Raw genomic sequence first — 68,641 nt, forward strand, 5'->3', positions numbered from 1 at the left:
ATCTTCGAACTTGACATGGATGTAAACAAAATATGAATCTTTCCAAAAATTCAGTGTTCTATCTGAATTTTGTGGATGCCAGAGTGGTTACCACAGACTGACGGACATCCATAGATCGACTAAGAATTTTACTCTTATCATGAATATATGTACACATATACTTTATAGGATCGCAAATGATTAATTCAATGCGCTACAAACGGCATACCTTCTTTACTGCGGTGGAGGGTATTTTTTATGATATATCTGCGCGACTCCTACTGATATTCCGAGATGTTTCAATTATCTGTCAATTTAAGCCCTTTCACGCGGTTATTTCGGTGTCCGCGGAATTATTTATAGAATTTCTTTGGTGAAAAATGATTAGAAAACATTGCTCGATCTACTGAAAGAAAATTCGGCGGTAATATCTCAACAATTCGCGAAAATAACATGGCTGTTCTATCCTGATGACCGAAAATAAATACGTATTTTTCATAGTACTATCGGAAAAATTAACCACTCAGCCATTTCATGCGATTTTTTATACCCTCCACCATATGGAGGGTAGAAATTAATTTGTAATTTCGGTTGTAACACATCGAAATATTGATCAACATAAAATGTCAAAAATTTAGTACAGAAGATTTTGTTACTTCCAGGATGGTTGGTATTGAAAATGGGATATATCGGTTCACGTGTTCACATAGCCCCTATAGAACGGTTCCTCCCGATTTTCGGTATTTTTAAGGTTTTAGCTTCATTATCCCACCAAAATGACTGAAATTTGGTATTTGGTCATCGTTGGGTGTATAAAACTTTCCACCTGAAATTTGTTGGTATATGGTCCAGATAGAACAGAATTTTGTCATAGTCTTATAAAAAAAATAAACAGTCTTCCAATTATTAATATTCATCTTTCTATAGTATTAAAATAAAATAACAATTATTTTCAAAAGTGCCCGGAGTCGAGCTTTTTTTCACTACTCCGACTCCGAACCTTGGTTGGAACAATAATGTTTATTTTTGTTCCCACAATTGATTTGTTTTGTTGAAGTATCGTAATTCAATTCAAAACAACTTGCGAAAGACCGCAATATTGTAAAAATTGCACCCTTTGCCTAGAAGCACCCTTTCTTTGAAAAAGGTTCTATAGAAGCACCCTTTCTTTGAAAGAGGGTCTATAGAAGCACCCTTTCTTTGAAAAAGGGTCTATAGAAGCACCCTTTCTTTGAAAAAGGTTCTATAGAAGCACCCTTTCTTTGAAAGAGGGTCTATAGAAGCACCCTTTCTTTGAAAAAGGGTCTATAGATGCACCCTTTCTTTGAGAAAGGGTCTATAGAAGCACCCTTTCTTTGAAAAAGGTTCTATAGAAGCACCCTTTCTTTGAGAAAGGGTCTATAGAAGCACCCTTTCTTTGAGAAAGGGTCTATAGAAGCACCCTTTCTTTTACAAAGGGTCTATAGAAGCACCGTTTCTTTGAGAAAGGGTCTATAGAAGCACCGTTTCTTTGAGAAAGGGTCTATAGAAGCACCGTTTCTTTGAGAAAGGGTCTATAGAAGCACCGTTTCTTTGAGAAAGGGTCTATAGAAGCACCGTTTCTTTGAGAAAGGCTCTATAGAAGTACCGTTTCTTTGAGAAAGGGTCTATAGAAGCACCCTTTCTTTGAGAAAGGGTCTATAGAAGCACCGTTTCTTTGAGAAAGGGTCTATAGAAGCACCGTTTCTTTGAGAAAGGGTCTATAGAAGCACCCTTTCTTTGAGAAAGGGTCTATAGAAGCACCGTTTCTTTGAGAAAGGGTCTATAGAAGCACCGTTTCTTTGAGAAAGGCTCTATAGAAGCACCGTTTCTTTGAGAAAGGCTCTATAGAAGCACCGTTTCTTTGAGAAAGGCTCTATAGAAGCACCGTTTCTTTGAGAAAGGCTCTATAGAAGCACCGTTTCTTTGAGAAAGGCTCTATAGAAGCACCGTTTCTTTGAGAAAGGCTCTATAGAAGTACCGTTTCTTTGAGAAAGGGTCTATAGAAGCACCCTTTCTTTGAGAAAGGGTCTATAGAAGCACCCTTTCTTTGAGAAAGGGTCTATAGAAGCACCCTTTCTTTGAGAAAGGGTCTATAGAAGCACCCTTTCTTTGAGAAAGGGTCTATAGAAGCACCCTTTCTTTGAGAAAGGGTCTATAGAAGCACCCTTTCTTTGAGAAAGGGTCTATAGAAGCACCCTTTCTTTGAGAAAGGGTCTATAGAAGCACCCTTTCTTTGAGAAAGGGTCTATAGAAGCACCCTTTCTTTGAAAAAGGGTCTATAGAAGCACCCTTTCTTTGAAAAAGGGTCTATAGAAGCACCCTTTCTTTGACAAAGGGTGTATAGAAGCACCCTTTCCTTGACAAAGGGTGTATAGAAGCACCCTTTCTTTGAAAAAGGGTCTATAGAAGCACCCTTTCTTTGAAAAAGGGTCTATAGAAGCACCCTTTCTTTGAAAAACGTTCTATAGAAGCACCTTTTCTTTGAGAGAGGGTCTATAGAAGCACCCTTTATTTGAAAAAGGGTCTATAGAAGCACCCTTTCTTTGTAAAAGGGTCTATAGTAGCACCCTTTCTTCTTTCCTTTCAGTGGTTTTCCGTTGCCTTCTGAAGGGTTTAAAGTTGTCCTTCTATATTATATTTGCAGCCGCCCAATGTGGGAAAAGACGCTGCTCAATGATTTGTTACGAAGTTTTCTCTCCGTGCTGTTTGGTCCGCGGGAGGTATTTGATTTCCCTCCTACCACCCATATGCGAGAAGTATTCGTAAATCCGCCACCACCCACATATGGGAAGCATTCGCCAACCGCCACCTGCGGCGCGCTCTCTAGGGGTTTCAGCCTCCCCCGAATTCAAATACGTTCGTATTAATACCAACCACATCGACAGTGACATTTATTCCAAATTTCATAATCCTAAATTTGCAAATTTATAGTACCTATTTCAAAATCAACCTCCTTATCTTAAACCTACGCACCAGCAGTGACCCTAATATCAGAATTCCAGATCTCTATGTACCAAATTTAGTACTATTTAGTACACATAAGTACAAATTTTCAACACTACCTCCATATCCCAATTCTAAACTCCAACAGTAATCTTAATTCCAAAGTTCAGGATTCCAGCTCTATCCGTTCTTCCAAATCCAAAATGGACCAAATTTAGTACTTTTCGTACTCATAAGTGGGAATTTTCAAAACTACTTCCATATCTTTATCGTACACTCCAACAGTAATCTTTATACCAAAATTCGGGATACCAGTTTAATCCTTTTACCCAATTCCAAATAGCACCAAATTTAGTACTTTTGGCACACATAAGCAGGAATTCCCAAAACTACCCAATTCCGTCACTCTAACAGCAATCTTTGTTCCAGGTTTAAGGAATTCAACTCTATCCGTTCACCCAAATCCATTTTTTACAAAATTTAGTACCATTTAGTACTTACCGTACACAAGAATTTCCGAAACAAACTCCATACATCTTTCCTACGCTCCAACATCAATCATAATTTCAAATTTCAGGGTTCCAGCCCAATTGTACCAAATTTAATACCATTTAGTACACATACACAGTCTTACATAAATATACGTACGCCGCATAAATCTCAGGTTTTAGAAAAGTAATGATATTTATGAAATTGCAAGTACACATGTTTATTTCGTCTCACTAATAAACAATATTTAATACAACAAAAGTATATTCCATAATATAAATAACGGTAAATTTTACAAAAACCAAAAAATGACACTTACAAAAGTATACACACGCCCCAAGGAAATATGAGTATTATCGTACAATTTATGGAATCAGCAGCAAAATTTATACATTTTATTGTTTTGGCGAATGTGTCTGGGTGTCCGAGATATATTTTACAGAAAAAAAAATAGTTTTTGGGTTTAAATGCCGTTATTTAATGCCAAACTTCTTGTATAGCTCGTTAAAGCGGACCCTTGCTGATTTCTTTCCGTTTTAGGTATTTGAGTATACAAAAGCCACAATATTAGTGTCAGATTATAGATTTTGATATCCTATGCACAAGGTCAACTAAAAAGCTTTCTAGGAATTTCCAAAACTATTCTACACTCCAACAGCAATCTTAATTCCAAATTTCTAGTTTCCAGCTCTATCCGTTCAACCAAACATAAGTAACTATTTCCCAAGCCATTTCCTAATATCAACGCTACTTCCCAATCTTTCAATCCTTTCTTTCAATCCAATCTTTCAATCCTTTCAATTTATACAACTGGTACTAAATTTTATAACTTTTAGTACTTTTCGTACACTTATGGGTCGAATTTCCCAAAATCCTTTGGTATATCTTTCTATCTCTCCATAAGTGACCCTCATTCCAAATTTCACAATTTTAGCTCTACCGGTTCGCCTAATACAAAGGGTACAATATTTAGTACCATTTAGTACTTTTCGCACCGTTCTAGTTCGAATTTAAAAAAACCCATCCTTATCTGACACCTTCGGACCAAGAGTAACACTCATCCAAAATTTCAAGTTTCTAGCTTCAGCCGTTCCGTATTGGCGTTGATGAATCAATCGGTCAGTCTGTGAGTCAATCACTTTATTAGTCTATGGATGAGCAGGAAATTACAATGCCACATTTACACGAATTTTCAAAATTGCACAAAGATGAAAAATGAAAAAGTCTCCAATTGATACAGAAATTGATACATATTATCGAGTGCCGTATCTAGCTAGACCAGCGTAGCCCAAGAGAATTCCATCAAACTAAAGTAAGGGTTTATGTATAGGTGAATAAACAACAACCAAATGATTTTTATAATACGATAACACGTACACTGTGAATGAGGGAGAATAGTAAATGCAAAACAACTCAGTGGGCGCCCTCAGTATAGAGATGGGCGACCTTGAGCTAGACTGATGTTTTAAACTTTTGGAAACAGTCTTATATAAAATATTTAAAACAATTAGTGAGGGAATTTTTGTCTATTTTTGCCGTCAGCTCAGCAACGAGCGAGAGATTTTCTTCCACGTCTGGAAATATTCTCAACGAAAGACGTCCTAGACTTTTGAGTTCTAACTTGGACAAAATAATGTTTTTAAATAAGAATAAAAATTAAATAAGAAAAGAAAAATTAGAAGTACATATGAATATTTTTTGAACAAATAAATGTACACCTATTTCTATTTTTTTGTAATTTGGTGCGTGAGTGTGCGTGTTCGTGCCTTCTAGAAAAACGCCGTGTTTGTGCGTGAATTTGCATAAAAATTTTGGTCCGTGTTCGTGCCTAATTTTTTAGGCACGCGCCTATCTCTAGTACTTACGTGACATTTATACCAAATTTAAGTGGAAAGTGTAGATGAAGTGGAAAGTGTAGATGAGAATTAGATATAATCAGATCAAAATTTCAGTGACAGGTTTTCTAGATTGATAGTGTTTGTAAAAATTCTACATTCCCACCATCGGTATTGTTAATGATTTTTACAATATTGCGGTCTTTCGCAAGTTGTTTTGAATTGAATTACGATACTTCAACAAAACAAATCAATTGTGGGAACAAAAATAAACATTATTGTTCCAACCAAGGTTCGGAGTCGGAGTAGTGAAAAAAAGCTCGACTCCGGGCACTTTTGAAAATAATTGTTATTTTATTTTAATACTATAGAAAGATGAATATTAATAATTGGAAGACTGTTTATTTTTTTTATAAGACTATGACAAAATTCTGTTCTATCTGGACCATATACCAACAAATTTCAGGTGGAAAGTTTTATACACCCAACGATGACCAAATACCAAATTTCAGTCATTTTGGTGGGATAATGAAGCTAAAACCTTAAAAATACCGAAAATCGGGAGGAACCGTTCTATAGGGGCTATGTGAACACGTGAACCGATATATCCCATTTTCAATACCAACCATCCTGGAAGTAACAAAATCTTCTGTACTAAATTTTTGACATTTTATGTTGATCAAGATTTCGATGTGTTACAACCGAAATTACAAATTAATTTCTACGCTCCATATGGTGGAGGGTATAAAAAATCGCATGAAATGGCTGAGTGGTTAATTTTTCCGATAGTACTATGAAAAATACGTATTTATTTTCGGTCATCAGGATAGAACAGCCATGTTATTTTCGCGAATTGTTGAGATATTACCGCCGAATTTTCTTTCAGTAGATCGAGCAATGTTTTCTAATCATTTTTCACCAAAGAAATTCTATAAATAATTCCGCGGACACCGAAATAACCGCGTGAAAGGGCTTAAATTGACAGATAATTGAAACATCTCGGAATATCAGTAGGAGTCGCGCAGATATATCATAAAAAATACCCTCCACCGCAGTAAAGAAGGTATGCCGTTTGTAGCGCATTGAATTAATCATTTGCGATCCTATAAAGTATATGTGTACATATATTCATGATAAGAGTAAAATTCTTAGTCGATCTATGGATGTCCGTCAGTCTGTGGTAACCACTCTGGCATCCACAAAATTCAGATAGAACACTGAATTTTTGGAAAGATTCATATTTTGTTTACATCCATGTCAAGTTCGAAGATGGACTTTATCGGGCCATGTTTTGACACAGCCCCTACAAGCGGTACAGGCCGATATCAGTTTTTTGCTGTTTTTGCCTACATTTTCAGGCTGAATTAGCTATGATTTGCTATTTAAGGTTCCAAACATCTTTTCCACTAACAGTTGTGGTCATAGGGTCCACTTTCTGGAATAGCCCCCATATAACGTTATTACCCGACTTGTGGTATTTTGACGTTTTAAGCTACATTTTAAGACCGAATTAGTTCCTTGTGGTAAAAAAATGTATCTACCAAAAATTGCGTACAAAGGTTCATGTTTTGGAATAGCCCCATATAACGGAACTAACCGATTTCGGGTATCTTTTATGATTTTAGCTATATTTTCAGACCGAATTAGCTGTACATAATTTAGAATTTAGGGTTGTCAACAAACGTCTCCATTAAAAATTGTGGACGTAGGTAGACGTTTTGTAATAGGTACAATAAAAAAATGTACCCGTTGATTTGATTTATTTTGGGTGCCATTTGGGTTCAAAGTGGTTAAACAACTTCTTCACCATAAATCACGGTAGATCGAGCAATGTTTTCTAATCATTTTTCACCAAAGAAATCCTATAAATAATTCCGCGGACACCGAAATAACCGCGTGAAAGGGCTTAAATTGACAGGTAATTGAAACTTCTCGGAATATCAGTAGGAGTCGCGTAGATATATCATAAAAAAATACCCTCCACCGCAGTATAGAAGGTATATTAAATTTGTTTTTCCGTTTGTAGCGCATTGAATTAATCATTTGCGATCCTATAAAGTATATGTATATTTTTGAATATTACCATATATATGTTCAAAAATCCGCCAATCAGTCTTTAACAATAAAGCCACAAATTGGTTAAAACCCAAACAAACCGTGTTTTCTCTCTCTCGGTCACTTTTATAAATTTCTGTGACAGACTCTGGCCCCCCGAGAGCTATCCCAGCGATTAGAGGGAACTTGTGTCGTTACAGTGTTTTTTTTTTTTTTTTTTTTTTCAGCTATGTTTAAATGTTTAACTCCTATTTTTGTGTAACCATCTTTGAAGATTTTTGCGTCTTTTCAGCAAAGAGAATGCTCTGCTAAACACATCCTTGTCTGTGACATCATTATTAAACTCAGCTGAACATATCTCCTTCATGGCATTTACGAAGTGCGGAAGTGTAAATATTGATATGCACTTCCGACCGGATGCATTAAAATTTGTTAACACAGAATAATCCACAACATTGTCCATAAAATTCAGCTTTTTGTTGGACATCAACATCTTCATGTGTTGAATCTTTCCTGCGGTAATGGGCGCACAACCGCGACAAACCTCGGGACCCGCGTCGTGTTTTCTCTTGAAGCAGTCCGCGTTGTGTTTTCTTTGAAGCAGTTCGAGATGCATTGGGGTTTCGTATTGCTGGGATTAGTCCCGTCCTCGATTGGCAATGACTCATTTTAAAAAAAATTGGAACTTCGGTGGATTTCGATTGGTGGTATAATGAAGCTAAAACCTTAAAAATACCGAAAATCGGGAGGAACCGTTCTATAGGGGCTATGTGAACACGTGAACCGATATATCCCATTTTCAATACCAACCATCCTGGAAGTAACAAAATCTTCTGTACTAAATTTTTGACATTTTATGTTGATCAATATTTCGATGTGTTACAACCGAAATTACAAATTAATTTCTACCCTCCATATAGTGGAGGGTATAAAAAATCGCATGAAATGGCTGAGTGGTTAATTTTTCCGATAGTACTATGAAAAATACGTATTTATTTTCGGTCATCAGGATAGAACAGCCATGTTATTTTCGCGAATTGTTGAGATATTACCGCCGAATTTTCTTTCAGTAGATCGAGCAATGTTTTCTAATCATTTTTCACCAAAGAAATTCTATAAATAATTCCGCGGACACCGAAATAACCGCGTGAAAGGGCTTAAATTGACAGATAATTGAAACATCTCGGAATATCAGTAGGAGTCGCGCAGATATATCATAAAAAATACCCTCCACCGCAGTAAAGAAGGTATGCCGTTTGTAGCGCATTGAATTAATCATTTGCGATCCTATAAAGTATATGTGTACATATATTCATGATAAGAGTAAAATTCTTAGTCGATCTATGGATGTCCGTCAGTCTGTGGTAACCACTCTGGCATCCACAAAATTCAGATAGAACACTGAATTTTTGGAAAGATTCATATTTTGTTTACATCCATGTCAAGTTCGAAGATGGACTTTATCGGGCCATGTTTTGACACAGCCCCTACAAGCGGTACAGGCCGATATCAGTTTTTTGCTGTTTTTGCCTACATTTTCAGGCTGAATTAGCTATGATTTGCTATTTAAGGTTCCAAACATCTTTTCCACTAACAGTTGTGGTCATAGGGTCCACTTTCTGGAATAGCCCCCATATAACGTTATTACCCGACTTCTGGTATTTTGACGTTTTTAGCTACATTTTAAGACCGAATTAGTTCCTTGTGGTAAAAAAATGTATCTACCAAAAATTGCGTACAAAGGTTCATGTTTTGGAATAGCCCCATATAACGGAACCAACCGATTTCGGGTATCTTTTATGATTTTAGCTATATTTTCAGACCGAATTAGCTGTACATAATTTAGAATTTAGGGTTGTCAACAAACGTCTCCATTAAAAATTGTGGACGTAGGTAGACGTTTTGTAATAGGTACAATAAAAAAATGTACCCGTTGATTTGATTTATTTTGGGTGCCATTTGGGTTCAAAGTGGTTAAACAACTTCTTCACCATAAATCACGGTAGATCGAGCAATGTTTTCTAATCATTTTTCACCAAAGAAATCCTATAAATAATTCCGCGGACACCGAAATAACCGCGTGAAAGGGCTTAAATTGACAGGTAATTGAAACTTCTCGGAATATCAGTAGGAGTCGCGTAGATATATCATAAAAAATACCCTCCACCGCAGTATAGAAGGTATATTAAATTTGTTTTTCCGTTTGTAGCGCATTGAATTAATCATTTGCGATCCTATAAAGTATATGTATATTTTTGAATATTACCATATATATGTTCAAAAATCCGCCAATCAGTCTTTAACAATAAAGCCACAAATTGGTTAAAACCCAAACAAACCGTGTTTTCTCTCTCTCGGTCACTTTTATAAATTTCTGTGACAGACTCTGGCCCCCCGAGAGCTATCCCAGCGATTAGAGGGAACTTGTGTCGTTACAGTGTTTTTTTTTTTTTTTTTCAGCTATGTTTAAATGTTTAACTCCTATTTTTGTGTAACCATCTTTGAAGATTTTTGCGTCTTTTCAGCAAAGAGAATGCTCTGCTAAACACATCCTTGTCTGTGACATCATTATTAAACTCAGCTGAACATATCTCCTTCATGGCATTTACGAAGTGCGGAAGTGTAAATATTGATATGCACTTCCGACCGGATGCATTAAAATTTGTTAACACAGAATAATCCACAACATTGTCCATAAAATTCAGCTTTTTGTTGGACATCAACATCTTCATGTGTTGAATCTTTCCTGCGGTAATGGGCGCACAACCGCGACAAACCTCGGGACCCGCGTCGTGTTTTCTCTTGAAGCAGTCCGCGTTGTGTTTTCTTTGAAGCAGTTCGAGATGCATTGGGGTTTCGTATTGCTGGGATTAGTCCCGTCCTCGATTGGCAATGACTCATTTTAAAAAAAATTGGAACTTCGGTGGATTTCGATTGGTGGGATAATGAAGCTAAAACCTTAAAAATACCGAAAATCGGGAGGAACCGTTCTATAGGGGCTATGTGAACACGTGAACCGATATATCCCATTTTCAATACCAACCATCCTGGAAGTAACAAAATCTTCTGTACTAAATTTTTGACATTTTATGTTGATCAATATTTCGATGTGTTACAACCGAAATTACAAATTAATTTCTACCCTCCATATGGTGGAGGGTATAAAAAATCGCATGAAATGGCTGAGTGGTTAATTTTTCCGATAGTACTATGAAAAATACGTATTTATTTTCGGTCATCAGGATAGAACAGCCATGTTATTTTCGCGAATTGTTGAGATATTACCGCCGAATTTTCTTTCAGTAGATCGAGCAATGTTTTCTAATCATTTTTCACCAAAGAAATTCTATAAATAATTCCGCGGACACCGAAATAACCGCGTGAAAGGCTTAAATTGACAGATAATTGAAACATCTCGGAATATCAGTAGGAGTCGCGCAGATATATCATAAAAAATACCCTCCACCGCAGTAAAGAAGGTATGCCGTTTGTAGCGCATTGAATTAATCATTTGCGATCCTATAAAGTATATGTGTACATATATTCATGATAAGAGTTAAATTCTTAGTCGATCTATGGATGTCCGTCAGTCTGTGGTAACCACTCTGGCATCCACAAAATTCAGATAGAACACTGAATTTTTGGAAAGATTCATATTTTGTTTACATCCATGTCAAGTTCGAAGATGGACTTTATCGGGCCATGTTTTGACACAGCCCCTACAAGCGGTACAGGCCGATATCAGTTTTTTGCTGTTTTTGCCTACATTTTCAGGCTGAATTAGCTATGATTTGCTATTTAAGGTTCCAAACATCTTTTCCACTAACAGTTGTGGTCATAGGGTCCACTTTCTGGAATAGCCCCCATATAACGTTATTACCCGACTTCTGGTATTTTGACGTTTTAAGCTACATTTTAAGACCGAATTAGTTCCTTGTGGTAAAAAAATGTATCTACCAAAAATTGCGTACAAAGGTTCATGTTTTGGAATAGCCCCATATAACAGAACCAACCGATTTCGGGTATCTTTTATGATTTTAGCTATATTTTCAGACCGAATTAGCTGTACATAATTTAGAATTTAGGGTTGTCAACAAACGTCTCCATTAAAAATTGTGGACGTAGGTAGACGTTTTGTAATAGGTACAATAAAAAAATGTACCCGTTGATTTGATTTATTTTGGGTGCCATTTGGGTTCAAAGTGGTTAAACAACTTCTTCACCATAAATCACGGTAGATCGAGCAATGTTTTCTAATCATTTTTCACCAAAGAAATCCTATAAATAATTCCGCGGACACCGAAATAACCGCGTGAAAGGGCTTAAATTGACAGGTAATTGAAACTTCTCGGAATATCAGTAGGAGTCGCGTAGATATATCATAAAAAAATACCCTCCACCGCAGTATAGAAGGTATATTAAATTTGTTTTTCCGTTTGTAGCGCATTGAATTAATCATTTGCGATCCTATAAAGTATATGTATATTTTTGAATATTACCATATATATGTTCAAAAATCCGCCAATCAGTCTTTAACAATAAAGCCACAAATTGGTTAAAACCCAAACAAACCGTGTTTTCTCTCTCTCGGTCTCTTTTATAAATTTCTGTGACAGACTCTGGCCCCCCGAGAGCTATCCCAGCGATTAGAGGGAACTTGTGTCGTTACAGTGTTTTTTTTTTCAGCTATGTTTAAATGTTTAACTCCTATTTTTGTGTAACCATCTTTGAAGATTTTTGCGTCTTTTCAGCAAAGAGAATGCTCTGCTAAACACATCCTTGTCTGTGACATCATTATTAAACTCTACTGAACATATCTCCTTCATGGCATTTACGAAGTGCGGAAGTGTAAATATTGATATGCACTTCCGACCGGATGCATTAAAATTTGTTAACACAGAATAATCCACAACATTGTCCATAAAATTCAGATTTTTGTTGGACATCAACATCTTCATGTGTTGAATCTTTCCTGCGGTAATGGGCGCACAACCGCGACAAACCTCGGGACCCGCGTCGTGTTTTCTCTTGAAGCAGTCCGCGTTGTGTTTTCTTTGAAGCAGTTCGAGATGCATTGGGGTTTCGTATTGCTGGGATTAGTCCCGTCCTCGATTGACAATGACTCATTTTAAAAAAAATTGTGTGGAACTTCGGTGGATTCCTAAAGAGAATTAATTCAAATATCGCCTTAATTAGACAAAACGAAAAAAGGAAAATTAAAAATGTTTAAACTCGACACAAATTTACACTTTAAGCGCACTTTAAGCCGAAGCCGATGTCTGACACTGTAACGACACAAGTTCCCTCTAATCGCTGGGATAGCTCTCGGGGGGCCAGAGTCTGTCACAGAAATTCTGAATTGAATTACGATACTTCAACAAAACAAATCAATTGTGGGAACAAAAATAAACATTATTGTTCCAACCAAGGTTCGGAGTCGGAGTAGTGAAAAAAAGCTCGACTCCGGGCACTTTTGAAAATAATTGTTATTTTATTTTAATACTATAGAAAGATGAATATTTATAATTGGAAGACTGTTTATTTTTTTATAAGACTATGACAAAATTCTGTTCTATCTGGACCATATACCAACAAATTTCAGGTGGAAAGTTTTATACACCCAACGATGACCAAATACCAAATTTCAGTCATTTTGGTGGGATAATGAAGCTAAAACCTTAAAAATACCGAAAATCGGGAGGAACCGTTCTATAGGGGCTATGTGAACACGTGAACCGATATATCCCATTTTCAATACCAACCATCCTGGAAGTAACAAAATCTTCTGTACTAAATTTTTGACATTTTATGTTGATCAATATTTCGATGTGTTACAACCGAAATTACAAATTAATTTCTACCCTCCATATGGTGGAGGGTATAAAAAATCGCATGAAATGGCTGAGTGGTTAATTTTTCCGATAGTACTATGAAAAATACGTATTTATTTTCGGTCATCAGGATAGAACAGCCATGTTATTTTCGCGAATTGTTGAGATATTACCGCCGAATTTTCTTTCAGTAGATCGAGCAATGTTTTCTAATCATTTTTCACCAAAGAAATTCTATAAATAATTCCGCGGACACCGAAATAACCGCGTGAAAGGGCTTAAATTGACAGATAATTGAAACATCTCGGAATATCAGTAGGAGTCGCGCAGATATATCATAAAAAATACCCTCCACCGCAGTAAAGAAGGTATGCCGTTTGTAGCGCATTGAATTAATCATTTGCGATCCTATAAAGTATATGTATATTTTTGAATATTACCATATATATGTTCAAAAATCCGCCAATCAGTCTTTAACAATAAAGCCACAAATTGGTTAAAACCCAAACAAACCGTGTTTTTTCTCTCTCGGTCACTTTTATAAATTTCTGTGACAGACTCTGGCCCCCCGAGAGCTATCCCAGCGATTAGAGGGAACTTGTGTCGTTACAGTGTTTTCTTTTTTTTTTTTTTTTTTTTTTGAGCTATTTTTAAATGTTTAACTCCTATTTTTGTGTAACCATCTTTGAAGATTTTTGCGTTTTTTCAGCAAAGAGAATGCTCTGCTAAACACATCCTTGTCTGTGACATCATTATTAAATTCAACTGAACATATCTCCTTCATGGCATTTACGAAGTGCGGAAGTGTAAATATTGATATGCACTTCCGACCGGATGCATTAAAATTTGTTAACACAGAATAATCCACAACATTGTCCATAAAATTCAGCTTTTTGTTGGACATCAACATCTTCATGTGTTGAATCTTTCCTGCGGTAATGGGCGCACAACCGCGACAAACCTCGGGACCCGCGTTGTGTTTTCTCTTGAAGCAGTCCGCGTTGTGTTTTCTCTTGAAGCAGTCCACGTTGTGTTTTCTCTTGAAGCAGTTCGAGATGCATTGGGGTTTCGTATTGCTGGGATTAGTCCCGTCCTCGATTGGCAATGACTCATTTTAAAAAAAATTGTGTGGAACTTCGGTGGATTCCTAAAGAGAATTAATTCAAATATCGCCTTAATAAGACAAAACGAAAAAAGAAAAATTAAAAATGTTTAAACTCGACACAAATTTACACTTTAAGCGCACTTTAAGCCGAAGCCGATGTCTGACACTGTAACGACACAAGTTCCCTCTAATCGCTGGGATAGCTCTCGGGGGGCCAGAGTCTGTCACAGAAATTTATAAAAGTGACCGAGAGAGAGAAAACACGGTTTGTTTGGGTTTTAACCAATTTGTGGCTATATTGTTAAAGACTGATTGGCGGATTTTTGAACATATATATATATTGTGGAATAAATATGTGTCGGCTACGTCTTCCCAGTCAGCACTATCGGAGCGACCTGGATAAGTACGCTCAGCCGATGGTCTTCTCGTCGTTCTCTGCCGTTGTGGGAGACCTGGATAAGTACTCCGGTAGATTGTTTCACGTAGCCCTGAATAGATACTCTTCCTCGCCGTTCCCTGCCGCTGTGGGAGACCTGGATAAGTACTCCCGTAGGCCTTCCACAGTAGCCCCAGAAAGGTGCTCCCGTAGGCTGCCTTTATAAGTACTCCTTGCCAAGACGTTAGCTTTGCTGGCCCTGATGGAGACCTGGATAAGTACTCCCTTCTGTTTCGGAGATATGGTCTGTCGAAGACCCGGTCCGGTGGTTAATATGGGGTTGGGATTTGCTGGAGATCCACTGCCGATCTTAAGGTCAGACGAGGGTTGACGAAGGGGAACCCGAGAGTTATGGACACTACTCAGGTTGACACGAGGGGAATTCGAGAGTTACGGACACTACTCAGGTTGACACGAGGGGAATCCGAGAGTTACGGACACTACTCAGATTAGCACGAGGGAAGCCCGAGAGTTACGGACACTACTCAGGTTGACACGAGGGGGATCCGAGAGTTACGGACACTACTCAGATTAGCACGAGGGAAGCCCGAGAGTTACGGACACTACTCAGGTTGACACGAGGGGAATCCGAGAGTTACGGACACTACTCAGATTGGCACGAGGGAAGCCCGAGAGTTACGGACACTACTCAGGTTGACACGAGGGGAATCCGAGAGTTACGGACACTACTCAGATTGGCACGAGGGAAGCCCGAGAGTTACGGACACTACTCAGGTTGACACGAGGGGAATCCGAGAGTTACGGACACTACTCAGATTGGCACGAGGGAAGCCCGAGAGTTACGGACACTACTCAGGTTGACACGAGGGGAATCCGAGAGTTACGGACACTACTCAGATTGGCACGAGGGGAATCTGAGAGTTACGGACACTACTCAGATTGGCACGAGGGAAGCCCGAGAGTTACGGACACTACTCAGGTTGACTCACCTGGTTTACTTCGACTGGACACTCGGGGTATATTCGCGCACTGTACACTTCGACACTTGTTCCTTTAAGGGTAGAGATAACCTTAGTGATAGGTTCACCTGTTACCAGTTGTTCGCCAACACGTGGCCTTGACCCGATCGGTCAGTGAACCTAACGGTTAACAGTGAAACTATACGAATACTGTTAAAAGGAGAAATTCATTTATTTAGGGTTAATAATAATATAATCCAACAAAACAAAATATAACATGAATGGTGGGGACGAAAACAAGTGTAACGACTTTCGTCGTCACAAGGAATTAAATGTAACAAGATTAAGGCAATCGAGTATTATAAAAATAGCTTTCCCTCAGTTACCGAAGAGAAGCCGTTTATAATAAAATTTAGAAAGTGCAACAAAACAGATATTTTTAACAAACTTCTAAAATATAAGAAACAGCATGTTGAGAAGAAAATTTTGCATAGGGAAATTTATAACGATAAAAGAGAAATAGGATTAATAAGAAATTATAAATCAGTTAGAAAAAAGGAGGACTTAAATTCAGTAATTTAATGTGAAGCCAAATATAAAAGAATAGAAAACACCTCTCAATATGTTGAAATTTGTTTTATGAAAACTAATATCAATATTTATATTATATATATTTATTTAAAACTTGTCTTATTGTAAATAGCTTTCTTCCTGTTGTCATATATTTTAAAAAGCTTAATTGTATACTGCACTTAGAAAAACTACAACATTATATTATTGTTTAATGGGGGAGAAGTAATGATAGTATTATCATTACGAATTTAATAATTATATTTATATAATTAATAATTTAATTTAATAATTTTAATAACTAATTATCATTCCTTCTTCCCATTTCCTACAATTATTCAATATCTGTTTATATTAACATAACACATACTTTTATATCAAATTGATTATCTTGATTTATGTTCCTCATTATTATAATATGAATACTTTACATAATTTCTTTAACAGACATATTTGAATTTACTGTTATTTATAATTTCCATTTCCTGTAAAACATATTTTCCATATTTTCATATTTTGTCACTTTTCAATTTCCTTTCAAATGAATAAGTTCTTAAATAAAATAATTTTAATTTGATTTTTGAAAAATATTGAATTTCAATAAAATATTCAAGTAACAATCAACAAACGGATTATCAATTGAACTTTATATGGATAAATAAGCGGTTTACATTACTCGTACGACTTTTCAAAATTTCCTCAATACTACACTCCTACAGTAATCTTAATTCCTAATTCCAACACTATCCGTTTACTAAAATTCAAATTGTACCAAATTTAGTGCTTTCTGTACCCATAAGTACGAATTTCCAAAACTACCTCAATTCTACTGTCCGGCAGTAATCTTAGTTCCAAATTTCAGAATTCCAGCTTTATCCGTTCATCCAAATTGTACCAAATTTAGTACCATTTAGTACTTTTCGTACCCAAAGGTACGAATTTCTAAAACTATCTCAATCCTACACCCCTACAGTAATCTTAATTCAAAACTTCAAGATTCCAGCTCTAGCCGTTCGCTCAAATCCAAGTTGTACCAAATTTAGTACCGTTTAGTACTTTTCGTACATATAAGTACGAATTTCCAAAACTTCCTCAATCCTACACCCCAACAGTAATCTTAATTCCAAACTTCAAGATTCCAGCTCTAGCCGTTCGCTCAAATCCAAATTGTACCAAATTTAGTACTTTTCGTACTCATAAGTACGAATTTCCAAAACTACTTCCATATCTCAATCCCACACTCCAACAGTAATCTTAATTCCAAATTTCTTGATTCCAGCTCTATCCGTTCGCTCAAATCCAAATTGTACCAAATTTAGTACTATTTAGTACTTTTCCTACCCACAACTAAAAATTTCCAAAACTTTATCAATCCTACAATTCAACAGGTATTAATTCTAAACCGTACCCATAAATAAAAATTTTCAAAACTACCTCAGTGCTATGTTCAAACAATAAGCTTAATTCCGAATTTCAGGATTCCGATATATCCGATCACTCAAATCCAAATTTGGTACCATTTAGTACTATTCGTATCCAAAGTACGAATTTCTAAACCTATCTCTATCAACACTCCAACATCAATTTTAATTCCGAATTTCACGATTCCAAATGTGTCCTTTCACTGATATCCAAATTGTATCAAATTTAGTACTTTTCCTACACATAACTACAAATTTCCAAAACTTTATCAATCCTATACTCCAACAGTACTCCTTATTCCAAATCTCGGGATTCCAGCTCCCCAAATGCAAACTGTACCAAATTTGGTACCATTTAGTACTTTCGTAACCATGAGTACGAATTTCTACAACTACCTCAATCTTACACGCCATCAGTAATCTTAATTCCAAATTTCTGGGTTTCAGCTGCATCCGATCACCGTAATCCAAATTGTACCAAATTTGATACCATTTAGTACTTTTCGTATCCAAAGTACGAATTTCCAAACCTACCTCTTTCAACACTCCTACAGTAATCGTAATTCCGAAATTCAGGATTCCAAATGTATCCGATCACATAAATTAAAATTTGGTACTATTTAGTACTTTTCGTATCCATAACTAAAAATATCAAAAACTTGATCAATCCTACACGCCAACAGTAATCCTTATTCCGAAAATCGGGATTCCACCTATATGCGTTCACCCAAATCAAAATTGTACCAGATTTGGTACCATTTAGTACTTTCGTACACATAAGTACAAATTTTCAAAACTACCTCAGTGCTATGTTCAAACAATAAGCTTAATTCCGAATTTCAGGATTCCAGATACATCCGATAACTCAAATCCAAATTTGGTACCATTTAGTACTTTTCGTATCCAAAGTACGAATTTCCAAACCTACCTCTATAAACACACCAGCAGCAATTTTAATTCTGAATTTCACGATTCCAAATGTATCCTATCATTGAAATCTAAACTGTACCAAATTTAGTACTATCTAGTACTTTTCCTACCCATAACTAAAAATTTCCAAAACTTTATCAATCCTACACTCCAATAGTACTCCTTATTCCAAATCTCGGAATTTCAGCTATATCCGTTCACCCAAATCCAAATTGTACCAAATTTGGTACTATTTAGTACTATTCGTACCCACGAGTACGAATATCCACAACTACCTCAATCCTACACGCCAACAGTAATCTTAATTCCAAATTTCAGAATTACATCTGCATCCGGTCACCGTAATCCAAATTGTACCAAATTTAGTACCATTTAGTACATTTTGTTCCCATAGGTCCGAATTTCCAAACCTACCTCTATCCAACTCTCCAAAAGTAATCTTAATTTCGAATTTCAGGATTCCAAATGTATCCGATCACCCAAATCCAAATTGTACCAAATGTGGTACCATTTAGTGCTTTTCGTTGCCATAAGTACGAATTTCCAAAAGTATCCCAATCCCACACTCCAATAGTAATCATAATTCCAAATTTCACCATTCCAGCTCTATCCGATCACTTAAATTCAAATTGTACCAAATTTGGTACCATTTAGTACTTTTCGTACCCAAAAGTACGAATTTCCAAAATACCTCTATCCTACACTCCGACAGTAATCCTAATTCTAAATTTCAGGATTCCAGTTCCATCCGTTCCCCCAAATCCAAATTGTACCTTATTTGGTACTATTTAGTACCTTTCGTACCCATATGTACTAATTTCGAAAACTACCTTCATATCTCAAACCTACGCTCCAACAGTAATAGTAATTCTAAATTTCAGAATTCCAACTTTATCGGTTCGCCCAAATTCAAATTGTACCAAATTTAGTACCATTTAGTACTATTCGTACAAATGAGTACACATTTTCAAAACCACCTCCTTATATCAACTCATCTTCTTAACCTTGATTTTCATTCCAAATTTCAAGATTTTAGCTCTATCCGTTCACGTAATACCAAATAGTACTAAATTTAGTAACTTTTAGTACTTTTCGTACACTTATAGTTCGAATTTCCAAAAAACCTTTGGTACACCTTTCTAACTCTCCATCAGTGACCTTCATTCCAAATTTCAAAGTTATAGCTCTACCGGTTCGCCAAATACAAACGGTACCATATTTAGTACCTTTTAGTACTTTTAGTACCCTTCCAGTTCGAATTTCAAAAAACCCAGCCTTATCTGACCCCTTCGGACCAAGAGTGATCCACACCCAAAATTTCATGATTCTAGCTTCAGCCGTTTCGTCTGGGCGTTGATGAATCAATCAGTCAGTCAGTCAGTCAGTGAATCAGTCACTCTACTCTTTTATTAATATAGATAACCAATGGGTTTGTCTGCCTTCCCTTGGAAAGGGTCTTAAAAAGCACCCTTTCCCTTGGAAAAGGTCTTAAAAAGCACCCTTTCCCTTGGAAAGTGTCTTAAAAAGCACCCTTTCCCTTGGAAAGGGTCTTAAAAAGCACCCTGGGAAAGGGTCTTAAAAAGCACCCTTTCCCTTGGAAAGGATCTTAAAAAGCACCCTTTCCCTTGGAAAGGATCTTAAAAAGCACCCTTTCCCTTGGAAAGGATCTTAAAAAGCACCCTTTCCCTTGGAAAGGATCTTAAAAAGCACCCTTTCCCTTGGAAAGGATCTTAAAAAGCACCCTTTCCCTTGGAAAGGATCTTAAAAAGCACCCTTTCCCTTGGAAAGGATCTTAAAAAGCACCCTTTCCCTTGGAAAGGATCTTAAAAAGCACCCTTTCCCTTGGAAAGGATCTTAAAAAGCACCCTTTCCCTTGGAAAGGATCTTAAAAAGCACCCTTTCCCTTGGAAAGGATCTTAAAAAGCACCCTTTCCCTTGGAAAGGATCTTAAAAAGCACCCTTTCCCTTGGAAAGGATCTTAAAAAGCACCCTTTCCCTTGGAAAGGATCTTAAAAAGCACCCTTTCCCTTGGAAAGGATCTTAAAAAGCACCCTTTCCCTTGGAAAGGATCTTAAAAAGCACCCTTTCCCTTGGAAAGGATCTTAAAAAGCACCCTTTCCCTTGTAAAGGGTCTTAATAAGCACCCTTTCCCTTGGAAAGTGTCTTAAAAAGCACCCTTTCCCTTGGAAAGGGTCTTAAAAAGCACCCTTTCCCTTGGAAAGGGTCTTAAAAAGCACCCTGGGAAAGGGTCTTAAAAAGCACCCTTTCCCTTGGAAAGGATCTTAAAAAGCACCCTTTCCCTTGGAAAGGGTCTTAAAAAGCACCCTTTCCCTTGGAAAGGGTCTTAAAAAGCACCCTGGGAAAGGGTCTTAAAAAGCACCCTGGGAAAGGGTCTTAAAAAGCACCCTGGGAAAGGGTCTTAAAAAGCACCCTTTCCCTTGGAAAGGATCTTAAAAAGCACCCTTTCCCTTGGAAAGGATCTTAAAAAGCACCCTTTCCCTTGGAAAGGATCTTAAAAAGCACCCTTTCCCTTGGAAAGGATCTTAAAAAGCACCCTTTCCCTTGGAAAGGATCTTAAAAAGCACCCTTTCCCTTGGAAAGGATCTTAAAAAGCACCCTTTCCCTTGGAAAGGATCTTAAAAAGCACCCTTTCCCTTGGAAAGGATCTTAAAAAGCACCCTTTCCCTTGGAAAGGATCTTAAAAAGCACCCTTTCCCTTGGAAAGGATCTTAAAAAGCACCCTTTCCCTTGGAAAGGATCTTAAAAAGCACCCTTTCCCTTGGAAAGGATCTTAAAAAGCACCCTTTCCCTTGGAAAGGATCTTAAAAAGCACCCTTTCCCTTGGAAAGGATCTTAAAAAGCACCCTTTCCCTTGTAAAGGGTCTTAATAAGCACCCTTTCCCTTGGAAAGGATCTTAAAAAGCACCCTTTCCCTTGGAAAGGGTCTTAATAAGCACCCTTTCCCTTGGAAAGGGTTTTAAAAAGCACCCTTTCCCTTGAAAAGGGTATTAAAAAGCTCGAAATGTGGCTCGAATTTATACGCCTTTTTAGCGGGCTCATCATCGCTCATTCTTATTATATGGCCTAGCCAACGCAATCGCTGCATCTCGATACGTTTAACTATATTGATGTCGTTGTATAGCAGACATTTTTCTCTCAAACACGCCAAGCACTGCTTTATCTTGCGCAAGTTCCCAGGCTTCGGAACCATACATCAGCACGGGTAGTATCAGTGTAATCCAAAGTAGCATCTGTTGGCCAGTACAATTCTTCTTTTTATTTCACAAGTGATGTCGTTTGTTGTGTTTACTGCGGTGCCGTGGTATATGAAGTCTTTTACTACCTCAAAATTATAGGAACCATCTTCAAACAGTTGGTCCGATCTCAATGGCCGCATTGCACGTCGACACCATCAGCTTGGTCTTCTCGCCGTTTACCGCCAGACCCACTTTAGCAGATTCTCCTTCGACCTTCATAAAGGTATCGGTTACTTCTTTTACTGATCGTCCCATGATGTCTATATCATCAGCATAAGCAAGTAACATGTGGCTGTTGGTGTAGATTGTGCCACTTCTTTTGACGTTTGCCTCTGGTATAACCTTTTCCAGCAGGATGTTGAAGAGATCACACGAAAGGCTGTCTCCTTGCCTGAAACCTCTTTTGGTCCAAAACTCTTCGGAGAGGTTATTTCTTATTTTAACTGAAGATCTTGTTTCAGTTAGAGTCATTTTACAAAGCCGAATGAGCTTTGCGGGGATACCAAATTCAGACATTGCTTGGAATACCTTTGAACGTAGCGGGCTGTCGAAGGCTGTTTTATAATCGGCAAAAAGGTGGTAGGTGTCGATCTGCATCTCTTGGGTCTTCTCCAATTTCCCTGACACTATCTTGTAGGCGATAGGGAGAAGACTTATGCCCCTATAGTTGGAGCATAAAGTCTTATCTCCTTTCTTATGGACGGGACACAGGATGCTCAGGTTCCAATCGTCGGGTTCGCGTTCTTCCTGCCAGATGGAGCTAACTAGCTGATACATACACCTTATCAGCATATCGGCTCCGGTTTCAAACAGCTCGGCTGGTAGGTCATCAGCACCTGCTGCCTTATTATTCTTCAGCCGGTTTATTGGTGTCTTTATCTCATCTTGGCTGGGTGGTATACATTCAATACCATCTTCTGGGGTTGGATCTGTGGTATCTTTGTCGACTTCGCTACTATTGGATACCAACAGTTTGGAAAAATGCTCCTTCCATATCCTTAGCACACTATCTGTATCAGTTACCAGATTACCTTGCTGGTCACTACAGGAGGATGTGCCATTTCCAAAGCCATCAGTTTGTTGTTTCACTCTTTGGTAGAATTTTCGGACTTCATTATGTCTCCTGTACATCTCGATTTGTTCACACTTCCGCTTTTCCATCTCTCACTTTTTCCTGCGGAAAAAACGTTTCTCCTCTCTCCTTTTCTCCCGATATCTCTCTCGTGCGCTACGCGTTCCCACTTATTGTAAGGTAGACCTATATGCCGCATTTTTCTCTTCGGTAGCAGCACGACACTCCTGGTCATACCATGGATTCCTTGGTGGAGGTCTATGGTATCCAAGTACTGATTTTGCGGTTGTTTGCATGGAGTGGGCAACGTTTTGCCATAGTCCTGATATGTTATCAGGACGAGGAGTGCTTTCATTAAGCAGTTGGGCCAGTTGAGTGGAATATGCTGTGGCTATCTGTTGTGATTGCAGCTTACTGATGTCTAACTTTCGCGTTGTGTCTGTTCGTACTTTGTTTGCTACGTTTAATCTGGTACGTACCTTTGCTGCAACAATGTAGTGGTCTGAGTCTATGTTTGCACCTCGGAACGATCGTACATTCAACACGCTCGATGAATATCGTCCATCTATCACAACATGATCAATTTTATTTCTTGTTCTTTGATCTGGCGACAGCCAGGTGCCCTTGTGAATATCGAGATGCTTAAATATTGTACTGCTAACTACCATGTTTCTTGCAGCTGCAAAGTCTGTCAGCCTCATACCATTGTCAGATGTTTCACTTTGGAGACTGAAATTCCCGACTGTTGGGCCAAAGATATTCTCCTTTCCAATATTGGCATTGAAATCGCCTAGTATAATTTTAATGTCATGGTCAGGGCAACGGTCATAAGTTTCTTCTAAGCGTTCGTAAAATATATCTGTGGTCTGTTCGTCCTTGTCTTCAGTGGGAGCGTGGGCGCAAATAAAGCTGATGTTGAAGAATTTGGCTTTTAATCGAATTGCAGCGAGTCTTTCATTCACTGGGGTGAAGCTGGAGACCAGATGTTTTAACCTTCGACCAACTACAAATCCGCAACCAAACTCATGCCTTGTGTCATGGCAGCTATAATATTGTGCGTCACCTTTAGGTGTTGTTGTGACGCCTTTCCCGTTCCATCGTATTTCCTGTATGGCAGTAATCTCGGCCTTGTACTTTTCAAGTACATCTGCCAATGCGTAAACTGCACCTTCTCTATAAAGAGTGCGAACATTCCTGGTGCAGATTCGCAGATCATGGTCCTTAAAACGTTTGCGGGGTTCGTCAACTTCAGAGGGATTTGTTTTTCTTTTTTTTTTTTTTTGTTTTTTCATAGTAGGCTGTTTTTTCTAGGGGAGGGTTACTAACCTGACGCCCAAACCCAAGTTTTTAACGTTCTTATGGGTGAACGCGCGGCACATGTTAGCTCACTACCTTTAACGGGTGTTAAAGGCAGTTCCCCAGGTGACACCACGGGGAGGTCAGTGTCCACTTGAGATGAAAGAGGGACCAAGATAAATCCTGGGCTTGCCGTGTTAAAGCCGGTCAGAACTGTTCGTTGGTATCTTCCATCCCCTACGTCACCCAGCCTCATTATAACACCGAAATGGCTGAAAGTTGGTAGTCAGTTTTCGTCGGGGCTATAAAATTTGCCATATGAAATTTGTTTGTATAGATCCACGTTTTCATATAACTCCCATAGAACGGTACCTCCCGGTAATTTGAAATGTTGCATCTAGTCACCGTTGGGAGCATAAAACTTTCCACCTGAGATTTGTCTGTATAGGTCCACGTTTTAATATAACCCCCATAGAACGGTAACTCCCGATTTCTGGACTCAATATTCCCACGAAATGTCCAGGAGACTTCAAGACCTTCGGAATAAAAAACAACACTTCGGCAGGTGATCCAAAGATCTTCTAAAGAAGGATGACCTTTCAAAGGCCATCTATAGACAGAAGAGCTTCCAAAGGTGTTCTGTAGATAGACCTTCCATAGGTCTTCTATAGCCAGAAGACCTTTTAAAGGTCTTCTATAGCCAGAAGACCTTTTAAAGGTCTTCTATAGCCAGAAGACCTTCCAAAGGTCTTCTACAGCCAAAAGAACTTCCAAAAGCTTTCTATAGCCAGAAGAGATAAGAACGGTCTTCTATAGCCAGATGACCTTCTAATGATAGGAGACTTTCCAAATACCTTTAATAGCCAGAGTCTTCTATATCCAGAAGACCTTTCAAAGGTCTTCTATAGCCAAAAGACCTTCCAAAGGTATTCTATAGCCAGAAGACCTTCCAAAGGTCTTCTATAGCCAGAAGACCTTCCAAAGGTCTTCTATAGCCAAAAGACCTTCCAAAGGTCTTCTATAGCCAGACGACCTTTCATGGGTCTTCTATAGTCAGAAGACCTTCCAAAGGTCTTCTTTAGTCAGAAGACTATCCAAAGGTCTTCTATAACCAGAAGACCTTCCATAGGTCTTCTATAGCCAGAAGACCTTCCAAAGGTATTCTATAGCCAGACGACCTTCCATAGGTCTTCTATAGCCAGAAGACCTTCCAAAGGTCTTCTATAGCCAGCGGACCTTCAAAAGATCTTCTATAGCCAGAAGACCTTCCATACGTCTTCTATAGTCAGAAGACCTTCCAAAGGTCTTCTAAAGCCAGAAGACCTTCCAAGGTCTTCTATAGCCAGACGACCTTTCATAGATCTTCTAAAGTCAAAAGAGTTTCCAGAGAGTGTCTATAGCCAGAGGGTTTCTATAGGCAGAATAGTTTCCAGAGGGTTTCTACAGCCGGAAGACCTTCCATAGGTCTTCTAAAGCTGGAAGAGTTTTCAGAGGGATTCTATAGCCAGAAGACCTTCCATAGGTCTTCTAAAGCCAGAAGACTTTTCAAAGGTCTTCTATAGCCAGAAGATCTGGGTTTTCCATAGCCAAGAGACCTTCCATACTTCTTCTAAAGCCAGAAGAGTTTCCAGAGCGTTTCTATAGCCAGAAGACCTTTCAAAGGTCTTCTATAATCAGAAGACCTTCCAAAGGTCTTCTATAGTCAGAAGACTATCCAAAGGTTTTCTATAGCCAGAAGACATTCCAAAGGTATTCTATAGCCAGACGACCTTCCATAGGTCTTCTATATTCAGAAGACTTTCCAAAGATCTTCTATAGCCAGAAGACCTTCTATAGGTTTTCTATAGCCAGAGGACCTTCCAAAGGTCTTCTATAGCCAGAAGACCTTCAAAAGGTCTTCTATAGCCAGAAGACCTTCCATAGGTCTTCTATAGTCAGAAGACCTTCCAAAGGTCTTCTATAGCCAGACGACCTCGCATAGATCTTCTAAAGTCAAAAGAGTTTCCAGAGAGTGTCTATAGCCAGAGGATTTCTATAGGCAAAAGAGTTTCCAGAGGGTTTCTATAGCCGGAAGAACTTCCATAGGTCTTCTAAAGCTAGAAGAGTTTTCAGAGGGATTCTATTGCCAGAAGACCTTCCATAGGTCTTCTAAAGCCAAAAAACCTTCCATAGGTTTTCTACAGCCAGAAGACCTTCCATAGGTCTTCTATAGCCAGAAGACCTTCTATATGTTTTCTATAGCCAGAGGGTGTCTATAGCCAGAGGATTTCTATAGGCAAAAGAGTTTCCAGAGGGTTTCTATAGCCGGAAGGCCTTCCATAGATCTCCTAAGGCTAGAAGAGTTTTCAGAGGGATTCTATTGCCAGAAGACCTTTCATAGATTTTCTATAACCAGATGACCTTCCATAGGTCTTCTAAAGCCAGAAGATCTGGGTTTTCCATAGCCAAAAGACCTTCCATAGGTCTTCTAAAGCCAGAAAACCTTCCATAGGTTTTCTATAGCCAGAAGACCCTTCAGAGGTCTTCTATGCCAGAAGACCTTCCAAAGGTCAAAGTCTTCTATAGACAAAAGACCTTCAAAGGGCAGATATAGCCCAGAGGACCTACAGAAGATCTTTCAAAGATCTTCGATAATCAGAAGACCTTCTAATGGTCTTCTATATTAAGAAGACTTTGTAACGGTCTTCTATCGAAAGAACCGTCTTCTATTGAAGGAAGACCTACCGGTGTTCTATAGAAATATATCCATCCAACGGTCTTCTGTAGAAGGAAGGCCTTCCGAAGATTTTTAATAGAAAGTTCTTATGTAGAAAGAAGTCCTTTTTGCGGTCTTCTATGGACAGAAGTCCTTCCAGGGGTGTTCTATTGACAATCTTTCTTAAGTCTTGTGTAGATATAAATCCTTCTTAAGGTCTTCTATGGACAGAAGATCTTCCCAGGGTCGTATATGGACCGAAGACCCTCCAAAGTCTTTTATAGACTGACAACTTTCTTAAAGTTCTTCTTCTATAGCCACAAGACGTTCTACAGGTATCGTATAATCAGACAAAAGTTTCTATAGAAGGCAATTCTTAAGGACAGAAGACCTCCTTAATAGGGCGAAGAACTTTGTATGAACTGCAATCGTTTCATAGGTGTTCTGTGGACAAATATAAGGTTTATCTAAACGTCTTCCATGGACAGCAGACCTGTCAATATCTTTGTTCTGTCAGAATGCCTTCCAGTGGTTTTCAGTGGATAAAAAAATAATACAAAATAACTTCTACTGACAGAAGTCCTTCTAAAATCTCATTCCTAGATTCAATCGGTGTTTTTAGTTTATTTTGCTTACCTTTATTATTTTTTATTTTGTTATTTTTTTAACAAAATTGTAATTATGGATTTATTTATTTTTTTCTAAAACTACATTTATTAAATAAATTGGCGGTATTCATTGCTGTTCAGCAATATTGATTACATATACAATAGAAAATTCTGGCTTTTAGTATCCTTGTTGCAAGGATACATAAATAAGATACATTATGATACTAATATCAAACAAATCCTATAATATTTGAATTAGTTGGCATGACATTTGTCATCCTTCCTAACTTCTTTTTAACTGCTAATGCTCTAAAAAAGGCCTTAAACACTAACAAACAAAATTGCACTAAACTCAATGGAAAATGTTGTTACAAAATCTCGACCAAAGTGAGCGATCATCGTGGCTATGAATTCCATCGTTTTCAGGTAATGTTTTTCTATATAACAAATATTCTTGATAGAGCTTGGGATCAGCGGGACCCCAATTGCGGCAGGGTTTCAAGGAGTTGTAGAATTTCTAAAATAGAAGAAAGGTAATTAAAAAGGATAAACTTATAACTTAACGTAGCTGGACTTACCTCCATAAATGTGGTACCCTTTTGCTTGTAGATGGCATGTAGGGCCCACAATGGCAGTTGGACCACACCAATGGCCCATATAATCCAAGCAATATTATAAACACTGACTGGATAACCTACTCCGTTATAGGTAAGGGGTTCCAATGTAATCAAGGTGTAAACAAGCACAGCAAACATAAGGCCAGGGGTGATAAGGGCCCAACATATGCGCCAATATAAACCGGTTTTGACGCCCAACATAAATTCTATGTCCTGACACAAGCGTTTGACACCTGGAAAAATAAAACCGATAGTAAGAAGGATATTGAAGGTATTGTTCTTGTCTCTTACCATAGATCCAGGCAATTGTCATTAGCTCCGCAATGGCCAAGAAGAGAGCAATAAACGAGCAACCAAAGAAATCCACTAAATTCAAAATGAATTGTCCTCCTGGGGTCATGTAAATGATGCCACACAAAAAGCCCAGCACAGCCATGGCTGTGGCCAACATCCAATGCCTTAGATAGGGGAAACGATCCTTTATTACCGTTATGACACACGAAGCCATGCCGACATTACTTCCCATGCCCAAAACCAAAAGCATCAAAAAGAACAGCACCGCAAAAACTTGGGGCAAATGTTTAAATTTGGCTATGGCCTCGGGGTAGGAGATAAAAGCCAAACCAGCTCCTCCCTTCACTACTTTGGAGATATCCGAACTGTTGGTTTCATAGGCCAGATTGCCCAATATACCAAAAATTATGCAGCCAGCCAAAATAGAAGTTACCGAATCCACACTGGTAATGATAATGACATCCCTGTAAGAACAACAACAACGTTTATGGTAGCATAAACAACAAGAACGACAACAACAATGAGACGAAATTTATGAGGCTTGCAATAGTAAATTATTCTCCCACCCCAACCCCCCACTCACCTGTAAACATTCTTCCGAAAATTATTAAAGGAGGCATACATGACCAGGGTACCAAAACAAATCGCAAGGGAAAAGAACATTTGGGTTATCGCATTATACCAGACCTGGAAAGGAAATAAAGAAACAAAAAAAAACAAAACCCAAAAAGAGGTCATTCAGTTTGGCCCATATGTATGTTTGTAGCTGTATGGGTGGGTGTACGGCTATGTATGTTAACCTACCTGAGGATTTAAAAGCTGATCCCATTGTGGTTTTAAAAAGTACACAATTCCATCTAAGGCACCGGGCAATGTTAAGGCACGCCACAGCAGAACAAACATCACAACATAAGGAAATAGGGCGAGGAAATAGGATGCCTTACCCGAACTGCGTATACCTTTGATTAATATGACGGCGATTAGTGTCCAAGCTGCCATTAGACATAATATCAAATCCCAACTAGGCGTCCCCAAACCCTCATCGAGAGACTCTGCCTCACGCAATACAGATTTGGTGAAAAATAACTCAGCTGAGGATACATGTTTGGTTGCGGTTTCATTGGCGGGGGTTTGTGGCAGCACTTCTGATGTGGCAATACACTCGGGACCCCATTCCGGGCGACAATAGGTCCAGGGTAGTATGGCCGCAAATGAAGAAATTAAATATTTGATAGTAAGGGCCATAATGCTGGCGTAATAGGTGGTTGCCACAGCGGTGGAATATACTTGACCATAGGCAATGCCTGGAAGGGAAAAATAAAAAGTAAGTTGAAACGGCGGAAAGACAAAACTGACGGGGAATTTTCGTTCAGAATAATCTCTACATATTTTTAATATTGTGAGATTTGAATAGGAACTTCCCTCAAAAGTAAAGCCTTCATTTTTTTAGTAGCTTTAATTAAACTTAAGTTTTTTCCCTGTAGAAAATTACAAATTTTCAGATTTAATTTTATTTTCTAGAAAATTCCTTTCGGAGACTTTGCTTTACAATCTCAGGTTAAGGTTAATTTAAAGCTTTTCTCTTCCACTAAAAAATAATTACATCTCAATACTGAAATATCCCTTGGAGAGAATTTTCTTCGGTGTTCTTTCTTAAAGAATACTTTTCACTTGATCCCCTACTCACCTTTCATCAGTGGCACCATACCAAACGCCTTAATGCATCCACGACTTGAAAACTGGCCCAATATCACCTCCATATAATAGACAGGTCTACCAATGAGCAGCAGTACAATAACATAAGGTATAACAAAGGCCCCACCACCATTGGCCAAGGCAATAAAGGGAAAACGCCAAACATTTCCCAAACCCACAGACAAGGCAATGCAGGAGAATAAAAATTCAATTTCATTGCCCCATTTGTCACGAATGGTACCCGATTCACTGCTGGTTACATCCGATGTAGAGACCTGGAAAATGTGATCTTTTAATGGTCTTCAAATTTTGTTATAACCGTTGAAATACTCACATTATCTTTTGTGTAGAGAATTATTTGCTTAGCTGAAGTACCTTCTTCCGCTTGCAGCAGATTTACCTGCTTTTGGGTTAATTTATCATAGGCTGAATTCATGGTATTCTTTATTGGCATTGTAGACTCTAGAAATGCATAAAAAAGAAGACCAATTTGAATGGATTGAAAGAGAAAATCGAAAGTAAATTGTATGTAGATTGGCAGAAAGTCTCCAAATAAAGACCTTTTTATAAGAAGCACCCTTTCTTTGAGAAAGGGTCTATAGAAGCACCCTTTCTTTGAGAAAAGGTCTATAGAAGCACCCTTTCTTTGAGAAAAGGTCTATAGAAGCACCCTTTCTTTGAGAAAGGGTCTATAGAAGCACCCTTTCTTTGAGAAAGGGTCTATAGAAGCACCCTTTCTTTGAGAAAGGGTCTATAGAAGCACCCTTTCTTTGAGAAAGGGTCTATAGAAGCACCCTTTCTTTGAGAAAGGGTCTATAGAAGCACCTTTTCTTTGAGAAAGGGTCTATAGAAGCACCCTTTCTTTGAGAAAGGGTCTATAGAAGCACCCTTTCTTTGAGAAAGGGTCTATAGAAGCACCCTTTCTTTGAGAAAGGGTCTATAGAAGCACCCTTTCTTTGAGAAAGGGTCTATAGAAGCACCCTTTCTTTGAGAAAGGGTCTATAGAAGCACCCTTTCTTTGAGAAAGGATCTATAGAAGCACCCTTTCTTTGAGAAAGGATCTATAGAAGCACCCTTTCTTTGAGAAAGGGTCTATAGAAGCACCCTTTCTTTGAGAAAGGGTCTATAGAAGCACCCTTTCTTTTACAAAGGGTCTATAGAAGCACCGTTTCTTTGAGAAAGGGTCTATAGAAGCACCGTTTCTTTGAGAAAGGGTCTATAGAAGCACCGTTTCTTTGAGAAAGGCTCTATAGAAGCACCGTTTCTTTGAGAAAGGGTCTATAGAAGCACCGTTTCTTTGAGAAAGGCTCTATAGAAGCACCGTTTCTTTGAGAAAGGGTCTATAGAAGCACCCTTTCTTTGAGAAAGGGTCTATAGAAGCACCGTTTCTTTGAGAAAGGGTCTATAGAAGCACCCTTTCTTTGAGAAAGGGTCTATAGAAGCACCCTTTCTTTGAGAAAAGGTCTATAGAAGCACCCTTTCTTTGAGAAAGGGTCTATAGAAGCACCCTTTCTTTGAGAAAAGGTCTATAGAAGCACCCTTTCTTTGAGAAAGGGTCTATAGAAGCACCCTTTCTTTGAGAAAGGGTCTATAGAAGCACCCTTTCTTTGAGAAAGGGTCTATAGAAGCACCGTTTCTTTGAGAACGGGTCTATAGAAGCACCGATTCTTTGAGAAAGGGTCTATAGAAGCACCGTTTCTTTGAGAAAGGGTCTATAGAAGCACCGTTTCTTTGAGAAAGGCTCTATAGAAGCACCGTTTCTTTGAGAAAGGGTCTATAGAAGCACCCTTTCTTTGAGAAAGGGTCTATAGAAGCACCGTTTCTTTGAGAAAGGGTCTATAGAAGCACCGTTTCTTTGAGAAAGGGTCTATAGAAGCACCGTTTCTTTGAGAAAGGGTCTATAGAAGCACCGTTTCTTTGAGAAAGGCTCTATAGAAGTACCGTTTCTTTGAGAAAGGGTCTATAGAAGCACCCTTTCTTTGAGAAAGGGTCTATAGAAGCACCCTTTCTTTGAGAAAGGGTCTATAGAAGCACCCTTTCTTTGAGAAAGGGTCTATAGAAGCACCCTTTCTTTGAGAAAGGGTCTATAGAAGCACCCTTTCTTTGAGAAAGGGTCTATAGAAGCACCCTTTCTTTGAGAAAGGGTCTATAGAAGCACCCTTTCTTTGAGAAAGGGTCTATAGAAGCACCCTTTCTTTGAGAAAGGGTCTATAGAAGCACCCTTTCTTTGAGAAAGGGTCTATAGAAGCACCCTTTCTTTGAGAAAGGGTCTATAGAAGCACCCTTTCTTTGAGAAAGGGTCTATAGAAGCACCCTTTCTTTGAAAAAGGGTCTATAGAAGCACCCTTTCTTTGAAAAAGGGTCTATAGAAGCACCCTTTCTTTGAAAAAGGGTCTATAGAAGCACCCTTTCTTTGAAAAAGGGTCTATAGAAGCACCCTTTCTTTGAAAAAGGGTCTATAGAAGCACCCTTTCTTTGAAAAAGGGTCTATAGGAGCACCCTTTTTTTGAAAAATGGTCTATAGAAGCACCCTTTCTTTGAAAAAGGATCTATAGAAGCACCCTCTCTTTGAAAAGGGGTCTATAGAAGCACCCTTTCTTTGAGAAAGGGTCTATAGAAGCACCCTTTTCCTTGAGAAAGGGTCTATAGAAGCACCCTTTCTTTGAAAAAGGGTCTATAGAAGCACCCTTTCTTTGAGAAAGGGTCTATAGAAGCACCCTTTCTTTGAGAAAGTGTCTATAGAAGCACCCTTTCTTTGAGAAAAGGGTCTATAGAAGAACCCTTTCTTTGAAAAAGTGTCTATAGAAGAACCCTTTCTTTGAAAAAGGGTCTATAGAAGCACCCTTTCTTTGAAAAAGGGTCTATAGAAGCACCCTTTCTTTGAAAAAGGGTCTATAGAAGCAACCTTTCTTTGAAAAAGGGTCTATAGAAGCACCCTTTCTTTGAAATAGGGTCTATAGAAGCACCCTTTCTTTGAAAAAGGGTCTATAGAAGCACCCTTTCTTTGAAAAAGGGTCTATAGAAGCACCCTTTCTTTGAAAAAGTGTCTATAGAAGCACCCTTTCTTTGAAAAAGGGTCTATAGAAGCACCCTTTCTTTGAGAAAGGGTCTATAGAAGCACCCTTTCTTTGAGAAAGTGTCTATAGAAGCACCCTTTCTTTGAGAAAAGGGTCTATAGAAGAACCCTTTCTTTGAAAAAGGGTCTATAGAAGTACCCTTTCTTTGAAAAAGGGTCTATAGAAGCACCCTTTCTTTGAAAAAGTGTCTATAGAAGCACCCTTTCTTTGAAAAAGGGTCTATAGAAGCACCCTTTCTTTGAAAAAGTGTCTATAGAAGCACCCTTTCTTTGAAAAAGGGTCTATAGAAGCAACCTTTCTTTGAAAAAGGGTCTATAGAAGCACCCTTTCTTTCAAAAAGGGTCTATAGAAGCACCCTTTCTTTGAAAAAGGGTCTATAGAAGCACCCTTTCTTTGAAAAAGGGTCTATAGAAGGACCCTTTCTTTGAAAAAGGGTCTATAGAAGCACCCTTTCTTTGAAAAGGGTCTATAGAAGCACCCTTTCTTTGAAAAAGGGTCTATAGAAGCACCCTTTCTTTGAAAAACGTTCTATAGAAGCACCTTTTCTTTGAAAAACGTTCTATAGAAGCACACTTTCTTTGAAAAACGTTCTATAGAAGCACCTTTTCTTTGAAAGAGGGTCTATAGAAGCACCCTTTCTTTGAAAAAGGGTCTATAGAAGCACCCTTTCTTTGAAAAAGGGTCTATAGAAGCACCCTTTCTTTGAAAAAGGGTCTATAGAAGCACCCTTTCTTTGAAAAAGGGTCTATAGAAGCACCCTTTCTTTGAAAAAGGGTCTATAGAAGCACCCTTTCTTTGAAAAAGGGTCTATAGAAGCACCCTTTCTTTGAAAAAGGGTCTATAGAAGCACCCTTTCTTTGAGAAAGGGTCTATAGAAGCACCCTTTCTTTGAGAAAGGGTCTATAGAAGCACCCTTTCTTTGAGAAAGGATCTATAGAAGCACCCTTTCTTTGAGAAAGGATCTATAGAAGCACCCTTTCTTTGAGAAAGGATCTATAGAAGCACCCTTTCTTTAAGAAAGGGTCTATAGAAGCACCCTTTCTTTGAGAAAGGGTCTATAGAAACATGCTTTCTTTGAGAAAGGGTCTATAGAAGCACCCTTGCTTTGAGAAAGGTTCTACAGAAGCACCCTTTCTTTGAGAAAGGGTCTATAGAAGCACCCTTTCTTTGAGAAAGGGTCTATAGAAGCACCCTTTCTTTGAGAAAGGGTCTATAGAAGCACCCTTTCTTTAAGAAAGGGTCTATAGAAGCACCCTTTCTTGGAGAAAGGATCTATAGAAGCACCCTTTCTTTGAGAAAGGGTCTATAGAAGCACCCTTTCTTTGAGAAAGGGTCTATAGAAGCACCCTTTCTTGGAGAAAGGATCTATAGAAGCACCCTTTTTTTTGAGAAAGGGTCTATAGAAGCACCCTTTTTTTTGAGAAAGGGTCTATAGAAGCACCCTTTCTTGGAGAAAGGATCTATAGAAGCACCCTTTCTTTGAGAAGGGGTCTATAGAAGCACCCTTTCTTGGAGAAAGGGTCTATAGAAGCACCCTTTCTTTGAGAAAGGGTCTATAGAAGCACCCTTTCTTTGAGAAAGTGTCTATAGAAGCACCCTTTCTTTGAGAAAGTGTCTATAGAAGCACCCTTTCTTTGAGAAAGTGTCTATAGAAGCACCCTTTCTTTGAGAAAGTGTCTATAGAAGCACCCTTTCTTTGAGAAAGTGTCTATAGAAGCACCCTTTCTTTGAGAAAGTGTCTATAGAAGCACCCTCTCTTTGCGAAAGTGTCTATAGAAGCACCCTTTCTTTGAGAAAGGTTCTATAGAATCACCCTTTCTTTGAGAAAGGGTCTATAGAAGCACCCTTTCTTGGAGAAAGGGTCTATAGAAGCACCCTTTCTTTGAGAAAGGGTCTATAGAAGCACCCTTTCTTTGAGAAAGTGTCTATAGAAGCACCCTTTCTTTGAGAAAGTGTCTATAGAAGCACCCTTTCTTTGAGAAAGTGTCTATAGAAGCACCCTCTCTTTGCAAAAGTGTCTATAGAAGCACCCTTTCTTTGAGAAAGGTTCTATAGAATCACCCTTTCTTTGAGAAAGGGTCTATAGAAGCACCCTTTCTTGGAGAAAGGGTCTATAGAAGCACCCTTTCTTTGAGAAAGGGTCTATAGAAGCACCCTTTCTTTGAGAAAGGGTCTATAGAAGCACCCTTTCTTGGAGAAAGGGTCTATAGAAGCACCCTTTCTTGGAGAAAGGGTCTATAGAAGCACCCTTTTTTTGAGAAAGGGCCTATAGAAGCACCCTTTCTTTGAGAAAGGGTCTCTAGAAGCACCCTTTCTTTGAGAAAGGGTTTATGGAAGCACCATTTCTTTGAGAAAGGGTCTATAGAAGCACCTTTTATTTCAGAAAGGGTCTATAGAAGCACCCTTTCTTTGAGAAAGTGTCTATAGAAGCACCCTTTCTTTGAGAAAGGGTCTATAGAAGCACCTTTTCTTCGAGAAAGTGTCTATAGAAGCACCCTTTCTTTGAGAAAGTGTCTATAGAAGCACCCTTTCTTTGAGAAAGGGTCTATAGAAGCACCCTTTCTTTGAGAAAGTGTCTATAGAAGCACCCTTTCTTTGAGAAAGTGTCTATAGAAGCACCTTTTCTTTGAGAAAGTGTCTATAGAAGCACCCTTTCTTTGAGAAAGTGTCTATAGAAGCACCCTTTCTTTGAGAAAGGGTTTATAGAAGCACCCTTTCTTTGAGAAAGGTTCTATAGAATCACCCTTTCTTTGAGAAAGGGTCTATAAAAGCACCCTTTCTTTGAGAAAAGGGCCTATAAAAGCACCCTTTCTTTGAGAAAGGGTCTATAAAAGCACCCTTTCTTTGAGAAAGTGTCTATAGAAGCACCCTCCCTTTGAGAAAGTGTCTATAGAAGCACCCTTTCTTTGAGAAAGTGTCTATAGAAGCACCCTTTCTTTGAGAAAGGGTCTATAGAAGCACCCTTTCTTTGAGAAAGGGTCTATAAGGGCACCCTTTCTTTGAGAAAGTGTCTATAAGGGCACCCTTTCTTTGAGAAAGTGTCTATAGAAGCACCCTTTCTTTGAGAAAGTGTCTATAGAAGCACCCTTTCTTTGAGAAAGGGTCTATAGAAGCACCCTTTCTTTGAGAAAGTGTCTATAGAAGCACCCTTTCTTTGAGAAAGGGTTTATAGACGCACCCTTTCTTTGAGAAAGGGTCTATAAAAGCACCCTTTCATTGAGAAAAGGGCCTATAAAAGCACCCTTTCTTTGAGAAAGTGTCTATAGAAGCACCCTCTCTTTGAGAAAGTGTCTATAGAAGCACCCTTTCTTTGAGAAAGTGTCTACAGAAGCACCCTTTCTTTGAGAAAGGGTCTATAGAAGCACCCTTTCTTTGAGAAAGTGTCTATAGAAGCACCCTTTCTTTGAGAAAGTGTCTATAGAAGCACCCTTTCTTTGAGAAAGTGTCTATAGAAGCACCCTTTCTTTGAGAAAGTGTCTATAGAAGCACCCTTTCTTTGAGAAAGTGTCTACAGAAGCACCCTTTCTTTGAGAAAGGGTCTATAGAAGCACCCTTTCTTTGAGAAAGTGTCTATAGAAGCACCCTTTCTTTGAGAAAGTGTCTATAGAAGCACCCTTTCTTTGAGAAAGTGTCTATAGAAGCACCCTTTCTTTGAGAAAGTGTCTATAGAAGCACCCTTTCTTTGAGAAAGGGTCTATAGAAGCACCCTTTCTTTGAGAAAGTGTCTATAGAAGCACCCTTTCTTTGAGAAAGTGTCTATAGAATCACCCTTTCTTTGAGAAAGGGTCTATAAAAGCACCCTTTCTTTGAGAAAAGGGCCTATAAAAGCACCCTTTCTTTGAGAAAGGGTCTATAAAAGCACCCTTTCTTTGAGAAAGGGTCTACAAAAGCACCCTTTCTTTGAGAAAGGGTCTATAGAAGCACCCTTTCTTTGAGAAAGGGTCTATAAAAGCACCCTTTCTTTGAGAAAGGGTCTACAAAAGCACCCTTTCTTTGAGAAAGGGTCTATAGAAACACCCTTTCTTTGAGAAAGGGTCTATAGAAGCACCCTTTCTTTGAGAAAAGGTGTATAGAAGCACCCTTTCTTTGAGAAAGTGTCTATAGAAGCACCCTTTCTTTGAGAAAGTGTCTATAGAAGCACCTTTTCTTTGAGAAAGTGTCTATAGAAGCACCCTTTCTTTGAGAAAGTGTCTATAGAAGCACCCTTTCTTTGAGAAAGGGTCTATAGAAGCACCCTTTCTTTGAGAAAGTGTCTATAGAAGCACCCTTTCTTTGAGAAAGTGTCTACAGAAGCACCCTTTCTTTGAGAAAGGGTCTATAGAAGCACCCTTTCTTTGAGAAAGTGTCTATAGAAGCACCCTTTCTTTGAGAAAGTGTCTATAGAAGCACCCTTTCTTTGAGAAAGGGTCTATAGAAGCACCCTTTCTTTGAGAAAGGGTCTATAGAAGCACCCTTCCTTTGAGAAAGGGTCTATAGAAGCACCCATTCTTTGAGAAAGGGTCTATAGAAGCACCCTTTATTTGAGAAAGGGTCTATAGAAGCACCCTTTCTTTGAGAAAGGATCTATAGAAGCACCCTTTCTTTGAGAAAGGGTCTGTAGAAGCACCCTCTCTTTGAGAAAGTGTCTATAGAAGCACCCTTTCTTTGAGAAAGGGTCTATAGAAGCACCCTTTCTTTGAGAAAGGGTCTATAGAAGCACCCTTCCTTTGAGAAAGGGTCTATAGAAGCACCCATTCTTTGAGAAAGGGTCTATAGAAGCACCCTTTATTTGAGAAAGGGTCTATAGAAGCACCCTTTCTTTGAGAAAGGATCTATAGAAGCACCCTTTCTTTGAGAAAGGGTCTGTAGAAGCACCCTCTCTTTGAGAAAGTGTCTATAGAAGCACCCTTTCTTTGAGAAAGTGTCTACAGAAGCACCCTTTCTTTGAGAAAGGGTCTATAGAAGCACCCTTTCTTTGAGAAAGGGTCTATAAAAGCACCCTTTCTTTGAGAAAGGGTCTACAAAAGCACCCTTTCTTTGAGAAAGGTCTATAGAAACACCCTTTCTTTGAGAAAGGGTCTATAGAAGCACCCTTTCTTTGAGAAAAGGTGTATAGAAGCACCCTTTCTTTGAGAAAGTGTCTATAGAAGCACCCTTTCTTTGAGAAAGTGTCTATAGAAGCACCTTTTCTTTGAGAAAGTGTCTATAGAAGCACCCTTTCTTTGAGAAAGTGTCTATAGAAGCACCTTTTCTTTGAGAAAGTGTCTATAGAAGCACCCTTTCTTTGAGAAAGTGTCTATAGAAGCACCCTTTCTTTGAGAAAGGGTCTATAGAAGCAGCCTTTCTTTGAGAAAGTGTCTATAGAAGCACCCTTTCTTTGAGAAAGTGTCTATAGAAGCACCCTTTCTTTGAGAAAGGGTCTATAGAAGCACCCTTTCTTTGAGAAAGTGTCTATAGAAGCACCCTTTATTTGAGAAAGTGTCTATAGAATCACCCTTTCTTTGAGAAAGGGTCTATAAAAGCACCCTTTCTTTGAGAAAGGATCTATAGAAGCACCCTTCCTTTGAGAAAGGGTCTATAGAAGCACCCATTCTTTGAGAAAGGGTCTATAGAAGCACCCTTTCTTTGAGAAAGGGTCTATAGAAGCACCCTTTCTTTGAGAAAGGATCTATAGAAGCACCCTTCCTTTGAGAAAGGGTCTGTAGAATCACCCATTCTTTGAGAAAGGGTCTATAGAAGCACCCTTTCTTTGAGAAAGGGTCTGATTAAAAACACAATTACTTTTATAATGGGTCTATAAAAGCACCCTTTCTTTCAGAAGGTATCTATCTTTCAGAAAGGGCCTATAGAAACATCCCTTCTGAAAGAAAGGTTGCTTCTGCAACAGCTATTTATTTACTGTTTTTATTGAAGTAATGTTTATACTTCCTCTTTCAATCCACCCTAATGGATGGGCCTGTTATGTATAAATGTAAAACAATAATAAATACAGACAGTTACTATAATTGTCTGATAGATGAAAACAAGACATGTTATTGACATTCGCAGTTGACCACTGAATTTTATTCTTCTTCTGTCCTCTCTCTCTTTCACTCACTCATTAAAGAATATAAATCAAATAAAACATAGATAAGCTACTTGTCATAAATCGTAGCTGGGTTAATACGTTGTGCAATAAAAAACGTGCTTACTGTTTGAGATCGTAATGAAGAAATATGTATATACATTAGGGTTATGACTTTTTTACAAACTGGTATCCCTTTATGATATTTTGATGGGTTGTTATGTAAGATTACATAAAATTTTAATTATAAAGTCATTCTCACTACAGGAAATCATTTTTGAGAAAAAATGCCAAAAATTCATAACCCTAATATACATACATATATCGCTTATCACTCAACAAAGCTTGTTCGTTAAATGTTTTGCAAGAGTACATTGGTATTGAGATGTTTTTTTAAGGGAGCATTTCATAAGGTGGTTGTCCTTATAGAAATGTTTTTGGGTGGTGACAGATCTGTTGGGGAAAATTTACATGAGAAGTATTTTTCCTAAAGAAAATGTTATGTGTTAAAAGTTATCACTTGCAAATACGTGTCCACTTATCGGCTTTTATATATAAATTTGCAGTCAAAATTGTCTATAGTATTCCTGTTGGGGACGAAAAATTAAGACGTTATAGAGAAACTTCGTTATAAAGAGACTATTTTCATGTTTTTGGAGACAATCCGTTATAGAATTATTTATTATAGGAACTTTCGTTATAGAGGAATATGGCTGCATATTAGGCGGGGCGATTTGAAAACCTTAATGGGCCCTCCGCGATTCTGATTCCTAAGATTGAACTGAGCAAAAAAGTCCCCTAGACCATAGGTCTACGGTGAAAATCGAGCCGCCCGATTTTGAGTTTAAGTTTTTATCCACGATTTTTTAACATTTTGGCATATAACGACCAAACCATTGAGATTTTCGATCCAACACAAAGACAAAAATTGTAAACAAGACAGTAATTAAGAACTCTCTAATACATCGCAAAGGCACTGGAATGCTTCTTCAGGCGGTTTTGGCCTTGAGAAAGTGAAAACTTTTTCGGAAAATGTCGATAAATGACACTGTGCTACAAAAGTTGACCAGAAAAAATTCAAATTCAAAGCTTGCACCTTCTCAAGGCCAAAACCGACTAAAGGAGCATTTCAATGCTTTTGCGATGTATTAGAGAGTTCTTAATTACTGTCTTGGCTACAATTTTTGTCTTTGTGTTGGATCGAAAATCTCAATGGTTTGGCCGTTATATGCCAAAATGTCAAAAAACGTGGATAAAAAACTTAAAGTTAAAATCGGGCGGCTCGATTTTCACCGTAGACCTATGGTCTAGTGGACTTTTTTGCTCAGTTCAATCCCAGGAATCAGAAAAGCGAGGGGGCCATTAAGGTTTTTTCCTTCCATCCAAATCTCCCCGGCCTACTGCATATGCCTCCTATTTTAATTTTTTTTTTTTTATAATATTAAATGAAATCTTTTCATTTGTAGAAATTCTTCCAAACTTCAAAATTTGTTCGTGTAGAGGACATTAAGCACCGACATAGCCATACAAGGAGGGAAGGAAAGTGGCCTTTTATCTCCTGGGAAGTTTCTTCATACCTTTTCCGTAGGTCTTGGAAAAATATGACATTTGATGGAGTGGAAATAATTTTCCGTATATGTTGGTGGCGTATATGTTGGTGGCTCCTGGGACGTTTCTTCATACCTTTTCCGTAGGTCTTGGAAAAATATGACATTTGATGGAGTGGAAATAATTTTCCGTATATGTTGGTGGCTTAAGGCTAGTAAATAGATTTAGATTTTTAATCACTACAAACCCTTTTTTTCGATAAAATTTCTGTAAACAAAACATTTCCGACAAACATACCTAAATATCTAATCTGTTTCAGTTAAGGGTCATGCTTAGAAAAAGGTCTAGGTAATCAAGTGTTAAGTGCAATGAACCGAATATTTAAATATTTTAGATAACCTAATCATGAGGTGTATGTATTTCTAAAATTATTACGCTTTTCGCATGGTTTTTGATTAGAGAAGAAGAAGAAGAATCACAAAAATAAGCAAATAAAAATCAGTCAACAACTAAAAAAAAATATGCACTCCTCACAACATCACCTTTTTTTGTTGGTTGCAGTGGATATGAAGGTTTTAAGTTCCACCGGAACTTATGTTTGTACGTCTGCAAAAAATGCTGATAACAAGATAAATACTCTAATAATTATAACAACTAAACAAAATAGATGATGATAAGGTAAATATTGTTGTCAGTAAATTCGTTGTCTTTTTGCATCATATCTGAAAGTTTTATCAAAGTCCAACTTTTTTGGCTTAAAAATAAAGAAACCCCTTAATTCGGAAATAATAGCATGTTTATAAATCAAATAAATCCTCATAAAGAAGGTTAACCCGGCAAAAACTATAATATAAACAGGCTATAACTTATAGGAAAAACTTTACGTGGAGACTCAATTATAAGAATTTTTTGACATTTTCAACAATTTCTTGTTCGATTTTATTATTTTCCATAACCACAATAACTTTGACAACTCCTCCCGCTTTCCAATCTAAATAAAACCTCATCAAATTATTGAATTTATTTTCTACCTTCTTTATCTTCAATACTACTCAGACAGGTTAAAGATTTGTTTACGCAAACTTGAAATTGTTATTCTTAAAATAATGTGGATATTTATATTCAAAAATATTTTCGACATTTGAACAAAAATGTCAAAACTGAGATTAGACTGTCTTTAATTTACAAAATAGAAATGTTCTAAGGCGCGATAAACAAAATCTTAAAGATGGTTTAACGATTTCATTATTTTCTAATATTTCTGATATAATAGAATATTGGCAGTAATTTTGTTATAAGCTCCTCTTTAAACAAAATCATTATCCAAATAAAGAATGTGGGGCATTCTTGACATAAATTCAAATATTAGAGTTTTTTGGCACTTAGAAAATTCTTATTAATTCTACAAGTTTTAAGGAACCTCATTTGTAAGGCCTCGTTATATAAGCAGACTTCGTGATATATATATTTAATTTTAGGATATTTCATACATTTTTTATTGAATATATAAAGGTTCCAATGCTGTGGATATTGAGTTCCCCTTTAACACCCGTTAAAGGTAGTGAGCTAACATGTGCCGCTCGTTCATCCATAAGAGCGATAAAAGCTTGAAATCGTCGGTTAGTAACCCACCCCGTAAAAAAAAAGAAAAAAAAAAACTCTAAAGTTAACGACTCCCGCAAGCGTTTTAAGGTCTATAGAAGCACCCTACGCATAATTTCTTTCAAAAAGGGTCTATAAAAGAACCCCTTCTTTCGGAAAGGTTCTATAGAAAATCACTTTCTTATAGAAAGGGTCTACAGAAGCAGCTTTTATTAGAGAAAGGATCTATAGAAGCACAATTTCTTTCAGAAAGGGTCTATAGAAGCACCCTTTTATTGAAAAAGGACCTATAGAAGCACCCCTTCTTTGAGAAGGGTTCTATAGAAGCATGCTTTTTTGAGAAGGGATATACAGAAGAACGCTTTTTTGAGAAGGGGTCTATCGAATCACCTTTTCTTTCAGAAAATGTCTATAGAATCACCCCTTCTTTCCGAACCGGTCTATAGAAGCACCCTTTTTTTTGAGAAAGGGTCCATAGAAGCATCCTTTCTTTGAGAAAGGGTCTATAGAAGCACCCCTTCTTTTAGAAACGGTCTATAGAAGCACCCTTTTTTCACAAAGGGTCTATAGAACCACCCATTCTGAAAGAAAGGTTCTATCTTTCTTTCAGAAAGTATCTATCGAAGCACCCTTTCTTTCAGAAAGTATCTATCGAAGCACCCTTTCTTTCAGAAAGTATCTATCGAAGCACCCTTTCTTTCAGAAAGTATCTATCGAAGCACCCTTTCTTTCAGAAAGTATCTATCGAAGCACCCTTTCTTTCAGAAAGTATCTAGCGAAGCACCCTTTCTTTCAAAAAAGTATCTATCGAAGCACCCTTTCTTTCAGAAAGTATCTATCGAAGCACCCTTTCTTTCAAAAAAGTATCTTTCGAAGCACCCTTTCTTTCAGAAAGTATCTATCGTAGCACCCTTTCTTTCAAAAAAGTATCTTTCGAAGCACCTTTTCTTTCAGAAAGTATCTATCGTAGCACCCTTTCTTTCAGAAAGTATCTATCGAAGCACCCTTTCTTTCAGAAAGTATCTATCGAAGCACCCTTTCTTTCAGAAAGTATCTATCGAAGCACCCTTTCTTTCAGAAAGTATCTATCGAAGCACCCTTTCTTTCAGAAAGTATCTATCGAAGCACCCTTTCTTTCAGAAAGTATCTATCGAAGCACCCTTTCTTTCAGAAAGTATCTATCGAAGCACCCTTTCTTTCAGAAAGTATCTATCGAAGCACCCTTTCTTTCAGAAAGTATCTATCGAAGCACCCTTTTTTTAAGAAAGTATCTATCGAAGCACCCTTTCTTTCAGAAAGTATCTATCGAAGCACCCTTTCTTTCAGAAAGTATCTATCGAAGCACCCTTTCTTTCAGAAAGTATCTATCGAAGCACCCTTTCTTTCAGAAAGTATCTATCGAAGCACCCTTTCTTTCAGAAAGTATCTATAGAAGCACCCTTTCTTTCAGAAAGTATCTATCGAAGCACCCTTTCTTTCAGAATGTATCTATCGAAACACCCTTTCTTTCAGAATGTATCTATCGAAACACCCTTTCTTTCAGAAAGTATCTATTGAAGCACCCTTTCTTTCAGAAAGTATCTATCGAAGCACCCTTTCTTTCAGAAAGTATCTATCGAAGCACCCTTTCTTTCAGAAAGTATCTATCGAAGCACCCTTTCTTTCAGAAAGTATCTATCGAAGCACCCTTTCTTTCAGAAAGTATCTATCGAAGCACCCTTTCTTTCAGAAAGTATCTATCGAAGCACCCTTTCTTTCAGAAAGTATCTATCGAAGCACCCTTTCTTTCAGAAAGTATCTATCGAAGCACCCTTTCTTTCAGAAAGTATCTATCGAAGCACCCTTTCTTTCAGAAAGTATCTATCGAAGCACCCTTTCTTTCAGAAAGTATCTATCGAAGCACCCTTTTTTTAAGAAAGTATCTATCGAAGCACCCTTTCTTTCAGAAAGTATCTATCGAAGCACCCTTTCTTTCAGAAAGTATCTATCGAAGCACCCTTTCTTTCAGAAAGTATCTATCGAAGCACCCTTTCTTTCAGAAAGTATCTATCGAAGCACCCTTTCTTTCAGAAAGTATCTATAGAAGCACCCTTTCTTTCAGAAAGTATCTATCGAAGCACCCTTTCTTTCAGAATGTATCTATCGAAACACCCTTTCTTTCAGAATGTATCTATCGAAACACCCTTTCTTTCAGAAAGTATCTATTGAAGCACCCTTTCTTTCAGAAAGTATCTATCGAAGCACCCTTTCTTTCAGAAAGTATCTATCGAAGCACCCTTTCTTTCAGAAAGTATCTATCGAAGCACCCTTTCTTTCAGAAAGTATCTATCGAAGCACCCTTTCTTTCAGAAAGTATCTATCGAAGCACCCTTTCTTTCAGAAAGTATCTATCGAAGCACCCTTTCTTTCAGAAAGTATCTATCGAAGCACCCTTTCTTTCAGAAAGTATCTATCGAAGCACCCTTTCTTTCAGAAAGTATCTATCGAAGCACCCTTTCTTTCAGAATGTATCTACCGAAACACCCTTTCTTTCAGAAAGTATCTATTGAAGCACCCTTTCTTTCAGAAAGTATCTATCGAAGCACCGTCTCTTTCAGAAAGTATCTATCGAAGCACCCTTTCTTCAGAAAGTATCTATCGAAGCACCCTTTCTTTCAGAAAGTATCTATCTAAGCACCCTTTCTTTCAGAAAGTATCTATCGAAGCACCCTTTCTTTCAGAAAGTATCTATCGAAGCACCCTTTCTTTCAGAAAGTATCTATCGAAGCACCCTTTCTTTCAGAAAGTATCTATCTAAGCACCCTTTCTTTCAGAAAGTATCTATCTAAGCACCCTTTCTTTCAGAAAGTATCTATCGAAGCACCCTTTCTTTCAGAAAGTATCTATCGAAGCACCCTTTCTTTCAGAAAGTATCTATCGAAGCACCCTTTCTTTCAGAAAGTATCTATCGAAGCACCCTTTCTTTCAGAAAGTATCTATCGAAGCACCCTTTCTTTCAGAATGTATCTATCGAAACACCCTTTCTTTCAGAAAGTATCTACCGAAGCACCCTTTCTTTCAGAAAGTATCTATCGAAGCACCCTTTCTTTCAGAAAGTATCTATCGAAGCACCCTTTCTTTCAGAAAGTATCTATCGAAGCAGCCTTTCTTTCAGAAAGTATCTATCGAAGCACCCTTTCTTTCAGAAAGTATCTATCGAAGCACCCTTTCTTTCAGAAAGTATCTATCGAAGCACCCTTTCTTTCAGAAAGTATCTATCGAAGCACCCTTTCTTTCAGAAAGTATCTATCGAAGCACCATTTCATTGAGAAAGGGTCTATAGAAGCACCATTTCATTGAGAAAGGGTCTATAGAAGCACCCTTTCTTTCAGAAAGTATCTATCGAAGCACCCTTTCTTTCAGAAAGTATCTATCGAAGCACCCTTTCTTTCAGAAAGTATCTATCGAAGCACCCTTTCTTTCAGAAAGTATCTATCGAAGCACCCTTTCTTTCAGAAAGTATCTATCGAAGCACCCTTTCTTTCAGAAAGTATCTATCGAAGCACCCTTTCTTTCAGAAAGTATCTATCGAAGCACCCTTTCTTTCAGAAAGTATCTATCGAAGCACCCTTTCTTTCAGAAAGTATCTATCGAAGCACACTTTCTTTCAGAAAGTATCTATCGAAGTACCCTTTCTTTCAGAAAGTATCTATCGAAGCACCCTTTCTTTCAGAATGTATCTATCGAAACACCATTTCTTTCAGAAAGTATCTATCGAAGCACCCTTTCTATCAGAAAGTATCTATCGAAGCACCCTTTCTTTCAGAAATTATCTATCGAAGCACCCTTTCTTTCAGAAAGTATCTATCGAAGCACCCTTTCTTTCAGAAAGTATCTATCGAAGCACCCTTTCTTTCAGAAAGTATCTATCGAAGCACCCTTTCTTTCAGAAAGTATCTATCGAAGCACCCTTTCTTTCAGAAAGTATCTATCGAAGCACCCTTTCTTTCAGAAAGTATCTATCGAAGCACCATTTCATTGAGAAAGGGTCTATAGAAGCACCATTTCATTGAGAAAGGGTCTATAGAAGCACCCTTTCTTTCAGAAAGTATCTATCGAAGCACCCTTTCTTTCAGAAAGTATCTATCGAAGCACCCTTTCTTTCAGAAAGTATCTATCGAAGCACCCTTTCTTTCAGAAAGTATCTATCGAAGCACCCTTTCTTTCAGAAAGTATCTATCGAAGCACCCTTTCTTTCAGAAAGTATCTATCGAAGCACCCTTTCTTTCAGAAAGTATCTATCGAAGCACCCTTTCTTTCAGAAAGTATCTATCGAAGCACCCTTGCTTTCAGAAAGTATCTATCGAAGCACCCTTTCTTTCAGAAAGTATCTATCGAAGCACCCTTTCTTTCAGAAAGTATCTATCGAAGCACCCTTTCTTTCAGAATGTATCTATCGAAACACCATTTCTTTCAGAAAGTATCTATCGAAGCACCCTTTCTATCAGAAAGTATCTATCGAAGCACCCTTTCTTTCAGAAATTATCTATCGAAGCACCCTTTCTTTCAGAAAGTATCTATCGAAGCACCCTTTGTTTCAGAATGTATCTATCGAAACACCCTTTCTTTCAGAAAGTATCTATCGAAGCACCATTTCATTGAGAAAGGCTCTATAGAAGCACCCCTTCTTTGAGAAAGGGTCTATAGAAGCACCCTTTCTTTGAGAAAGGGTCTATAGAAGCTGAATGTCGAGAAACGGCAAACATAGCAGATAGTACAAAACTAATCCGCTCATCTGACTCAAATACTGGAAGAAACACTCCTTGTCCCGATAATGGCAAATAATAGCCCATTCTCTTCAGACTGTCACAAAATCTATGCTTGGGTAAAACATAACCTAAAAATTTATGGTACGATCAGGAGTATCGTAAGGCCACTGAAGAGAAGGACGCGAATGTGGTAACTGATACATATAGAGTACTGAGGATCTGGAATGAGCATTTCATGTTGTTCTTAGTACCAGATATGGGCGGCAATGAAATATACCACAGAACCAATCGCAAACGACGATGTTGACAGCAATTCATCTGCCGAAAAAAAAAACAATAAAGCAGAAGGACCTGATGGACAGCCCGCCGAGCTGTTCAAGACCGGTGGCGAGGAGACAAGACGGTTTGTGCCAATTCAGGCATAAGTTTCCTACCCATCACATACAAAGTGCTGCCGAGCGTACTGTGTGAAACGTCTAAAACCTATGGTCAATAATATAATCGGGTCATACCAATGACCAGTTATATCAACAATCGACGAAATCTTCAATCTTCAATCATTTCCTCGACTATAAGACCGTCTTCGACAGCCCAATTAGATCAAAGGGTTCCAAAGCATGTCTGAGTTTGGAATCCCTTAAAATCCGCCACGAACTATTTTAAAGATACTATTCCAAGAAAATAACAATCAAATATATGTAGTTCATTCATCTCGTTCCTTTTGTCCTTCTGGTTCCTATTGCTCATATCGTTGTTTTAATTCAACCTGTGTATAAAATTTTCAATAGAATGCAAAGTGTTTTTTTAAATGCTTCTGTTTTTTTTTTTTTTTTTTTTTTTTTTTTTGTAAAAAATTCTAAATTTTTTAAACATTTAAATAAAATAAATAAGTGCAGCAATATTTTCAGGTTTCGAAACAGATCATAAATTCGCCTCACATCCCATTAATATTATTGCTTTTATAATGGAACAACGAAATCACCATTATCATTTATTAGAATTGTCAAATTGCACTCTAATAAAGCATATAAATTTTAAATATTAACAAAATACATTTACAAATTACAATATTTTTAATTCAATTAACAGTTTGACACAATGTGACATATGAAAGAACGATAGAATTAAAAGGAGCGATTTAAATAGGTGTTTTGGGAATTTACGTCATTTAGTTCACATATATTTTATGGATTTGACAACTTAAATGACGCATTTTTTATGAAACATGTTAGATGTAAATGTCCCCTTATGAACGACATTAATGAACTAGTTCCGTTTGATAAAATGAACTGAAAAGTATTTTTCGTTCAATGAAATATGCTCTGTTCGAGAACCTGCAAGAAGCTACTAAATTTTACTACGATAACATTTTTTCCTTCCCAGTCAGCATTTTTTGAAAATTTTAATCAAATTCGAGTCTTTTTTGATCCGACTGCACGATTAAAAAGCTAGAATATGAGCTCATTTTCTGATCATAAATGACTCCTTTGTCGGTAGGAAAACATAACCTCAGGCGACTCTTCTAAACAAATCACAAATGAGTCTTTTTCGAGTCGTATTTCAATCATTTATTGGTGTTTTGTTGATTAATTTCGGACCCTTTTTCGAGTCTTTTTAGAGTCATGTTTATAATCATTTATGAGTCTTTAGGGAGTCATTTATGAGTCTTTTTGTTAGACGAAATAAATTAAAAAAATTTTCTTTTTATTCTTCTTTGTTTCTTTCCTTTGTTTTATAGTCTTTTCTGCTTTGTTATGTCTTTTAATTATCCTTTATGTTGCTTGGTGGTTAGTATACGGCTTCTTCATTTCACTTGGCAAAACCTGTTGTGTTGTGTTTGTCTGTACCTTTAATATTATACGTTACATTTATATCAAAATTTTGTAGAAAGTGTATATGAGAATTTTATTTTTTTATTTACAACCAAATAAAAATAAAACAAAACAATCAGTTTTTAATCACCTAACTGTTCAAAATATGATCAGAGTATACATAATTATAATCACTTTTCAAACACCTGTATGACCCTTTTTTGATTAAGCATTTTTCAATCTTCCAGATGATCAAAATGTGACAATAAATAACAAAAAATTGTCACATTTTAAACACCTCAATGATTTATTTGTGATTGCTACACATTTGTTGTTGTATTTTAAATTGAACTCTTTTTAATCATTACAGGGAGTCAGTTTCGAGTCCCTTTCTGATCACACAAGCGACTTAATCAATTTTTGATCACCAAAAGGACTCTAAAAAGACTCCTCAATGTGATTTTTGAAAAAACAGTCTTCTAAATGCTATCTGGGTTTATGTTATCGGAAAACATTTTTAAAATTAGTAGATTCTTGCAGTACTGGCATGGTAGAACAAATACAAGGTAAAGTTAATACTACAACAAATACAACTCGAACAACAACCACAAAGGAATTTGTTTTTGTTTGTAACGTTACTGTCAGTTGTATTTGTAAACAAAACAAGGAAATGTCTATAAATTATTGGAATTTAAAAAACTAATAATTTTTCACATTTGGTTGAATATTTTGGAAAACATGAATGAAAATTCGTTACATTTTCAATTTTTATGGTTCCACATCATTCCACTAAATGCATAAATTCTCGCAGAAAGTAGAATTCTTGCAGAAAAGTTTGGGGTCGCTGGAAATTCATAGAAAAAGGAGAAGCTGTTTCAATGTTTTGTTTTAGAAATCAAAGAAGCACATGTTTATTAGGGCTTTATTTTTTTAAATTTTAACAAAATACGGCACATATTAACAAACGTTGTATCGCCTCTACAAGCGGTGATTTACTACGCGGCTTATCGTTCGAACTTGGAGGAGGTTACATATCATTGATATGAAGACTTCTTTCTGGGAAATGGTTTTTTCCGAATGATATATTTTTTTTTCTCAAAAAATATATGTACCTAATGTACATCGAAATAGAAATGAATGTATAAAATGTCATATGAAATTTGACACTAACACTACAACCCAGTTCAGTCAGCTGGGTATTGCTGCTACCTTTTCTTGTTCTACCATGCAGTACTGGAACAAACCAATAGATTGTACAACACTGTGGCTGTGTTCTTGTTTTGGAACTTAAACCGAAAACACATCCAACGTTTCAGTAAAGTTGGGCGCCATTTCAGATAAAATAATAAAAGAGCAAGGGCAACATAGATCGAATTTTTCTTTATCCGTTTCATCAGAAATGACGTCCAACGTTTGATGGGAATTTATCGTAGCCTAATTACTTCTGAAAATGACAAAGAATGTGAAAAAATGTTTCACTCTCACTCTGCGACGAGAAGGAATGCAAGAATTCATTGATGCATAGACCAGGATGTAAATCCTAATCTAATGAGGTTCATGGAGAGTATATCACTTAGAACCTACGGGAAAGCTTGATGATCCAACGTACGTTCAAACGCATCGTCGAATGATTGGAATGTAAATGATGACACTGTCACACTCAAAAGTAGAGGAAGATTTTATAAGTCTGTATTTAGTGCAGATAACTATAACTAAAATGTACATGAATATTTTACTGAATCCAAAGCACACTGATTTTCAATGAGTAGTATTTCGTTTGCTCAGAAGATGAATATACATATTCAAATACACGAGCTTTCACGGTGATTTCCTCCACTAATTCATATGAACACTGCAAGTTTAGGAGCTCTATGGAGTTTAGGAATTATTATTACCTACAAGAATTTTAGGAACACCTTGTACTTTTAGGAACACTATTAGTTTTTAGAAACTAAATGTGTCCGTAGGAACTAAAAGAATGTTTATCAATCTAAATGAGTTTATAGGAACCTAGTTACTTCATCGGAAATGCACAAGTTCTTGTGAACTTTTCGTATACTTTGGGATCTTAGGGAGACTAGCTATTGTTTATGAACTTCATGTAAGTGCTTGAATTTTCGAACACCAAGAGCTTTTATTAACCCCATTATTTTTTGTTTTATGTCAGAAAATGAAAATGTTCATGAAAATGTTTCGACTTTATGGGTAAGAAGAGAGAAAGGAAGCTCTTTCACCTCCCCCCTCTCCCAGATGTTACAAAGGTTCATGTTATATTTTCAATATCTGACACAAGAGTACACGATCACATTTTCTTATGAGCTTCTTGAGATCTGCACAAGTTCTTATCATCCTCTCGAATTCTTTGGAAACCTTTGTCTTCTATTGAACTTCACGGTTTCTGTTGAACACGGCGAATTCTGCTAAACTCCATCTGTTTCTTTAACATATCCTTTGTTCCTTTACGTGTTTAATGCTAAAAGTGGTAAAAGAGAAAACTGTCAAAATTGCTCTCTCATGACCAGTTTTACCAGAAAAGTAAAGGAACGAAAAAATGGTAGATCTGGTAGCAATGTCAAAAAGAAACATAAAAATTCACATTCTTCTTTTATTTCACAGTTTCTAATTTTGTTTTGTCAGCGTTCGCTTTTCATCTTTTGTTTTTGTCCATTTTCTTTCTTCATTGTGAAATAATCGTCAAACAAATGTCGAAAAATCAGTTCTACAATTTTCTACCCAAAGAAATTGGTCTGGTAACCTGTTGTAGAAGAGAAAGGCGTAACTGCACTCTCTCCTCTCCCTCTCTCTTAAAAATTGCTTCCAGTTTTACCACATTTTGGGGTTAAGGAACGATTTAGGTCCATACCTAGATACGGACGTATACCCAGGGAGTGTGTGTTGAAAAAGTAAAACACATGTATTCTTATGAGAACTACCGAAATACGTCGAGCGTATACTTTTTATAAGTTGAAAAAGTTTAACTTTGACAGAACTTTATTGTTTGTATGTGTGTGTGTTTTGTATTTTAAAAACAAAAGCCCAACAAAACATGAAATACAATTCATTGCAAAGGAAAATTATTTGTTTTACGAATGAAAACATTTAAGTATGTTTCGGTCGCGGAATTTGTGTTTTAAATGTGATTTGGGACTCAACGTATTTGGTTAATACGGACGCTCAGAGAGCGTTATTTTGGTAGGTTGGTGAAATATTTGTGTACGTCCCGTCGTTATTTAGGTTTAGCAGTTACAGGTTAAAAATGGTAACCTCAGGTAAGTAAAGGAACACAACTATAGAGTTGTGTAGTTCCGAAACAAACTAGTTCCAAGAAACTAATCCGCACAAGAAAATTAGAGTTGGGCCATCTAGTTCCCGGAGCTGATCGATCCTTCTAGTTCCTTTTCACAGAAGGAACTAGTTCCTTAATATAGTTCCAGATATAGTTCAACGAATCTTCCTCTTTCGTCGCTTTTTGGGTTTGGTTGGTTCAAAATAGTACCGAGACCGAAATGTTTTCATGGTTTGGTGGATAATGACGACGGAAGATCGAAGTAGGCTTTAAATTGAAGGAACGAGAAGAAAGAAAGGAACTGTGTATATGAACTAACGGAACTATATAAACTATATAGTCCCAACAGTTCCTTGTCCCGTATAGTTCCTTACTAGGCGTTTACACACAGACAGTATTGGCAAGACAATAGCAAAGTTACAAACCATTTTCACCAATACATTCATACTTTTCTCTATACATATTTAAAAATTTATAAATGTATTTGTGAAAAAGGTTTGTATTTTTGCTATTGTCTTGCCAATACTGGCATTTGTAAACGCAGGGTTAGAACTAGTTCGTTCCGGAACTGCACAACTCTAAAGGAAATATTGAAAGTATATCCAGCCCTTGCGTTTATACAGTTCCTTTCGTTCTTCTCGTTCCTTCAATTTAACGCCTGCGTCGTTGTTGTTTCCATCATACCATGAAAACATTTTGGTATCGGAGCTATTTGGAACGAAGGAAACAAAAAGAACGATGAAAGAGAAAGATTCGTTAAACTATTTTGGTCTCGAAACTATTTGGAACGAAAAGAACAATGAAGATTCATGAACTATGTCGGTCTCGGAACTATGGAACTATATTAAGGAACCAATTCCTTTTGGGAAAAGGAACTGCAAAGATCGATCAGCTCCAGGAACATAAATGTCCAACTCTACTTTAACACACTATGGGCCATTATTACATGTGTTTTTTTACTATCTGATGGATTTGAAAATGCAAAATAAACCAATTTGGAGCCATTAAAAACATAATTGTTACATTGAAAGTTAATGCCAAGAAGCTCCTCTTTGAAATTCAATCATCACTTTTATCTTTAAGTTAACCGGAACGCTATAAATCTGTTTGGTAAATCCAAACTATAACAAAAGAAGACTTATAATAATGGGGGTATTTCTTAAGCCGATAGCCGTAGTCGTTAGTGCTTTTAGCTAAAAGTTTATAATAATTTTGAATTGTAATAAATATGTAAATAAATAAAAATAAACACTATTTCTTCTGAACTTCACTAGTATGTGAGAATACTCTTAAAAATGCATATGAACGCCACAAGTTCTTAGAAACACCACGCTTAGTTAGAAGTTTCGCAGGTACCTATGACCTTCGTGAGTAATCTAATGCTTGGTTTACATTTACGAAATCCACTCGATTTCAATTGTCAATTCCTTTGCGTATACGTCAAATGAAAACTCATCTGAAATCCATTGGATTTCATTTGACGTTTAAGCAATGGAATTGACAGTCGAAATCGCGTAGATTTCGTAAATGTTTTATTTGTAAACCCAGCGTGCTCATCTAAAGTTCACAGATTCCGATGAACTCGACGAATTCGGCAAAGCTCAAAAAAGTTCTTCCTGTGAATTCCACCACCATATGAAATACTTGAAATCATTCAACGTCATATAAGGATAAGCTTAAGGAATACAAAAAAGCAATAGCCAAGGCAAAAAAGCAAGCCTGGATTGAATTCTGTGGATCTCTAGATAGCACCAAAGATACAGCCAGACTAAGCAAAGTTATGGCAAAGGGTCACTCAAATCCCAACTACATACAGACAAATAACGGTACCTGGTCAGAAAACTCGATCGAATCTCTTGAAATCTTTCTTACGACGCACTTCCCCGGTTGCACGGATAGAATCATCGAAGAGCAAACCAATAAAGCTTGAAGCCGAAAAGATAATAAGTCCGAGTAAAGTCACATGGGCTATTAACAGCTTCTCTCCCTACAAATCTCCGGGGCCAGATGGTATTATACCAAAAATGCTTCAAAGCGCGGAGAGCATAATTAACCCCTTGCTAGTACACATCTAGAGTAGATGTCTATCCCTAAACTACGTCGCTACGAGTTGGAGACAAAGCTGGAAAACGTAGTCACGAAAATTCTAAAGACTTTATACCCATAAGTCTCTCATCATTTCTGCTTAAAACACTCGAAAGGCTCATCGACGTGTATATTCAAAACATGATGGAGAACTCAAATAACATATTGTTACGGAATTAGATTTAACTAATCTCCGTGTAGACGTTGTTTTATTCCCCGATACGATTTGTACCAAATAAAACAGTGCTTTATTTACTTTATTACACTTATTCGGAGCTGACTGTTATAGCTAAGTACACAGCTTTACTTTACTTCTTCACTAGTCGATGTTTACACTTCGGTATAAAATTCACAACTAAAACGTCATTGCCATTTCCCCTGTATTTATACCCCAAAGTCTCCCTGTTCTAGAAGTATCCACAAAGTCTGGCAACATCTCGAATCTGTGCAACGAACACACAGACGCACGTTCGCACTAAGCGAACAACTATACTCACATACACACATGGGGGGGAATACAATTGGACGACAAGCACAGTAATGACGTAACTACAACAACAAACAGATGCAAGAAATAACGAAGTAACAAACTAAACAATAATTACATGATTGTGGCAAAACAAAACAGAAGCACATAAATGAAAGGTAAATAACTAGAATAATGAAGAGATTTCTACATGGTAGTTGTTGTTGTTGCTTAAATAAAGTAACTGCGTAATAAAACTTTACGTTACAATTAAAATTTTTAAATTAACGGAAATTAAACTAAACTAACTTAAACCTATCAGTTACATTCGTAACAATATCTTCAAGTCAACACGCTTACCTTAAAGAACGCTCGACAGACACAGCCCTACATGAAGTCGTTAGAACTATTGAGATGTCCTTGGAGCACAAACAATACACCTTAGCAGCTTTCTTGGATATAGAAGGCGCTTTCAACAACGTTAGCACCTCAGCAATAGAACAAGCTCTATATAACTTCGGCGTGGAACCATTCATCAGTGGTTGGATTACCACCATGCTGCAGAGTAGAGTCATTAATGCCACACTGAGAAATAGCATGCTGTCGAAGCACGTAAATCGAGGAACTCCACAGGGAGGGGTGATCTCGCCACTGCTTTGGCTCCTTGTGATTAATGAAATCCTAAGCAAACTTGACCAAATGGGGATTAAGGTGGTTGCTTATTCCGTCCGTGCTGAGTGGTTTATTTCCGTCCGTGCTGAGTGACATCATGAGCCCTGAAATCACTGGATACTTGGGCCGCAAGTAGTGGTCTGGGGGTAAATCCAGGGAAGTATGAGATGGTGCTATTTACTACAAAAACCAAATATGCAATCACCAATCTTCCTCGACTACGAGGTCAAGAAATACCACTATCAGATCACGCCAAATACCTAGGCGTTATCCTAGATTCAAAACTGTCATGGAAACTTAACATGTAACATCGTGCTCATAAAGCAACCGTTGCATACTACACATGTCGCAAAATGTTTGAGAGCCGCTGGGGTCTCAAACCCAAAATGGTGTTATGGATGTACACCAGCATAATAAGACCAATACTCACATATGGAGCACTAGTTTGGTGGCCAACAGTGGGAAAGAAAACAATTCAGAGAAAACTATACATCATACAAAGATCGGCATGCATCGGGGTGACACGGGCAATGAGAATAGATCAACACATCAAACCAACTGCGGCCTGCAATGCCGCAAGGCTACGTGCTCTAGGAACGTGGAGAGACAGAGCTTACGGACATGCCTGTGTGCTTCTCAAACTACCGGGAAAAATAGCAACTAATGCTGATTACTGCACACCTGCAATACTCGTAACTTTTGATCAGCCTTTTAAAGTTAAATTTCCAAGCAGGAAAGAATGGAACTCCACTGACGGGGTACGACATCATTGTATACACGGACGGCTCTAAGATGAATTGTAGAGTCGGCTCTGGTGTCTACTCGGAAGAAGCAAAAATATCTAAATCCACAAAGCTACCTGAAGATTGCAGTGTTTTTCAGGCGGAGATACTGGCTATAAAGGAAGCTTGTAATATACTTCTACAGCACCCCTCACCAAACTCAATAGGAATTTTTGTTGACAGTCAAGCGGCGCTTCTAGCATTGAAGTCAAACATTGTCACATCAAAGCTGGTGAAGAAATGTAAAGAAGAACTTGCTAAGCTAGGGCTTCTGACCAGAGTAGTTCTTACTTGGATCCCAGGTCATAAGGGTCTTGTTTGAAACGAAAAAGCAGACGAACTAGCTAGAGCGGGATCTGCCTCTAACGAACTTCCAAGGGCGTCAGTCGCAACACCAATGGGAGTAGTTAAAGGGGATATCTTTAAATACTATCTTTAACAAGCAGAGATCAGATGGGACAAGACTGAAACCTGCAAAATATCAAAATCTACATGGCCACACTACAACATCAAACGTACAAAGTTCCTGATTAGCCAAAATCGACGGAACCTGGCAAGACTAATTGCGGTGCTAACAGGTCGCTGGGCCATTGGTAACCATGCAAAGCGCTTACATATTCCACACAATGACTACTGTCGCAGCTGCGGAAACGAAGAAGAGGATGAAACGGTTTTACACCTCCTCTGCTCCTGCCCTGCACATTTGCAAAGAATATTTAAAACTCTTGGACGACCGTTCCTACACGATCTTGCTGAGACAACCGAACTAGGTCTGTGAGACCTTCTGAGGTTTCTCAATTCATCAGGTTGGATATAATTTACCAACTTACTATAACGGAATAACAATCTCTACCCGAGTAGTGTGGTTGAGGCTATGAAGATTATAGCCACCACGTAAACCAACCAACCATCTTCTTAAATGGTCTCCAAGAGTTCCTATTAAATGAACCCCAAGACTTTCAGGATTTTCAACTTAACGAACTCTAAGAGTACCTTTTAAAAGAACTTAACGATTTCCTCTTCCTGATTTTATTTGCACTACACAACTTCTTACTCTTGTGCCAGACATTGAAAATATTACATGAACATTTTTAGGTTTTAGGAGAGAGCGGAGTTGAAGGAGCTCCCTTTTTATAAATAAACTGAAAACATTTTCATGAAAATTTTCATAGTCTGGCACAAGACATACGAACTTAAGGAATATTTCGTTAACTACAAGTCTTATGAAATCCAGGATTTTCTAATGGATTTCTCGAGTTTTTATGAACTTCTTTCATTCTTATAAACCCTGTGAACTCCATTAGTTCCAAGGATCTACGCAGTTTCTTATAAAAAGTCTATGTATTTTCGAACTGTTTGCGAACTCAACAAGTTCACAGTTAGGAACTTGTTCCTGTAAAGTCCACTAGTTTTTAGGAACTGTGGCATTTCGTATGAACTTCACTAGTTTAAAGGAATTCTACTAGTTCTGAGGATTATCAATTAGTTCTTATGAACACCTGGTTCAACTTCCAAGTTTTAAGGAAGTACGGAACTTCATACGAACTCTATTCTTAGAAACGTAATTAGTTCTTATGAACTCCAGGATTTCAAGGAAACTTTCCTCTAGATAATTGATAGGAGGTTTTATTTACAGGTATTTATGTTCCGAATGCAACCGTGGTGAAATAGTATACACACTCGCGTGGTATGCTGAATGTCCGGCTTTGATTCCCAGTCCAGGCAACATCAAATGTTTAAAGATAGCGAAAATATCCCTCAGTGTGTTGAGTTGCTGACAAATTTTCTGAGTATTTTCCGGGATGTTTGTGGAACAACCATATATGTATTTATGTTCTTAAGACATTCCGTGAGGATAAGTAAAAGCAAGGAGAATGATTTTTATAGAGGTATGATAATGGGATTTTTGCATTTCCTCACCACAAAACAAAAGCGCATATTTTTAATTTTCGCCTTATTGGCGCTTCGTGAAATTTTACAAAAACTTTTTAGAGGTCCAACAACCATTTTTGAATTTAACTTTTCTTTTCACAACAGGACATTACCTTAAATATACGGATTTTAATGTATTTCTTCACACTTTTTCTTTTTTTTTTTCAAATATATATTTTTTTTTATTTTTAGTCCTTTAAACTCTTGCACCGTTCATGGTTTTCATAAAACATTTCATTCTTTGATCCTTTTTAATGTCTTCCTTTTTTAAGATTTAAAATAAGTTCCGTTTAAGTTACGTTATTTTTCTACGCGTAAATCTCGCCAGGTGAGTGGAAAAATAAAGAATCCGCTTAACTATTGTATCCCGACCAGAAGAACTCTTCAACTGAAAATTGAAAATGATAACAAAATATTTTAACATGTCGTGCTGTCGTTCCGCCACCGTTTCATCTTCATCTCATCATCTCGACTCGTTGATTCGTTTGATATTATGTTGTCTGTCGCTGATGCCGATGCTGCCGGACTGCCTGCTGGCGCTTCAAACACCAGCACAGCGTCGTAGTAAATCAGAAATCAGAGCTAATGTCTGTTCCATTCCTAATCTACAGTTGTATGCATTGTGTGATGTGATCTGAAGCGATGTATTTGAGATATCAAGTGAAAACAGAAAAAAAAAAAAATCCAATGGAGATATGTAGGTACTACATGGGCGCAACAATAACAATTCCTATGTGTGTTCCATAATACAGTGGAACAGTTGTAATAGATAAAGAACTACCAAATAATTAAAAATTGGTCCGTCCCCTTTCAGCTGGACACAATTTGCCCATTTCAAATATGCAAATGTTTTTCTATTAAATAATGACAAATAGACTTGATTGGAGATTTCTAGTTCACAAGATCGTAAATGATTTGAGTATTAGAATACAAATTGATTTGATAACGAAACGGGCCTTAATAATATATACAGATGATGGGCTTTCATCCGTTATCACTACACAAATTTTGAACCAGTTTGTTTTTGTTTTATCTAAACATAATACGGCTATAAAATTTTGATTGAATAATATACATAACTCCGAAAATATTGTAAGACACAATCAATGCGCCGCCTAGTAGAGCACTACATAACTTTGTTGTTGTGTTATTTTAAATTTGAATATTGTTTACTTCTTCTTTAAAAAATCATTTTTTAATGTTTGTATATTTATTTTTAAAATTTGAAATTCAATCATAGTTATAATTTGAATTAATTTGGCAAGCATTTTAACTTCGTGATTTTTTTTAATCGATTTAACTTAATCTTATTGAATTTCATATGCCATGTTCCAGAACATGCGATCATCTAAAAGTTTTGACATTTTTACTTCATTTACTTAAATATTTTTACAAGTCTTCGTGTACGCCTTGTGAATTACAAAATAAAATATGGAATAAATGACTACATACCACAACATCACCGTGGTGACAGGGGAGACTTCTCTCATATCAATTAGTGTACCCCGATTCATACTGGCTAAATGATATGCGACCTATTTTTTATCGCCGAATCCGACCGGTGTGTATTACGATATCACTTGTAGGGAAGTTTTTCATGGCTGAAATACTCGGGAAATGTAAGCCAACATTACACTGAGGAGAACTTTTGCCGCGAGACCTTGGAACTGCAAAACTGTGGCGCCCAACTTGTAATATACTTACCACAAACTAAAGCGTCAAAAACCGTCTAAATTGACTGAAAAAATTAGAACAGTATCTCTATAACATTCTTAAGATTTGTGTTGATATTAAAAAAAAAATAAAAACTACAAGTTCTTATAAACTTCCTGAGTTCCTATGAACCCCATAAGTACCAACTAACTGCCTGATTTTCTATGAAATCAACGAATTTCTACGATGTTCATGAATTCGCACGAACTTCATGCTGAGATCCAATGAACTCTGTGAGTTTATGGAGTTTGTAGGAGGTGTAAGAGTTTCTAGGAACTCACAGAGTTCCATAAGAAATCACAAAGTCCACAGGAGTTCCTATGAATACCATAAGAAATTGCTGATTTTCTAGGGAGTTCCTGTGAACACTTTTAGTTTTTATAAATTCTGTGCGTTCCTAAGGACTATGTACGTTACTAAGGAGATCCTAAGAACTCCACGAGTTCATATGAACTCTGTGCATTCCTGTGAACTCTACGAGTTCATATGCGTTCCTATGGACTATGTGAGTTCCAACATACTCATATGAAATCCGTGAAATTTTCTGAAATTATGATTTCCAACCGTGACTTTCTACGAACTCTAGCTGTTCCTATAAGCTCTTTGAATTCCAATGAAACCTAAGAGTTCCTACGAACTTTAGGAATTCCAACGAACTATAGAAGTTTCAATGAACTCTAGGAGTCCCGTTGAACTCTGAGAGTTCCAATGAACTCCAAGAGTTGCTATGAACTCTAAGAGGTCCAATGAACTCTAGGACTTCCTATAAACTCTAGGAGTTCCTACGAACTCTAGGAGTTACTAAGGATATCCTAAGAACTCCACGAGTTCATATGAACTCTGTGCATTCCTGTGAACTCTTCGAGTTCATATGCGTTCCTATGGACTCATATGAAATCCGTGAAACTTTCTGAAATTATGATTTCCTATCCTGACTTTCTATGAACTCTAGCTGTTCCTATGAACTCTTGGAATTCCAACGAAATCTAGGAGTTCCAATGAACTCCAAGAGTTGCTATGAACTCTAAGAGCTCCTATGGACTCTAGGAGTTCCTATGAACTATAGGAGTTGTTATGAACTGTATATATTTTAGAGTTGTGTAGTTTCTGAACGAACTAGTTCCAAGAAACTATTCCGAACAAGGAACTATTGGAACTATATCCGGCTCTTTCATTTATATAGTTCCATTAGTTCATATAGTTGCAGCCGTGAATATAATTCTTTTCACTTGTATAATTATTTTTTATTTAATTCAACACTCACATTGATCTTTCACGCTCGGTTCCTTCATCATTCCGATGCGACCACATTGTTAAATAAACGTAAATCACATCCTCGTTACATCGCTGCAATTTATTTTTATGTCAATTCATCCACTGAAAGATGAAAACACAAAGAAAGAGAACGATTCGTACAACTACTTTACTCTCGGAACTATTTGGAACGAAGGAAATAGAAAGAAAGCTGAAAGAGAAGGATTCATTGAACTATATCGCTCTCGGAACTATGGAACTATATTAAAGAACTAGTTCCTTTTCCCAAAAGGAACTAGAAAGATCGATCCGCTCCAGGAACTAGATTGGCCAACTCTAATATATTTCTATGAACTCTTTGAGTTCCAATGAACTCTAGATGTCCTATGAACTCTAGAAGTTCCAATAAACTCTAAGAGTTCCTATAAAACTCTAGGAGTTCCTATGAACTCTAGGAGTTTCAATGAACTTAAGGAGTTCCTATGAAATCTAGGAGTTCCTATGAAATCTAGGAGTTCCTATGAACTCTAGGAGTTCCAATGAACTCTAAGAGTTGCTTTGAACTCTAATAACACTGTGCAACAAGGTTTCTGTGCGGTGGAAAATTCCTTTTGGAGATGAAAGCCCTTAGTGAGTATATTAAGAACCCAAAAGGAAATTTTCCTCATAGGTCAAGTTTCTGAGATATCGCGCGATGAATTTTTTGAATTTTAGCCTATGATGCTTGAGAAAATAGCTTTATATCTCTGTTTGCCGTTATTGGAGCTTCGTTTTGAGATTACATGTCTTCAGTCAAATCGAATGGCGAATCTTTTTGTAGAACATTTCATTCTTCTAACTCAATTCCTTTCATGTCCTTTTCGTCCCTTCTTTCTTGAACCGTAGTAAAAGTACTACAAGATGAGATTTTACAGCATCCAAATATTCCACAAAAATGTTGCTCAGAGAATTTTAGGTGCGGTTCTCATTGACAACTAATCGATATTGTCACGTTTTCATTGTCTTTTTTGACATTTACCCGGTTTTTGTTCAGAAAAAACCTATGTTTTGTTTTTCTGTATATTGGTTATTTGTTAGGTAGACATACCCATTGGTTATCGCTTATATTGACATCTGGAATGTATCTGAAATATTTACAATATATAGCTCTCGATATGCTGAACACGTTAATGACAAATTTTCTTGGAAAATATATCCGGTTATCTAATATTTTGAACCGGATATAGCGATATAAAACCCGGATTTTGTACCGATTTTAAGTAACCGATTAAGCTTATATGTATACCATTAGAAAGCTAATAAAATTGCCAATCAGGGAAAATAAATTTTTTGACAGCATCTTACCTGAGTTCGGTACTTAAACAAAAAACCCGTATTCTTGAACAGTTTTTAAGGAAAAATATCACTGCGCGTAAATATGAAGATAAAAGCTTGGTGTGTGAAATATTATTTTTGCCGATGAAAGTCGATGAAGTTAATATTATGAACCCGGAAGGACAGTTATGCCATAGGTCAAACTTCTGAGTTATAGCGAAATGGAATTTATGTTACGGGTTTATTGTCGTGCTCTTAAAGTTCATCAAGAATGTATGCATCACGCCATAAATCAGAAGTTTGACCTATGGCATAACTGTCCTTCCGGGTTCATAATATTAACATCATCGGCAAAAATAATATTTCACCCACCAAGCTTTTATCTTCATATTTACGCGCAGTGATATTTTTCCTTAAAAACGGTTCAAGAATACGGGTTTTTTGTTTTAGCACCGAACTGAGGTAAGATGCTGTCAAAAAATTTATTTTCCCTGATTGGCAATTTTATTAGCTTTTTAATGGTACACATATAAACTTAATCGGTTACTTAAAATCGGTACAAAATCCGGATTTTATAGATAACCGGATCTATTTTCCTAGAAAATTTGTCATTAACGTGTTCAGCATATCGGGAGCTATATATGGTAAATATTTCAGATACATTCCAGATGTCAATATAAGAGATAAACAATGGGTATGTCTACCTACCAATACATAACAAATAACCAATATACAGAAAAACAAAACATAGGTTTTTTCTGAACAAAAACCGGGTAAATGTCAAAAAAGACTATGAAAACGTGACAATATCGATTAGTTGTCAATGAGAACCGTACCTAAAATTCTCTGAGCAACATTTTTGTGGAATATTTGGATGCTGTAAAATCTCATCTTGTTGTACTTTTACTACGGTTCAAGAAAGAAGGGACGAAAAGGACATGAAAGGAATTGAGTTAGAAGAATGAAATGTTCTACAAAAAGATTCGCCATTCGATTTGACTGAAGACATGTAATCTCAAAAGGAAGCTCCAATAACGGCAAACAGAGATATAAAACTATTTTCTCAAGCATCATAGAAACTTGACCTATGAGGAAAATTTCCTTTTGGGTTCTTAATATACTCACTAAGGGCTTTCATCTCCAAAAGGAATTTTCCACCGCACAGACCTTGAGTTCCAATTTGTGGCACAGTGTAATTCCAATGAACTCTAGGAGTTCCTATGAACTCTAGGAGTTCCTATGAACTCTAAGAGTTCCTATGAACTCTAGGAGTTCCTATAAACTCTAGGAGTTCCTATGAACTCTAGGCGTTCCTATAAACTTTAGGAATTCCTATGAACTCTTAGAGTTGCTTTGAATTTTAAGAGTTCCAATAAACTCTAATAATTCCAATGAACTCTAATAATTCCAATGAACTCTAATAGTTCCTATGAACTCTAGGAGTTCCTATGAACTCTAGGAGTTCCTATGAACTCTAGGAGTTCCTATGAACTCTAGGAGTTCCTATGAACTCTAGGAGTTCCTATGAACTCTAGGAGTTCCTATAAACTCTAGGAGTTCCTATAAACTCTAGGAGTTCCTATGAACTCTAGGCGTTCCTATAAACTCCAGGAATTCCTATGAACTCTAAGAATTCCAATGAACTCTAAGAGTCTAGTAGTTCCTATGAACTCTAGCAGTTGTATGTGTTTCTATTAACTCATTGAGTTCCAATGAATTCTAAGAGTTCCTATGAACTCCAGGAGCTCCAGGAAACTCCAGGAGCTCCTATGAACTCTTGGAGTTCCTATGAACTCTAGGAGTTCCTACGAACTCTAGGAGTTCCAATGAACTCTAGCAGTTCCAATGAACTCTAGGAGTTCCTATGAACTTTTAGTGTTCCTATGAACTTTTAGAGTTCCTGTTAAATACATGAGTTCATACGAACTTCATGATTTTTTGTGCACTCTATGCGTTCCGTATGCTTCTGATATTTCTATTGAACTTTTGGAGTTCCTATGAACTCCATGAGTTCCTTCGTTTTCTCATAGGAACTTTTTGAGTTTATACGAACTCCGTAAGTTCATACAAATGCCATGAGGTCATAGAGTTCATGAGTTCATTCGAACTCCATGAGTTACTGTGAACTCTATGAACACTGGGATTACCTTTGAACACTTTAAGTTCATATGAACACTGTGAATTCCTAGAGAATATAGTTCTGTTCCCTTACTTGCAAGAATCCTCAAGTTTTACCACTTTCTACTCGAAAAGCGTTCCTTTACTTCAGACACTGTCCAATTCATATGGGAGCAGTTTACAGTTTTTGCCACTTTTGCCGGTTTTACCATTTTCAGAAGTAAAGGAACAGATCATATGTTAGTTCCTATAAACTCTGTGAATTCCTATGAACTCTGTAAATATCTACGTACTCTGTGCGTTTCTCTGACATATATTCTCTCTTGTGAATGCTGTGAGCTCCTACGAACACTTTTAGTTCATATGAGTTCCTACGAGTTCGTATGTATTACCGTATTTTCTATGGACTCATTGAGTTCCTACAAACTTTGTGAGTTCCTATGAACTCTGTGCATTTGTATGGACTCCATGAGTTCCTGTAAAGTCCCTTAGTTCCTACGAACTTTGTGAGTTCCTACAAAATCCGTGAGTTCCAAAGAACTCCATTAATTCCTAAACACTCCATGAGTTCCTATGAATTCTATGCGTCTTTATGGACTCGGTAAGTTCAAATGAACTCGCATTATTTCCTGCCAAATCTGCGAGTTCCAATGAACTCCATAAGTTCCTATGAACAGATTTAGTTCATATTAACTCCGTGAGTTCCAATAAACTCCATGAGTACATACGAACTCAATGTGTTGTCATGAGCTTTACGAGTACATAAGAATCCGATTAATTGTATCTTCTGTTTCCGCGTAACTCTCTGAGGTGCATAGGGCCCCTACGGACATCCTCCAGGATGATCCGTCATTTGCTATTGTTTTTATTTCGCTCCATCTTTTCCGGTGGAGACTAACTCCTTCTTTCTTTCTTTTTATGCTACCTCGCGGAAGCCAATCTAGGCCTTGGCGGAATAGTTCTTCGTTATTTTTCCTCAACGCGTGACCTATCCACTTTCTTCTTCTCTCGTCTGATGCTGTCGTCTTCCGATCCGCCTTCGATTGCAATTATACCTCCGAGATAACATAATTTCTACACGAATTCGATCTTTTCGTCTCTAATTAAAAAAAGTGGTTTGAGTTTCTGGATTTTGTGCTTATTACTTTGGTTTTACTTATATTAATCTTAACTTTAGGGCTCCTATGAATTCATTGACTTTTGATGTTCTCTATGACTCTCCAAGAGTTTCTGTGAAATTTATACATTGTTAGTCTTTGGTCCCACTGAAGTAGTTTTAATTGAAATAATGTCGTGAAACCATGCGTCTCGATATCTAAGAATATCCTAATCTCTCTAAAAATTCCAAAAGTTTCAATGAAAACACTTTGAACTTTAGTAATTCCTATGTGGAACTGTGGGTTTGTAGGAACTTTTTTTAAGTATGAACCATGACACAATTACACAATTAGTTGTTGGGGAAATTACAACAAAAATAATTTTCTTATAAAGGGATTTGTCTTTTCATATTCGAACAGTTGGTGTGATACCACTACCTGGGTAATTGTGCCATGGTATGAACTCTATCGGTCCCTTGATACTTAGGAACTGTCCATGGTGCAATAAGAAGGTGTTACATCAATAACAATAATTGTGCCATTTACCATACCAAACGTCAAATTTGTTCACAATAACGCATTACTGTGAATTGGTTGGTTACCTTTTGTATGTGATTTTATTCACAATAATGCATTTTGACAACTAGCGTGAAAATCAGCTGTTTTTGCCGTTGTACCTGTAATATTGTGCCATGGAACTGCCTGAACTTTTACGAACACGTTCGAATTCTTTTGAACTCTTCTTAAGAACACCTTGAAGTCGAACGAAGTCCAAAATTTTTTGTGATCTCCAGAAGTTCTCCCAATAAACGTAACGTACTTTTTCAACACCACGAGTTCTGGGAACTGTTCAAGCTCTATGGAGATCTACGAGTTCTTATGAAGTCTTTCAATAAATTGTTTAATTATTTTAATAACTGTTTATATCTTGCGAACTACACTCCTTGTTGAATGGTACTTGTTATTATGAGCCTAAAATGCCTTTGGAAACATCACTACTTCTTGGGAACTTCAATCTGTTCCCACATATATCCCAAGTGTTCTTAAACACGATTAGTTTTTCAAAAATCCTTAAGCTTAGGATGTAACGTTTATTGAGAAAATGTTTGTTAATAAAAATCATATCTCATTTAAAGATAACTCTTAAGCTGAAAACACATCCAACGTCTGAGTAAAGTTTTGTGTCATTTCTGATAAATGAATAAAGACAAAGTGCTGCCAAGTTTAATTTTTTTCTTTATTCTTCTTCCAGAAATGACACAAAACTGTACTCAAACGTTGGATGTGTTTTCAGCTTTAAGTTTAAATAGCGCAGGTAATAAATATGTTAGAATTTCATTTCAAACATAACCATGGTGGATTACGCAAAGATAATGTGGATGCTGGCATGGTAGGTATGTAGGTGCAATACCTTATCTAACCCATTAAAATTGTATAAATTGTGCCTACTATGTATTTATTTATCTTAGCCAACCCCCCTCTCCTCTTCTTTATCCAAGAATCTCTTTTCTATGTCAAATTCATTCAAAATTTGTTGTCGTTTATTTTCTTGGAACAATTAACCCATATTTAAGCAGACAGTTCTATAGCTACCGTTTCTTTTTTGTCCGACAATTAATTTTTTAAACAATATGTCCATGTTCTACAAAATTGAAGAGACCTACAATTAGACTCACACAGAATCAGACACTTATCTACGTTTTGAGATATTAGGTCGACTTTGAAAGTTTGCCATAATTTGAAAATTTGAGAAATGAGGGGTAAATTCAGACAAGGATACAAATGTTCCAATAATTTTATTTTCCCATAATAGCTATTTTGAGTCCTGAGTACTTCGTTTAAAACTTCGTTTCCATAGCCCTAAAGTGGAGTTACATGATCAATTCCATTCAATTAAATTAAATTATCCTACAGAAAGTTGACTCGAGCTCCTTCTAATGTAAACACCCTAAAACTGTAGTAAAAGTTCAACGAATCATAATCCCCCTGGCTCACTTATCAGATTTTATGAGGCATTTTCGTCTGCCGACCTAATGTGTATTTCCATTCGGCAGTAGTTAGTCGGCATTAACTTTTTTACAACAATTACGCCCTTTTCGGTTTGTTTGATAATTTATAAAAGAAAAACAAAACAACAAAAAAAAAAACGAGATTAGAAGCATGCGTTCGTTAGTTGTTGTAATCCACAACATACATATATGTATTGGGGACAATACAGTGTGACCTCGATATAAAGAGTTACAACATTTGGAGAAGATTTATTCTGAAGCTTCATTGATTCAATAAATCCACGATGTTGAGCCCCCATTTTGTGTAACTCCATAAAATCGTATATTTTCGCTATTCCTATGAACTCTACAAGTCCTTATGAACACTTCGAGATCCTATTATCCACTAGTTCCTTCAAAATCCTATGGACAACACTAGTTCCTTTGAACTTCGCAATTTCCTATGAACTCCAAGAGTTTCCTTGATTTTATATCAACTCAACAAGGTTTTTGCGGGCTCCTCGAGCTCTTATGAACTCATATAGTTCCTTTAGTTCCACTAGTTCCTAAGAACTCCACGAGCTCCTACGAATTCAGCGAGTTCCAAGGAACTCCACGAGTTCTTTGACGAGTTCTTTAGAGGAGTTTCTAGTTTGTTAGAACTTCACGGGTTCATATGAATACCTTTGAGTTCCTATGAACTCCTTAAAACTCCATGAGTTTCTATGAACTCCATGAGTTTCTATGAACTCCACGAGTTCCTATGAACTCCACGAGTTACTATGAACTCCACGGGGTTCCTAAGAACTCCACAAGCTCCCTAAAACTCCGTGACTTTATATAAACTGCAGTAGTTCCTTCGGATTTCACGACTTCTTTGAACTCCACAAAGCTAATGGACTACGAATTCAGGAACTCCACGAGTTCTTTAGAGGAGTTTCTAGTTTGTTAGAACTTCACGGGTTCATATGAATACCTTTGAGTTCCCATGAACTCCACGAGTTTATATATGTCCTGTTCCCCTACTTTATAAAGT

General features: G+C 37.3%; 1 protein-coding gene across 2 annotated transcripts; it reads right to left on the reverse strand.

Moving 5' to 3' along the window:
• Positions 1 to 27,470: 27,470 nt before the first annotated feature.
• Positions 27,471 to 59,703, reverse strand: LOC141405175 (sodium-dependent nutrient amino acid transporter 1-like). Of its 2 annotated transcripts, none has more exons than XM_073989249.1 (8): positions 58,235 to 58,513; positions 30,404 to 30,531; positions 30,062 to 30,344; positions 29,179 to 29,678; positions 28,958 to 29,061; positions 28,372 to 28,838; positions 28,042 to 28,313; positions 27,471 to 27,980 (listed from the first exon to the last, which is right to left on the reverse strand). In XM_073989249.1, exons 2-8 carry the CDS (start codon positions 30,521 to 30,523, stop codon positions 27,816 to 27,818), a joined length of 1,911 nt encoding a protein of 636 aa, XP_073845350.1. In that variant the 5' UTR covers positions 30,524 to 30,531; positions 58,235 to 58,513; the 3' UTR covers positions 27,471 to 27,815. The 2 variants fall into 2 exon arrangements, with proteins under 2 accessions (XP_073845350.1, XP_073845351.1); XM_073989250.1 differs by lacking the exon at positions 58,235 to 58,513 and adding an exon at positions 59,574 to 59,703 and having other exon boundaries at positions 27,695 to 27,980.
• Positions 59,704 to 68,641: the final 8,938 nt, after the last annotated feature.

This window comes from Musca autumnalis, unplaced genomic scaffold (genome assembly GCF_047663935.1).
Source record: "Musca autumnalis isolate F117 unplaced genomic scaffold, ASM4766393v1 scaffold_5, whole genome shotgun sequence".
In the NCBI taxonomy this organism is placed as follows: domain Eukaryota; kingdom Metazoa; phylum Arthropoda; class Insecta; order Diptera; family Muscidae; genus Musca; species Musca autumnalis.

Excerpts from the sequence above, each read along its gene's own strand:
- LOC141405175 (XM_073989249.1), bottom strand. The coding sequence starts at position 30,523 with ATGCCAATAAAGAATACCATGAATTCAGCCTATGATAAATTAACCCAA. Across the intron at positions 29,062-29,178 it reads ATCAGCTTTTAAATCCTCAG|GTCTGGTATAATGCGATAAC; the intron begins GTAGGTTAACAT and ends TTTCCTTTCCAG. Across the intron at positions 27,981-28,041 it reads AGGGTACCACATTTATGGAG|AAATTCTACAACTCCTTGAA; the intron begins GTAAGTCCAGCT and ends CTTCTATTTTAG.